The following is a 72,089-nucleotide window of genomic DNA, read 5'->3' as shown; positions in this document are numbered from 1 at the left end:
CAAGGGAGCGCTACTGCTGTTGCTATCCCCACATCCCTCATGTTCTTAGGCCCGTCAATAAGACGAGCAAGGCCTCAAATTCCAAATGCTTGAATTCAACCTTTCTCCCATGAACTATAAGTAAAATAAACACATTAAAAAAAGCGGGTCATTGGACACGCTACAGCACCTTCATGACTGGAGGCGCAGGATGAAGACAATGCTCTCATCATCTCCTGCCCTGGGAAGAAACTATCATAGTGTATTGACTGAGAGCAGCCCCTTGTTGATCATTACAGAAGTGAGGACATACAGGTGTGGAAACACGAAGTCTTATTGATGGAAATATCAAAGCCACAGACAGGCGCTGTTGACCCTTTCATGATGTCAGTGCTCAACTCTTGCTGCTGGGCACTGTTTAAGTGATAATATAGACATGGCATCTCAACATAATGAAAACTTATTGATGCCCTGTGTTGCGGTAATGATGAAATTGACTGAATGCACCAAGCTATTATTTGTATTATTCAGTACGTTTGACATGTGTCAATGTCCCAGAATAAAAGGGAAGGTTTTATCTGACTGGTGTCAATCACTTTAAAGCATGTTATACACAGTTTGAAGACAGCAGTGGCATACACGTCTGAACAATGAAAAATGTGGCAGTTGGGACAAATCTCAGGATTTATCACTGAACAATAAAACAGAGCTGCTCAGCAGGAAATGGGACACATTGAACACATGTTCCATGGTGTGTGCAATCTCATGTAAAGACCCAGCTGACATTCTGGCAGCGTCCTCTTTTCTGTTTTCACTTGCCGTTCTCTGCTCCTGTGCCAGCTTATCCTGTGTGTGGTCTTTGCTGTGACTTGGCACTGTACCTCCGCGGCTCAGATTACCACATTCACATTCGTTTCATTGAACGAGCTCCGCAGTAGCTTTTTGGGTTGGAGAGAGGGCAACCGCAGCGACATGGACGACATGGGCAAGGTCAGATATGAAAGTGCAGATTTTAGTAAAGTGAGAGGTGTCACTGTGGTGCTGCGTCCACGTGTCTCGCCAGCATGTATTTGGGATGACCTTCCCATTGTTCGTGAGCAGAGGCTGCCCTGCCCCTGGTCTGGGCTGGGTCTGTGCCCGCGGCCAACCTCATCAGACACTCAGCTACTACCTATCCATCTTCCCTCATTGTGCACAGAGGTGACAGCTGGCATTCAGCTGTTTGTAAAAGGCCTTTAAAAAACACGCAGGGCCTCCGTACTCGGCTACATTAAAGTAATTAGCTGCCAAGCTAGTAGAAAGCACCCCCCACCAAGTGCCAGCAAGACTGCGGATTGAAGTCGGCATCCTGTTTGACACATCTGGGCAAGGGAGAGTAATGAAAACAGCTGCTTCTGCCCATATGGCATCCAAAGGCTGGCAGCGTGGCGGTGTGCTGTGCCAACCTTAGGCAAATTATCCATCATTAATCCCGGGATCTGACCAGCATACGAGTTGCTGCTAATCAAAACATCTGGGGATGGTGGCAGAAAAAGGGGGGAGGTCTCACTTGAAAGGGATGTATTTTGTGAGTGGAGTCAATGCAAGGCGACTGTTCAGCAAAGAGCCCTGGGTAGATTACAGGAGTGATATCTGCAGACAAATAGTGGACAAATAAAGCACCAGGGTTCTAAATAATTTCAAAATCTCAAAGAAAAGATGCAGTATCACAGGTACAATGTTTTCTGAGCTATCTATCTATCTATCTATCTATCTATCTATCTATCTATCTATCTATCTATCTATCTATCTATCTATCTATCTATCTATCTATCTATCTATCTATCTATCTATCTATCTATCTATCTATCTATCTATCTATCGTGTTTCTGTTTTTCTCTATAAATAGTAAAGTGCGAAGATCACTGTTTGGGATTTAACAAGACCCTAACATGACTTTTAAATGTTGTTGTTTTATGAAATCCTTGCACTGCAAATACTCCCCCACAAAAAATCAATTCCCAGCTATTCTTTGATTAGCTGCAAATTGCCCTCACATTTGTTTCTGCGTTTGTCTATTGTGTGTCCTTTCTGTTCATAGGCTGGCCTGTTCAAAACCAGGCTTCAAATTCCCTCAGAAAGTCAGTGACATTAAAATGTCCTTTGATGTGCCTTCCCCAAGCAGGGAGCACTAACAGTAATAGTGATTCTGTCACTTAATGCTTTTCCGGGGATCAATAGCTCTTAAATGCTAAAGTGGGACAATTAAAAATAAATAGGAGGTTGCTCTAGTCTAAATCAGATTATACATTGCTGCCCCTAGCAGGTCCTCAAAAGCACAGTATGCCTCCTCAGTGAGTCATCTGCACAGCACCCTGGTTTGTGACTGATGCATATGTAAGTGAGGATGAATTGGAAACACACAGCTTGTTTTTTTTTCTTTTCCTACCAGAGACTCTTTCATTCAGCTAATACAACAATTTCAGAGGAAAACCACAAATTTAAAATAGCATTTGTTAAAAAAGATGTATTACTGTCCTTTTTATATTGTATAGAAAATATAACTGGGATCTAGAAAGGATTAATATAATGCAATTAAAATCGGAGAAAACCCCCAAATGGCAAAATAATGACATGGCTGAGATTTATATTGGCTTTTGAGGATCCATCAGCCTGAGCCATGGCAGTGAGGTCGCAGGTTGACTCCAGTTCCCCTGTGGCTGCTGCTGTAATGTCAACTCTGGCAGTAATACAGCTGTAACCGGAGGCAGAGCATGATGGGAACCCGCTCCTGACAGACATGACCAAACCCAACACAATTAGCTGGTGACAGCAGGTGCTGCCTAACTCTGTTGCGTTAACAAGTCTCAGGTTTCCTTGTAATGGCCACAAAGTGATCCTAACTTTCAATTAACACATCCCCTGCCTCCATTGCCCCGGCCAGCCACTCATTTCCACATCCCAGCCATTAGCTGCGTGGGAAGTACTGCTTTGGCACAGGCAAGCTCTGTGCGTGCTGACTGTGAGAGGCAACAGTTTTCACAAACACTCATGTCCTCACAGTTCCACCCTTTCTTCTTCTTCTTCTCTCTCTCTCTCTCTCTCTCTCTCTCTCTCTCTCTCTCTCTCTCTCTCCCACACGCACACACATACACACACAATGCAAACACATAAATACCACTCCATTCTTCAAAGTTTTAAACAAACACCATTCCTCAGAGTTTTACACCACAGATTTGTTGCAAAAGCCACTAAGGCTTTAAGAGACTGAATATCTGTCTCTGTCCAGCACAAAGGGGAAGTACTGATGTTACCACTCCAGACTAAATAAGGATAAATGGCTGGACCCTCCAGGGGAAGAAAAGGAGGAGGCAGCGCTGCTGAGTGCACAAACACACATAGTGCAGACACCTTCTCACACACAGGAAGAGGTTCATCTTCATTCAATAGTGCACTATCCATCACTTCATGTGACTCCACAACAAAGGCCCTGAAAGCCACACAGCTGTCTGGGAAGCATCTCTGTGACACAGTGCCAGGGGAATTACATGGCACAAATGACTGCTCAGGTAAGGAACGGGTTGCTGTCAAACAAGAGTCTTGTCTTTAACTTGCGCTCCGCTCTCCATCAGAGCAGAATGAAGAAGTGTTCAGCTCTGTCATTTGAGTCTATTGACCTTTGGTGATTCACTGGCAGGCTGTACCTGAAACAACAGACATGAGGTGAAGGGTTTGGGCCTAACCTACACGCGAGCATACGCATGCACCCTGATGAGCGACACGGCTCTATAAAGTGTCATTTACCTTGTCAGCCAGCAGATACACCATCCATATGGATGGACACGCATCCTCTCTAGGTCACACATGCTCTGCCTGCAGACACGATAGCAAATGCTCATTTGGGACACAAGTTCACTTTCTCTGATGGATATCTTTTTACACCCCATCTTCTATAGCAATATCTATATACGGTACAATATATGGTCTGCGCTGGGATTTAATTGATTAAATGAAGAAATTATGTATATGATACTTCAAACTGACTTTGACGTGTGATGAGTTGGTGTTAAAATCATATTAAATCATGTACAGAGGAAATATGTATGAGCTAATCCACCATGCTCATATTAGAATATACATTTGCCATGTACAACAGTGGATGTATGGTGCATAACGCAGTGGGCCAAGCCTGGTCTCAGAGGTACAGAGCCTACGAGCACACATCATGCTGCCTCTATCACAGTTTTGACCTTGTTTGAGGGGCAATGAGAGTCGTCAGAAGCTCAGTAAAAAGGACTCAGTAAAAGTGACAGGTCCCTGCAGAATCTGAATAAACATGTGCTTTAGTGAAAGTTGTGTGTAATTTGCTCTTTGCCATCTTAACTGTAGTTATTACTATTTTAAATGGATACATCTGTCTATGTGAAGTCTTTCATTACCTCCACTCATTACCAGCACATCACAGTGCTCCCCAAGGACACGCCTTTTACGTGCTCATCCGCTGAAATCCACTTTAATGTTCTGAGTGTGACGCTTGTTTCTAAACAAATTTGTCTGAAGCAATTAAAAAGTATCACCTCTCAAACAGCCCCTCCTAAATGGTATGTTTTGCATCAGCTTTTCTCCGACTGTCGACAAAGCATGTGCAGCACTACATGTTTGACCTCACTTAAAGGCTTGCTTTTGATTCCATATGGAAAATATGAAAAGCTCAAGACCATGTTTTGATTAGTATACAGCCGTTATTTGTGCATCGGCATATAATTTTCAATAGTTATATTGGCAGGGTGGTTTTCAACTCTAGAATGAAGCACACGTATTTTACAGTATAAAGCTAGACTCATTAATGGATTGTAAGATTAGTCCAACCTGCAACTTGCAATCAATATGGTATTTATATTTCTGCGTCGAGGGGTTATTAAATATCTAAAGTGGTGTAGGCTCTGAGATCATGAAATGGCAACACCGCAGTTGATGTTTGCATTCTCAAAAATGTAATTACATGTGAGGGCAAAGGATACTATGATATCCTTTAGAGATACTATGTTGAGACAGCAAGAACTGTGTGAACTCAATTAGGCATAAATGTTTATGTTTATTTTCCAAATAAGTGGTTTAAGATTTTTTATCAGTGAATTTATTATTTGGGAATTGTTCATGGTTATATGCAGTTTTTCTTCTTGTCTCTATTTTAGTTTCATAGCCATAACGGTTTCTCCAAACTGCACAAGTGCTATGATGTTATATTGTAGGTAAAGATCAAAAGATTTGGAAACACAGACCCGTGAGAACACAATCTATGAATGTGGATGGGCCACGTTTAATAGGTTACATTCACAGACACTGCGTAGGTGCAGATCTTAAAGTTCCCTTTCGCTGAGATATCCATACGTTTTGTAATCACAGCTGAAAGTCTTCTAACCTGAACACTATATCCCACCATGACATCAGACATCTAAACGGCGTGCCTCAGACACACTGCCATGCTCAATAAAATCCAGGTCAACATAATACCAGTTGAAACTAAAAGTAGCGAGAAAGGTCTTGACTTGTGAAAGTGGACAGAAATTCGAGCCTCTTACAAATGTAAGCGTGTTAGAAGTCATGAAAAGATGCAGCTGTTGCTGATGAAATCAGTTGGTTCCAGACCTCATTTAAAGGTCATAGTTGACCGAAATGACAATTGCATAGCAAAGCATTGGATTCAACATATGCCTGCACTCAACCTAATTACAGTTTGGGGTGGCTTTTAGATCATATTTACTTTTAAAAGCGTCACTTGAGTACAATCCAAAGTACAAAACTACGCAAGCATGTTGGAAATGTTTTAGGTCACGGGGTGGAGGTTTCATTGCAAGCAATTCACTCCTTGTATCTTCATCCCCATCCACCATTGCCCCTGATTTTTGGGTGAATTACTGGCTTCCTTTTGAAAATATTTCCCCTGTTTGTTTGATAATGTTTGTACAGCTGTAATACTTAACTGCCCATATCTGCTGGGAAACTGGTTTCTTGTCTCCTTTAATTCAACATCTCATAGAAGTCATTGGCTGTGACACAGCTTTGATCCAAAAGGCATGACGTGCATCATTCAGAGGGTAGAATGGGACTGATGTGGTATATGTGTAGTGTCCAGATTAAGGATTTTAAGTTAGGTTAAATTTTTTTGAAAACAGCGTTGGCCAAATATTTAAAAAATGTTTTTGCATTGGCAAGCAATCCATGACTGCACAACATATTTACACCTGGGTTGTCCTGTAACTGTGCCAAACTAACATGTAGCCTGCCAGACCACATTGTCAACTGAATGCAGAGAGACCAAACTGATCGGAGCAAAAGCAAAACCCTGAAATTAAAAGGATTCCTTACTGTAATGTAATCACCAAATTACACTACGTATTACTGAAAAAAGTGATCAGTACTGTAACATGGGGCTAAGTATTGCCAAAGATTGGTAACAGATAGAACAAGTTATTTAGGGGTTACAGGGCATTATTCTGATGTTAGGCTCACATTTAAGTCAGGACTTAATCAGTTTAACTTTACAACTCTGGTTGAATCCTAATACAATGTAGTGTCCTTCTTTTCTTTCATATCAACAAAAAAAAAAACAATTCAGTTTCATACAAACTACACAATTCACATTTCCAGTGAGATGAGACTAGAGGTTTTTTATTATTTGTTTTCCCTGCCATTCTTTTGTCTTTTTGGAGTACATTTTCATTAGAAACACGTATTTATGCAGAATGGGTTTGTGGGTGTTATGACATATGCACCAATAACCTCATGCTGTCAGGGAATTGCACCTCATTGGAAAAAGCCTGATGAAATAAATGCTGGCTGCTGACTCCTCCAATTTCATGGCACTCCTCATTGTCACCCAGAGTGCCTTTCCCCGGATTGAGATATTTGCAAACTGTCATCTCCCATAAATAGCTGTCTGGTCTGATGTTGCTGGTGCCCCTCTAACTCTGATCCTGAGAAGCTCTGGTGCACCATTTCCCCATCCTCACCGGTTAGTCTATTAAAAGTCAGAACTGCTGCAAAAAAGCGGTGACAGTGGCTGACGAGTGATGAAGCAAAAACCCTTTTAAACAACACACAAGCATTCACATAGCTATGTACATACCCTTCCTCACTTCATAGCTAGTGCTGTCACTCACTTCCCATGACTCCTTATCTGACATGCTGCAATCTTTGAACTCCATTAGTGGAAGCAAATCCCTCTCCCTGTCTTTGGGATAAAATAGGCTTTGGTATAGTTCCATGCCGAGATTAAAAGTTGTCATGTCTTGCATGGCCATAGAGGTAGAGTAGGTTTTCATGGCTCTTTAGGATGTTATCTGGCAGCTCATTATTTCATGCACATTCACATTAGTATCAGATATAGAAGAGATAAGAATGAACTAATTTTATATTTTCTGGATTACAATGTCATAAAAAAATTAAATATGATCAATTTAAAAAAAAATTACCTATAATTTTCTGCTCCTCATTGTATGAGTCATTTTGGCTTCCACTCTTCAAATGACAAATGGGAATATTTTGATAAGGCTAATGCAGGGATTTTATTACTCTATGAAAGAACGTATACCCCATAAGTTAGGCAGCGTGATTTGTAATCATATGCCTGAATAAATGCCATGTTAAATTGTACTGTTTATCCTCTGATAGTAACACCTCAGTTTATTGGCAACTGTTCTGGAAATATAATAGCCACATGAAACTAATGAGAAGAAATGTACAGCTAATAATAAATGGGCTCAATTTGCCAAAGGAATCCATACATATAAACTGTGAGAGACTAACCGAACATTACAAAAGGCTGGAAGAGTGTGAACCTTAAAACACATTTATTTGGGCATACATTTAACTGAATTCCTCATTAGTAATGGCACTATTGAAGCTGAGCAGAAATGCAATACTGTATCAAATATGGCAGAGGAAGTTGAAAACTAAGGTTAATGAGGGGTTTAACAAAGCACCAAAGAGCCATGAAAAATAAACCGTAAAAGGCTGCTATTGCAACCATTAAAATGGGTGTTCTCTCCTGCTTTTCCAGCCAGTATCTCACTGTTACAACAGGAAATGCAGACAGGCTGTTAGGCAGCAACGCAGGCCTTTATGAGCTTAGTTATTACCACTGCTGGCCCACTTTTAATAGCCATATGATCCACCCAGCACACAATGGGCTGTGCCTGATAATATCATAACCAAGTATTTACCATGGAGCCGTTTAAGATTTCCCAGATAAAGCTGAAACACTAGAGCTGCAAATTTGTTAATATCATTAAAAGATGTTACCAGTAACTGAAGCTGAGAGAATATGATCCCTCAAGGCCTCAGTCTGTGGAAATAATTTATAATGTAACAGCTATAAAACATGTACAAGTTATCAGGTTCAAGACCTGTCCCAGTATCTGAGGGCTCCTGTTACACATGGCACTGCCTTTAATACAAGTGGTAAAACAATTAAGGGAAATGGATTTTCCACTGTCTGTATGTCAGAAATTGGCCTCCCAAGTCTGTCATAAAAGCTCCAATCAGAGTAAGTAGAGATAGTCATAGAGTGCAAAGCATTTAAAAAAACCCAACTTATTTCACTTTTGAGTATAAGCATTGTGATCATTGTACAGAACTTATGTTTGCATGCAGATTTATTATTAAAAAGATGTGTGACTAGGGGTCATCCGTGCAAACATCGACAGTGTCCTTGAAAAGCTGACATGAAAAGCACTGTGCTCATTTTATCATTTAACTAATCCTATTGTAAGGTAACAGGGAGTTTGTGTCAATACAAATACCTTAACCCTGCCATAAATTACATTTACACTATCACCATATATATAATATCTACGTTTTTGTCTAAGGTGACAGTTGTGTGCAACAAATTAGCTGCAGCAAATGGAGCATAATGGCCCGGCAGAAGAAAGAAGAAATGGATGGTCATTGAAGCTGCCACAGCGTTTAGTATCTCCTTTATTGTATTCACAGTGGTAATGTGATATGTCACACTGTTGCTAATATACTTCTGTACGCTGTCATCTGGCTGTAATGCTTATCAGGCCTATGTTGATGATTTGCCCTCTTGTCAGGGCCAATTATGCTTGGATGTGTCATGGTGGCAGGCTGTGCGGCTGCTATTACTGGTGCAGAGGGATGACGTGCGGCAATCACAAACTGCCTGGCCTCTCCACCCAACCCCAGGTTAGCAGGTGCTGCACTCAATCATCCCTACTGTAGGTCGATGTTGGGTGAGAACCCATTTTCAGGTTAGAGTTTGCATGGACTTTTGAATAAGTAAAAATTACCTATTTTTCATGTCATTCGTGTTGCATCCAGACTGTTCTTGATCCACATGGCCTTGCCTCCAAGGTAAAGATACGAGGGAAAAAGAATCAGCCACATGAAAAGAAAAACAAGCAAAATGGGTGATTTAAAGCTTATGAATAATCTGCTGTCAAAGCAACGATTTTTCCATCCAGCTTTAAATGCAATTTGTATACCTGCACATTGTTATTTGAAAAAGCTCATCATATTTGTGACCTTGAAAAGCTCATTAATAACACGAATAAAATATTTGACATGACTGAAATGTTGCCTTTTATTTCACGTATGATTGAAGTTACACCAGTTTGCAACATTTGCCCTTGACTTTTAGTCTGTCACTTGAAAATATCTAGATACATCCAGTGAAATGCATTCATTTCAAAAGGGTATCGCACTTTATTAAAATTCTATTGCAAAGTGATATTTGCCAGCTCTAATAATTCTTGCCATCAGGGTGGGAATATAGGACATAAGCTGTCAAGTCTATGTTGGAACTTTGAAGGTGTTGAATTGCCTTTAGACCATGATAGTCAATTCCTGGACTAGGACTTTGTAGTGTTTCCCTTTAAGCTTTGTTTGGTTCAGAAAGAAGACAGTTTCCCAAAATAAAACTCCTCTCAGTGACCTTCCCTTTCCACTGAGTAGTGCAAATCCCCATTCTCTCTGCCAACAAGGACTCATTACTCCCCGTTTTAAAGAGAGCTTTCTGGTCCAGGAGGCCTCATTACAGCTGGAAAAGACACCCATGGGACATGGAAGGAAAACAGTGAAGACCCCCCCTTGAGTAATAAGCCTGCAAACTTCTACACAAGACTCAGTGAAGAACTTACAAACTGTAAAGCGAGCAGCCCCCCGCTGTTCCATAGGAAAGGTGTCTTTGAGGTGTGCAGATTGTATGGCTCAGTATTCAGGAGAAGTTCCAAATGCTCACAAACTGATTAGCGCTGCACAATGGTTCAAGACAGCAAAGCAGATACATTGACACAACTGATGCCTTCTCTGTCAAACACTGCTAAGAAGAACATACTTTGAAGCTCTTCTTTGAGCCAAATGTCACCACTAATATGCTATGTCTGTTCTGTCCAATTGTCAGAATAAATTAAAAATCCACTCATTAGATTAGCTTCATTAGTAAAATAATCTCCCTGGTGAAAACAAAGACTGATGTCTTTGATAACAAATAGCTATATGTGAAATAAGCACCATCTCTGCATCTGAAACTACAATTGTTGCAACAAGACATTTTAGAAGGAGTTATTTTTAGTTGGTGTCTATTCAGTGACCTTGTGGGCAGGACTGAAAACACAGCTGCTCATTTCTTTGGACAAAAAAATGTTATCTGAACTAATAAACTTTAGACAGCAGTTTACTTTAAGAGAAACATTAAGGGACCAAAAAACTCACAATTGAATTTTCCCACAAAGTCTTGCAGACGTTTTTGTTTCAATATTGCTGCAAGCTGTGATTCCCACGTGAAAGGCATCAGTGAGCTGCCTCCTCCTGTCACTCACTGCTAAGGACAGAGAGCCTGGTACGTCAGTGTCATGACCCCACGCTCCAGGCAAGTGTATCCACCCACAACCAACTCCATAGTGTCGGTTACACAGTCTGGACTTGATCACCATACTCAATTCAACTCTTCTACTTTGGGGCACTTAACAAAATAAACATATGCAATGTACGCGTAGTGTGAGGAAGGAATTTGACAATTGTTTCCTTTTTCTTGCAAAACAACTTTAGATGCATTCACAGTGACATACTGACAGTAGTACAGTGATGCTTTTTCCATTTAGTTTGCAGGAGAATGAAGATTTCCTAAATACATTTTTTTTTTAAAAGTCAAATTGTTTAAACCTATAAGTCAGTTAGTCTGCCTCTCAGGATCTGATCAGTTTTGGATGACTTCAGTGTCTGCAGAGGTCAGCATTCCCAGCAGTTAACACAGTGGCAGATGGCATCTCCATAAGATTTAGTAACACATGTCAACTGAAGCTCCCTTAAGGGAGTTACCCGGCCCATTTATAGCATCAACTTCAATCTCATCCATAACAACAGAGAGGTGACTACAGCTCACACTCTACATGCAAATGCAGCGATTCTTTCTTCCTTAACTCTGCAATTGTTATTTCTAGATTTTTATATTATACACTATTCATTTAGCAATGAAATACATATTGTCCATTATATCATACATCACCATTGCACCATATTTTGCTGTATTTTCAAGGAGCAGAGGAAGTCTGTTCTGTTTTCCAACCATATGAGTTTTGGCTAAGCCTTTTATGAAAGAGGGCAAGTCAGTGCAGAAAGGGAGAAGGAGATGACTCAATGATTTATGGGTGTGACAGCCTTTACATCTTCTCCTTGAAAATGTTAATAATGGCTATATATAGCAGTTTATTTAAATGTATGGTTGTTATCTGCATCATTGGCAGCTAAATGGTTACAAAACACATTTACACAATTATTTATTCCTAGTTGGCATATTTAACTCATTTCATTTTAAATCATCTTTGTATCATTTCAAGCAAACTTACACTTAAAACTAATCAAACACATTCACATTTTAATCTTTAACCAATCTCTGACTACAGTGGGTTGTTTACACAAGCTAATAATTAGTTGTGTTCATGACATTGAGATACATTGGCTGGAAGCAAGTGACTGTGCACATGAGAAAAATCCACACACTACAACAGGTAGTGTTGAGTCATACGGGACCGTTTATTGACGAGCCTTTAAATGTTCGAGTCGTTTTAATTGATCAGCCCCGGCAGCTTGCAGGCTGCTAGTCAGACGGTGCAAGGGGGCTGTAGGGCAGGGCAACTTAAGAGCTATTAGGCACAAGTGAGTGCACAATCGTTTATGTGAACAGATTATTGTGGCTGGTCAAGCCTTCAAGAACACTGATCGCAGTGATTATCTTTTCACCCAGAGCACTCAAAGTGCACTGACACTGGCAAAACATTTAAGAGATGTCCAGGATGAAGTGCAACTGGAGAGGGTTTCCTCTCACCAACACCGATCAATGTGCCACAGCCCACAGGGTAAGTGGCTCGCTATTGATAGAAGGTCATCTTAATTTTCCTAAATTTATTAGCCCATGGGTTGCGATTGTTACTGTAGGCCAGTAATACAATACATGTACCCAATAATTCCCTGTTTTATTTGTCCCACCGGGCAAGCTCCAAGTATTAAAATAATTCAGTAAGAGAAGGTTCACCAATTTAGTCCCTTAGCACGTAGCATATCAAATTTGTCATCAGCTGTCAGATATGCTATATCCTTTATTTAGATGCCAAACTCTTATCTACTCTCTCATTGCAATGAAATGTAGATAAGAATGTTCCCTAAAGGCAACAAATTAAGTGAGGATTTCCAGTGCATCGTTGTATGTCCTTGAAGTAAGATTATTTTTTTATAGTATAGGATATCACCGTCAAACACACTATTGCAAGGCAAATTTAAAATACTATATGTTGAAGCATGTAACACATTGTTTTTACTGCACCTATCATTTTAACTCCAGATGTGCTCTGATGGAGGACAGTGTTATTTCAGTAATAAAAAAAACAGCTTTTTGTTTGCTGTGCTGTCAGACTTTTTGTTTATCGATACTCATAGCAAATTCTGCTTGAGTGACAGAACATTGCAAAATGCCAAAGTTGGAGAGAGCTTTCAAGTGGAGGGAAATTGAGTATGCAAGACTGACACTGACTGATTTAGCAAATGTCAAGCAGTTATCTTGAGCAACAAGAGCCACAATCATAATCGGAGAGGCTCACTTTCAAGTAGCTGTTGAAAGAGGAGATATTTAAAAAAAAGATGTTTCATCTGCTTTCCCGTTCTGCTGGCATCCATAATTCTGAAGATTTCTGCACTTCTGTTTTCATAATGATAGATATAACCTTGATATTCCAGATTCCTTGAATCACATGACTAAGAAAAATATCTGCACAAACTTTGGATGCCACTGAGAAAAATGTGCACAACACCATTCTTAGTGTATTTGAGCTGTCACTGAGTTGTCAGAGTACAGTGATGCTGACAATTGATTCATGTGCAAATGTCTCCGCTCCCCGGATGGCAGTCAGAGTATATAAAACTCACTTTTCCCTCTGTGAGAATGACAGGATGCAGTGAGTCAAGACAACAAAGCTGTCACAAACAGCTGTCTGCACTGACAATTATCAGATTTATTTATTGACAACGATCGGGCAGAACCACTTCATGAAAAGCATCGTCTGAAGACAGGGACATCCTCTCCTGTTAGACAGGATGGACAACTATGATAATACACCGCACACTTACACTGATAGGATGTTGTCAATCACCTCCTCTTTGAAAGACTATAGATTGATGGTTGAAAAATTCTTTGAGGCACTCGTTCATTACCTTTCACCACCCTCTAAGAGGAAAGAGCTCCCAGATAAGCCAATGTGAAGAAGCAGATATTGAATTAGGTCACAGAAAAATAATGTCCAACAAAATGAATTCAGTGAAAAATAGCCTCAATAATGAAGATCTACTGTGTTAAGCACATAATGATCAAAGGCTAACATTATTACAGACCCAGGCTCACCTCCATGTCATATTGGCTCTCTGAGGACAGCCATACGTGCATCTCAAGAAACACAGGGTGTAGGCCACCACCCTTGAATGGCTTATGTACTTCTGGTCACAAATGCAGTGCCCTGCGGTTAATTTAATGATCTCTCTATCCTAAACCCCCTCTGAAAGGTGAGAGTAATAGTGCTTGTAACCCTACTTGTTTGGCAGAGAGCAGGAAATGCATGTGACTTGGCTGTGGGGGACATGTTTTAATCCTAGTGGCCCGATAGCACTCACCTCTATTCGGAGGCAATGGCCCTTCATGTCTCATCATTTCTTTGCTGTGCCCCACTGCTACCCATTACATAAAGAGGCTGCAGTGTTTGTTCACTGCTGTAAGAGTCAGACCTATCTGAGGAAGTTCATTTGTATTAGAGGATGCACACAGCATGCTCTGACACTCACTCCTTATGGGATGGATGTATACTGAGGGCCACCAGCTGATTTGGGTAACAAGGTTTTCCAAAGCGCAAATATTTGGCTTGAGATAGCACCCAAGTGGTGCTGAATAAGAAGTGTATAATGAATACCATGGTATTGGATTTTGGCTTTGTGTCACGATACTCATAGTGGTAAATCCTACTTGACCCGATAATGTCACACTGTAACTTATCAATTATACCAAGAATATTTGCAGCTAAAGATAGAGCATGTAATCACTGAATCCAAATATCTGTAAACCATTGCTTCTCACACTTCTTTTTATAATATTATAATAAGTGAATAATATAAAGAGCTTCATAATGGTTTTGCTGATCAAGGTACTGCTCCCTTGATAACTCTCATTTGCCATCTGTTCCTTTGAAATGCAGTACAAATACTTTCTAAAATTAGAGGTCAAATTATTCAAATTATTATCATTATATTTTGTCCCAGACTAAATACTAGTCAAACAAAGGGGAACAAAGAGATGTGGATTTTAATTTCATTATTCAAATCAGAAAGCCGCAGTATGGTTGACATTTACTCCTCAGAAAAGCCTGTCACAAGGAGTAATTGTAAGTGCTGTTGCATAAATGCTCTAAGTTCATGATGCATAACTGATTCCATAAGTTCAGGCAACAAATAAATAATTAAATAAATAAATAGATAGATAGATAAATAAATAAATGTTATTCTGCTGTGACTGAATGAATTTGTCCCAAGGCAATTTGTTGAACTTCTACAGCAATACTGTGTGATGTCAAAAAGATGTCAGTTTCACATTGCAAAGGAACATCAAGACTACCTAAGCTTGCTCTGGTGGGATAAAGCTGATGAACTCCAAACCCTTGGTGGAGGTGAACTTGTTTGGGGTAGCTTCATCCCCTTCTGCTTCAACTTTGGACTCTGGAATTACAGGGTCCTGAAAGGTTGAATGAAGAGTCCATCAATTTCATCAAGGGAAGCTTCTACAGCAGTGATGGCTCGACAAGCGTAAAGTCAACTGCTGAAGCCAAATATCTGGTGGAAGAATCTAGAGCCTTGTGCAGAGCAGGAAACCTCCAGGTGCACAAGCTCATTTCCAAAAAAAAGAAGGAATTATCGCACTACCACCTGAAAAATTTGTCCAAACCAAGGATCTGGATATGGCCCTAAGAGAAATTCACATTGAGGGAATATGTGGAGTTCAGTGGTTCGTTGAGGCGGATGTATTCAAGTTAGTCGTAGTTCAGGAAAAATGCACTGACAATGAGAGGGGTCTTCTCAACTCTTGCTCCCATCTACGGTCCGCAAGTGATTGTGGCCCTCTTCGTACCAGTGGACAAACAGAAGAATCTTCCACATAAAGAGGAAATCGTGGGAGAAGAAGAAGCAACTGACCCTGAGCCTTGCAAAGCCCATGTTCAAGGTGAAAAAGGTGAATTCAGCAGTGAATGGCTTCACTACATTTTCTGACTGGTCCAGAGCAGTAAGAGCTGTTGCCAGGCTCAAGAGATTTGTTAGAGTATTAATGGGACTTCAGCCCGGAATGAACAAAGCTACTAACCTCGAAGGAAGAAGAGAAGTGGAAATTTTAATTATCAAGCTGGTGCAAGGTCCTGACTGAAAACATCCAGAAAATCAAGTTCAAGAAAGGAGACACCTTGAAAAAGCACAACAAGTTACAACTGTTGAATGCCCTCTATGTCCACAAACAATGTCGTCAGCATACGAGGACAGCTATTCCAAGCAGCCTTGAACCATGATGTAAAGCGTCTCTCAAAACATCCAAAGAAATCCCATGTGTCAGCACTGCTCATCAACCATCATCATGAGTGTGTACACCAACCGTGGAGGAAGCATGATCATAAACAAGTTACATGCAGATGCAGAAATGAGACCCTTTCACACATTTACATACATACACAAATACACGGTGTGTAAAATGTGGCAGAGAGACAAGAATTACAAAGGTTCAACAAATGGCAGATGTACAAGAGGACACTACTAATGGAAAAACACCTACATGATCAGATCACCCTGAAAAGCTTATCCATAAAAATGTTACCTTATTTAAGGGCAACTAAATGATACATAAGATCACATTCATTTAGACTTAAAACATTTTACTGATTCCTCTCCTAATGTTTGTTTAAAGGGAAATCCCAGTCTATGTTCATGATGCATATTTGATAATTGTAACATAACTGATTCTGTAATTTCATGATGCAAAAAATAATAAGAATAGAATAAAAGAATAATTTATTTATTAAGTTATAGTGTAATTGTTGTAATTAAATGAATTTGTTTCATACAATACAGCAATGACAGCCCATTGTTAATATTTTCACATTTCTGTGCTGGAACTGTGTTCTACGTTTGTATTACCACTACGACTTTGATGGATTGTTTACAATCCACTGGGAACGGATTTCTTTCATGAAGCTCTGCCATATTGCATTCAAAGTCATAATTATTGACATCTGTAGCCAATGACTTAAGAACCTCTTTCCATGGCAGGTGGCCAGGTATTTTGTTTTACTTGAAGAATGCACTGTCTCATGTTTCTGCTAAGTGTCATTTTGCGTTTTCACTGGTTATCATGCTATGTATGGTATAATTTACTGATGTATTTTGTACTTTGTTCATTAACATATAAAGTTGTCATGACGAAAACAAGGTGTGGACACCTCAGAGAAACAAGACATCCGAAGCAATAAATTAATAAGAACTGACCTGTATCTGTGTTGTTGTGAAAGGAGTTACAGTAATTATTACTAAGAATACTAGAAACACCTGCACATGGTGTCGAAATACAAAACAACCTGCTAAAAAGAATTTTTTTAAAGCAGAGGAAATTAAAGCATTGGTAGAAAATTAGTCCACCTTGAATTATCCCCATGTATTTACGGAGAGAGCACTGAATTGCATGAGTAAAAGTCTGAAATGAACTGTGCTATAAAGTATAGCATCAGCCACGGATATGATGTCTGCCCCCTGGGTGACATTTAGTCCTCCAGCCCATCATACATACAGTATCTACCAGGTTAGATTTTCATTTGTGTCTTGAGGGCGTTATTTTCACATAGAATGGCAGATAACTTACCACAGAGCTGATACCGAATGCCAACAAACTTTTGAATGTTATGCTGCATCTCCTGCTCAGCTGAAGTGCATAAGTGAGTTCTAAATGGCCTGAGAGGAATCAGTAATGCTTTGAAGCCCACATATGAGAAGGAAATATGCCTGTGGTCTGTATATGGGCCATTTTGTGTCTGAATAATCTTGTGTGCTTAGAATGCTAATTTACTGTGTTAAAAGTCTAACTGACATTTTTAATGCATATTCCGCGATCACAAGCAGCTGATCCGTCCTTGCTGTCAAACACAGATTCATCTCCACATGACTGTTCTGAATCTTTCTTACCCAACATTCATAGTCTGAGAGGAAAAGAGCTTTTCTACAACTTTTTTAATTACCATCTCAAACATGCATGCTGTCAAGGCGGAATTTGTACTTATCATTTTCATTATATTACTTTGAAAACTATGAGTTTAAAATAATTGATGTCAAAAAGCAACACATTATCATTCTGAAAATCACTTGATGTAAAAAAAAAAAAAAACGGCACAGCACTGGAGGGCCCATGGCTTTACATTCTCTTGAATTTGTTGTTTGAACAACACTTTCAGGATCCTTGTTTGACCTTTGTCTTGTGTCAGTGTATTTTAAAGATCTTTGTTAAGAATGTTCTTGTAAAAAAATTTTTTAAGATGTTCACATAAAACAAGTCAACCACACTAAACAGAAGTTTAGTTTGGCCGCCACAATCTTACTTGGTCTGGTACGAAAAGAATTGGTCTTCTGTGCTCGTTCTACTATGTTTGGCGATATTTTAGCATTTTCCTTTTTTTGTAGTAACAAGATGTAAATACATTGTCAGACACAGTTATTGTTTCCTGTTTTGGTGTATTTCCTCAGATCAGTTTCAACTCAATTTTGTGTTTTCCATCAAGCCTCTGATACATATTGCTGCTGCTAGCATATCCTAACTTTCTTTTTTTTAGCGTGGGAGCTAGTTAGCCAAACCAGGACAGCATACACATCTGAAAATGACACATCATCATCTTCAAATGAACGACACCAAATGGTTGAAACAGGATCTCAAACAAAAGGACGTGTTAATCCTGGGCTCCTACTGCTGCACTGGCCCATCCACCGACAGCTCAGCCATGCCTGGACCGACTCTGTCGCCACGGGAGAGGAGCTGGTCCAACTGGTCCACTGGTTCTGAATAAGGTGTTAGTATTAACAATAATTATTATTAACAATAACGATAATTGTAATTTAACCATCATTCACTTCTTTATTTACACGTGCTTCTCCTACTGTGGCATGTCAAAATGCCTTCTTGGAAAAAGGTTATTGTTAAGAGTAGTACATCTGTTCTCAATGATTTCCTTTTGACATCATTGCATGGTGATTTCCAGTGTTCGTTAAAAGTCAGGACAAACAGTGCATTTTCAAGTCTGAGACTGAAAGATGGAAATACAGGTAATATATATATGTATATATTGTGTATATTGTTTTCACTTCAGATAGACTCTAACTTTACTATGAATGTCTGCACAGTAGTCCATACACTTAAGAAAGTTTGTAGTGGCAGAGAAAGGACTTTGTACATTTAATACATTGCACTTCAGTGACTTTCGTCTACAGCTATATGGATTGGTAAACAAATCATTCTCAAATTATGCCGGGATGGCTCATTTTCTTATTGAGTCCCAGGTGCCGCTATTTTAATCATTACCTAATTGTCTGGCTGCTCAATCGACAGCATAGAGGCCTCCCACTCTGATTTTGCTGACTCTGGCAGGGCCTCCAAGATCTAGGTTAACCTTTCGATGTCCATTGACGCTCCACAGGCTGATGATGATTGATCGAGGTGGCCCTTGCTGTTAGATAATACCTAATCAGCGTTCAGAGTAATTTGTGTAAATGAGACCTCATTATTGATGGTAGGCAACTTTAGGAGCTTTCATGCACGCTGAATCTAAACAGGGATTGGATCAGCAATAAAACTTTGCTTTGTGCCTCCTGCATCTCCTGCTTGAGATTGAGGGCAGGCGTGCTGGTTGAACTGTTGAATGGCAAATAAGTGGGAGAAGATGGGTTGACAGTGCGCACACAGAGAATGAGAATAAACTGCATACTATACTGTGGACCTACTACAATGCTACATTGAATGGGTTGATAAGTCTCACTATTTAATTCTGTCAATAAGATTACCATGCAAAACAATAATAGCAATATCCTCATTAGGCAAATAATGCCACTCCGTGCTGCCTCGAGTTTTCTTTTTCATTTACATATTCCCCATAATGCGAGTTAGATTTGTTCCTTCTTATCTTAATTGAGCTATCTGTGATGAACCAGGGGAAAATCATTTTCCTTTCCATAAGACGACTTACTCTCAGAAACCATTCTGTCAGCACCCTGGTGAAATAAGTCCAAGCAGGGTATTAAAATGATAATAGAGCGTGTGGGTGCTTGACAAGCCGTCCATGGTAGAGATTATGAAAAGTAACTATTATATTCAGCTCTTTATAAATTTCAGCTCTGGTGGAAATGACTGCCAAAAGACAGACAAAAAACAGCATCTGGACAGCTGTGCCCATGGATAATAAGTCTGCATTGGATATACACCATTATAATCATATACAGTACCAACAATTACTTTTTGATAAAAACATCTGTCCCATCATCTGGCTGATGTAGCTCTAATTTTATCATTAGGTGCTGGTCATGGCGGTATTTTAAAATCAAAGTAAATGCTTCAGGTGCTGTTGCTTCTGAGATGTTGATATTGGAGGATGGATGGTTGCCCCAAGGACATGGCCCAGTCCTGGCCCCCATAGATGGAGCTCTGCCCCGCCAGTCACACAGCACACGGCCCGAGCTTTGACATGACGACACCAGGCCTTGATGATGATTGATCATGTTGTTTTCTTCATTACTTTAAACCCAATCAGTGCTTGCTGTAATTTGAGTAATGATGGCTCATTATTGGCAATTGCAGAGTTTAAGGGCTTCTTTATTTTACCCCACCAGTGGACCCGTTGGGACAGCATTAAAGGATCAATGATTTTCCTCTTTTTACATACACATTGCTGGCTGGGAAATCCTATCCTAAGTGTGAAGTTCAAATTAATGGCCTGTAATGTATGTTAATGTCGCCGGTGTCATTTCAAAACACTTGTAAAAGACACTGGTGTTACCTTCAAGAAAATCATTTGAATCATAAAAATAAAACATTTTACTGCAGTTAAATGAGAGACCAGTTGGCCAGCACACTGACAGTGGTAGTCTGCTTGATTTGATCGATACATTATAAATGATATATAATGGTGCAAGCATACTAGTAGATAACAACAACATATTTTTAATATCATTTCAATATAATTACGTAATTACGGTAAATGGACACTAACTAAATATGAAAATACTACATTTGAAGGGGTATTGGGAACTTTATTTAAGAGCCATGAATGAGCAACTCATTAAGCAAGCAACACTTGGATTATACTGATTACTACAGCAGATGTACTTTTAATAATTCAGTTAATTATAGACTTGTGTATGATCATGTAAAAATGCTTCAGACCTAATGTCATCATATTCTTGAAACCTGAAGCAGATGTTTAACCATTGCTGTATATTTAAACATGAATCTTGCATTATTAGAAGCAGGAGTTTTTAAACTTCCTCATGCTAAGTACTACCAAACAGTAACTTGTACACACAGACGCCATAATGTTATTTCGTGAAAATAGATAGATTAATATAAATAAATTTATAAAATTGAAATGAAATATTTTGATTTTGATATTAAATACACTACATGCAGTTGCTGTGTTACAACATACTGTATATTAATATACTATATTAATATACATTTCTGGCTGAAGACAATAATCACATTCATGTTGTGTGTTCATTAAATGTCATTAAATGTTTGCCTGAAGGTCTGATGATTGAAATTAAAACGCAATGTGTTCATAGAGCTCCATGCGTTTTAAGCTCCAGCTGGATTCTTATAAGCTTTGACACACATTTTGCGTTGATGATAATCAGCCATTGATCCTAACCATACCGATGTGGCTGTGAGAGACAAATAACCAAATAGAACAGTTATTAAAAAGGATATGCAAAATATGAAATATGACAGCTTAATTAAAGTAAATGCGCTGATTACCTTGTGAAATGGCATTGAGCTATGATAGAGACGGACATCTGAATCTGAATAACCACAACTGTTATCTGCAAAATATAAAAAGATACATTACCATTTCTGAAGCTGAATGGTGGAGTTGAGCTGTCTATAGTAGCAGCACAGTATTAAGGCTGAATAAAACAGTTTCTGAGGCAGATTGAGATCATATATTCTGAGATGAGGGAATCAAGTCAACCTGACCTTTGTAATAAATACAATGCAGGTGTTTAACAAAACAATCACAGCAAAGAACATTTCCAATTTCACTCGATGCCAACAATCAATCATAGGTCCAAAGATGGGACATAGCAATAAAGGCACCTGCAAAACCATTAATGAGCCTTTGTAGCGCTGAAAGACACAGATGCTGAGAAAGACCCAAGCAAGGGAATTGTAAAGAAAGGTCATGCCACAACTTTACACAGTCTGATCAGAATCAATACAAAATTTGGAGATAGAATATCGGCCGTCCTCCAGGAATCAGTGGCAGAAAGGGTGATTAATCATGCTAACATTTTATGATTACTCCTATTACTCTTAAGGTCACAGCAAATGTGCACAGGACACTTTCTCAGAACTTTGAAAAACAAATATTGAAATAAATTCATTTCATATGTTGTTTCTTTAAAGTGTTGCACTTCACTTTGCACTGCCACTATAATGACCCTACTATCACACACTGTTGTGAAATTTACTGCATAAAAGAATTCTGCGAGACACATGAAAGAATCTGTAGCAGTGAAGTCTATAACAATTCTTGTTTGTAGCCTTGACAATGTTGATCCTGTGAGGCACTAATGCCCTGAATTAGAGCAGATGAATGGGCCACTCTCCTGGTCATGACAGGGTTTCACTAGCCATCTAGTCTTTCCCTTTTCATCTTATTCCCTTTGGTGGATCCCTGGTCCAAATGTTGTCCCCTTTCTTCTGGTCTCAATTTCTGTTCATCAAAAGAAAGGTGAACATATGTCCAAATCCTGTGGCCTCAGCCACAACATACTGTGTCATTAGAGCTGAAATGAGAGGGTTTTGCTGAACAAGGCACACACACATACACACACACACACATACACACACACACACACACACACACACACACACACACACACACACACACACACACACACACATACACACACACACAGAGAGACTTGTGTGTGTCATAATGGTGGATAATACACAAAAATGTACAGCATGTATAGAGATACAGACATCTTAAAACACACCTACATACACAAAAACCACAAACCCAATGGACACACACACACACACACACGCACACACATGCACACACATACATAGGGGTATTTGATGTTCTCCCTATTTGAAGCCAAATTCTTGTTATCACTGTAGCTATATACTGTGCTCCATTTCCAAGGTTTTTGAGGAGAGTCCAGGGCTTTTATCTGAGAGCCATCGTCTATACAGAAGCCAACAGTCTTATAACCAGTGACATACTGACTGATGGTTAACATTCCAAAACCCTCGCCTTATATTAATACATGACAGGTACAACCAAAACACCGGGTGAGTGGAAACCACACACAGGCACTCCAATACAGACAAAGACACAAGGAACTGTCTCACTCTCACAGACACTCAGGACCTATGCAAATCTGACCACCCGTCTTCAATCATTAGCTATATTTAGTTTTTAGATGTCATATGTCATCACCTACAGCACACCTCAACCAACAGCATCCCTCTCCCCCCTGCACTAACACCCACTCCTCGTAGCTCTGAAGAAAACCACTTACAGACAGAGTAGGTAGACATTAGCTATTAAGCCTTGTTGCTGCCATTTCCTGTCTCCAGCAGAAGCTCGGACTCTGAGCAGCAGGGACTTGAAGAGGGCACTTGTATGAAACATCTGGGATGTGGGAGTGGGCTCGACGTTCAAGCACGTTCCACTTTTTAATTTTTCACTTCAATTAGGGGCCCTTTCGAAGTCATGCATTTAGACCATCAGAAAAAAAAAAAATACAGAGTGACTAACCATACTCATAGAAAGAAAAATGAGATGATGTAATGAACAAATAGTGTAAATTGGACAATTCGGTTCCACTGGTAGTAATGTAGTTGTTATGGGATATATAGCACACTTATTTTTTGAGTTTAAAATTAAAGAGTAATTTCACTTCAATTCCACTTCAGTTTTATGGATGTTGATGATGAAAACTATATGCATTTAAAAGGCAAAAGCAGTTTCAAATACAACTCATATATTATGCTAAGATAATTAATGGGCAGCCCTTTTGTGCACTGGTGTTACAGCAAGAAGGCTCCAGGTTCTAAACCAGGTGTGAATAGGTTTGAACCTGGGGTCTTTCTGTGTGGAGCTGGTATGTTCTCCCCGTGCTTGCATGGACATGTAGGTTAGTTAATTGGTCACTCTAAATTGCCTGTAAGTGTGAGTGTGAACCTGACAGTCTCTACATGCTGGCCCTGTAATTCACTGGTGACCAGTCCAGGATGTAAGCAAAGTCAGCTGGGATTGGCTCCAGCCCCCCCACGACCCTGAAAGCGAGATAAATAATGGATGTATGGATGAAATATATTTCACTCATAAGCAGTTTAGGACAGAACAGAGTGTGTGTAGAAATGTCATATTATGACTGATTGAATCAAAAACAATACATAAATAGACGTCTTCCAGTGGCACAGTTAAATGAATTTGCTCATCCTCATAATATGTGTGGAGGCTTGGAGGATAGTGAATACTGTTTAAGCCAGATCTCCGCTGTCCTCCAGATGACCTAGTTAACATCATCCAGTGGACTGTAGGATTAGGGTCAGATTCGTCCCGCCATTATAGGATAGGAGTCAGGCTGAAAATCAACACAAAGGTTCTTCAAAGCCCCCTGCTCACCTCTAAATATTATGTACAGAAAAGAATGTAAAGGGAATAAGTAGCAATAGCCAAAGCTGTTTTCTCACCATTTCTTCAGACACCAGCCAAAATCCGCAATAACAACTATTAATATAGTAAATATAGTGAATTTCCTCATCCTAAATAGCACATAAAATACTCCCTAACTGCCAGCTTGCCTCTATTAATGTCCGTATGAAAGAAAGAATAGATGGTAGAGACAAAAAAATTGCAAGAGAGCAAGAGAGAGACAGAAAGTACAGAGTGGGGGTTGAGGGTGTACTTAACTCTATTGTTCAAAAAATGTTCACTTCCTTTTTGAACACATATTTGATTTACTATTTGGCAGGATTTCAATGCACTTTTACCCTCCATTTTCAGCAGAGGAGGAGTTAGTTGACACTCAATTCAGAACTCTACCAAAAGCTGAGGGGATCCCTGGAGAATCACTCATTCATTCAGCATTCCCATCAGCCCATTAGACTGGCCATCAGCCAACATAACTGTTTCCTGTTTCTCTAAGATACCTTTTTCATCCTCAGTATAATTCAGTTGTTTGAGAAACTTCCAGTGGGGAAGAGGTACTTTAGCCTGGGGATTCTCATACTTTTAACAAACTGAAACTGAACCAAATATCGTGAGAATGGTGGTGCATTTATTGCTGCAATTCATCGCCTACTCGAAAGCTTGGAAAAGGATTGGATTGAATTTTTGAATCTAAGGTGTGAGCTGTTCAGGAGCTGTCGTAAAAATGCCTGAATATGCAATGTGTAAGTGAAAAAGTAAAGGGTCAACATGCGTAATTGGATCTCACAGAAACAACCATTTCCACTGATTCTCTCTTTGAAAACTGAATACTGTGTGAGTGCATCGTTGACTGAAAGTTGATACCTACACAGGAACATTAGTAATTCTCACTATGGGCTATTTCTAAGTGACTATGAGTAAAATATCACACATACCAAAAATGTTATCAAGTTGTATTAACAGAAAAAAGTAATCATTTGCAGTCAGTCACATTTTACTTTAGGGATGGAACATGGAACATTTACTAATACTACATCACTAATTGTACTTGCTGTTTATGAAAACCAATAGATGACTTCTATTACATGTGTGCGTGTAATGCACGTTATCCAAACTGAAGTATAGAGGGTAAAAACAGAGAAACAGAGCACTGTTTTTTATACATGTAGGGCATAAATTATGTCCGATCGTGCAAGCTTGATGCCACCGTCGAACAGCTAGTCAATGGAGAGGGCAGGGAGAAGCAATGGAGCGAAGTAATGTGTAATCTTACTACTCAATGGGCTGTGCCCAGCAACGGGCCTCTGAATGCTGGAAGTGTCAGAGAGATAAATAGCAGAGTGTCCCCCTCGAAAAACATGATTAATACCCCGCCTGGTGACGCTGCTGAAGATGAAGTGGGAGCAGCTGGCTCAGGCAGCGTAGGCACGCAGGGAGAGGTGGGAGGGGGGACGGGAGCGAGCGCAGCGGAGCAGAGAGGGCAAAGAGTAGGACACACTGGCAGCTAGGGGAAAGGAAGGCAAGGCAAGGGCAGTCCGGGCCACAATAGGCACAGGGACCCATACCTCCCCTCATCTCCTCATCCAGGCAGCTTTATTTCTTTTTTTCCCTGTTTTCGTCATGGTTTAGCACTTAAATAATCTTTAGCTACTCGCTTACTGCACATGCTGTTTATGTACATAAACACATGCACACATGCAGGACGTCAATGACATCACTTTGTTACTGTATCGCCCCATTGAAGTATAAGCCTGTGTCCTTCAATTACACAAATCTTGAAGGAAATCAAGACTACCAGGAAATAAATCTCAGTTCAATTAAACACACTAACAGTTCATAACCTTGCCATTTATGACATCCGAAATAAAACAAATAAAATATATGGCACCGTTTTCATGAGCGTCATTAGCATGAGTGTGCACAGGGGTGAGAGCTGCGTGTGGTGATGTACTGCAGAGCTTGCTGCACTTTCTTAATACAAGTTACCATACCCCACCAAAAGTGCATTAACAGAAAATGTCAGCCACTCATGTATCAGCCTACACCTCCTAATTGTTACTCAACAGATAAAGTTTTGTCATTCAGTGAAATTCCAGTTTCTAATTCCAAGTACAGTGTCCCCTGCTGAGTGGGGCCTGTTTCTGTGGAAACAGTTGATACTCTCAAAACACAGTACAGAGCACATGGAGTTATTGGGTCTGTTCTGTTGTGTAAGTAAACATGTCGAGGGGTGGGCTACTTTTTCATGGTTCAGGGGCCCCAACCCTCCCCTCACACAATTAACTTTTCCAGTGTAATGAGATGATTGATATGCTGGAAGTGTGTGCTTTAAGGAGATATTAATCATTCCCTCTGGTAATTTTAATCATGCGTTCCATCATCCCCAGCTGCTGAGGATCACCTTCCTAGCAAACAAAGGGCGGCCACGCCACTTGCATAGTCATTCTGTTCTAGTTTAACTTTATTTTATGCTGGTTCCTCCCATCTGTTCGCACAAGCCTCCACAGCCCACGTTGCACGTTGACAAGCTGGGGAAGCAGTGTGTGGGTGGGTGATTGTATGAGTGTGTGTGTGTGTGCATGTATGTGTGTAAACTTTAGAAACACAGGCATCTTTGAAATGGTAAATCTAATCCTCCAGGTCCGTGACTAGTTGGTACACCGCCACAAGCCACCTCCACTAACACATACAGTAATGCATACAAACAGCGGCCACACACACACACACACACACACACAGAGACTCTCAAACACACACAATCATTGTGACACACACACTGGTATGCACATATACAGTACAAACACACACATGCACCACATGGTGTGGGCAATATGTCAGAGCAAAGCATAATTTGGCATTTGAACCAGTCACTATTATTGGAAATATGAAGAAATGCTGCAGGGAAGACTTGTGTAGATGACAAACAACTTGGAAACTCTTTCTCTCCCGTGACTGCCTTGAAAGTCAAAGAGACTTATATATTCCCAAAACACTGATTAGTTCATGTTGAGCGCCTCCATTGTGCTGTACTGTACCTCTGCGTTGTTGTTCCATGTTTTTACCTTAGGCTATGTAAGATTTGGAAGGGTATTCCACAATCAAAGGCATTTCTCCTATGACTTTTATTCAACTGCTGTTTTGTCACAGTCAAAGCCACAGGGAAACTGGTGGTGACCCAGTGGTGCTTTCAAACACAAAGCAGCACAATTGTTACTATACAAAAGCAAAAATGTTCATTCTCAGTGGGAAATACAGAATCCAAGCATTTACAGGTGAAACATTTGCAGTACAGTAAATAAGCTGCTGTAGGAACAGCCAAAGTAATGTTGACAAATACTAAATTGAATGCGAGAATTATCAATGACAAATCTCGCATGGAGTCATCATTTTTGATTTCATAACTTAACCGACCAGCCTCAGTTTTGCGACACAAGGTAGCAAACAAAACGTACAGCTGAACAAGGTTGTACAAAAAATGCTGCCTGTGCTCAAACCAGCGACAGCTCAAAACTTCCACTTGACAAGTGTTGTAAACGCATGCTTAATCATGTACAAAATTAATGACAACCAGCTGACAGATATTCCATCATAAATGCAGAAGTTTTTGAAAGTTATTGAAGGGGGCTTGTCTGGTTGTGCACAGATTAGCATTGCTTGCATGCAGTCAGAGGCCAATGCAAAGTAGATAGGTTAATCCCCAGGACGAATTGATAGGACACATCCCTAAATGCTCTGAGCTTCGCTGCTTCTAAAACCCATTAATTGTGCCGAATATGAAAAAAGTAATTTAATTTTATATGAAGTCCAGCCTCATCTGTTATCTGTGGCACACTTCTGCAGAGTACATAAAGGTAATAGGGGTTTTCAGGGGCTATTCCCCTCTTATTATCTAATAATGATGAATGAATATGCCAGGAAGTGACAGGTGTTTAGATGTTTTGTCGGTGGAAAGGTATCTATTTGCAACTTTCCTGGAAATCTGCTCCTGTTTATTGAATAGACGTGCAGCAACTTCAGTGCTCTGTTTTGGTGAAAACATAGAAAATAATGTAGCTTCATATTTCAAGACTTGAAGGGAAGCTTTGCCACCTTTTATGTGAATGTCCAATCAGTGATGATGTTAAATATAGTCAAATGAAGCAATAACGATTTCAGTGAGTGCTTTATTGGCTGAGTAAGCTGAGTTCTCCTGATGCAAAATCTGTTGTTGTTATTTTAGCTTCCATTCTCCTTAAACATTGAAATTTGCTTGGATTGCAAACTAGCTATGCGCCCACAGTGAAAATGGCATCCCAGAACATGAGTGCAGGGGATGTTATGGATGAGGATACATTTTCAATATTTTGGCTGACTAGGATGCTTGGCTATATTTATTTGCCAAGAGCAAACAGCGACGTCGTGCCTTTGCTCAGATTCACCCTTTGCTAAGCCCCATCACTTTGTTGTTAGCCACTGCTACTCTGTCAAGCTGTCGGAGGTAGCATGAAGCCCACACTGTCACTAACTGCACTCCCTGAAGATATATTGTTGAATTTTTGGAAAAATGATCTCAGAGAGAAGCAGACAGAAGGGTCGACGATATGCATTTGAAAGATATATCCACGATGTCAAACTGACTCAGCAGCAAAACAGATTAAAAAGACAAAGATAAAAAAAAGCCTAACATTACAGTCCACAGTGTAAACGTGAACCACCACATCACCTGGTGATCGAGACAAAAGACAATGGAATTATTTTCTGATTTTCAAACATCTTTGTATCATTACAATATTGGTAATATGTAAATGAATGTTTAACTTTCTCCGTGTTGCCTGCATTCAGAGTTCCCCTCTCATCATTCAGCTCATTCTCTGCGTTGTCTGGCGTACATTTATTTATTTATATGTTTGATTGAGTAACTAACGTAACAATAAAGTATCAGAAATAATTTCATCTTTAAATCAATAAATGAAACAAACAAAGGCCCTTGAGCTGATAGATGTCTGCCATGAGTTGGATGTCAATCAAGGTGCCCTGGCTAGAAGTGACACAGGGAGAATCTAGCATATACCAGATATATGCATTGTAGCGATACCAAAGTCAGCAAAGTTTTAAACTGTAGACTGTATAAAAGAAGTGAACATACCTACCATGATGCCATCCATTGGTTTTGTGGACTGCAGTTTTTAAGCCTTTAGTTTGACATTTTGGCTGTCATATATTATGTATATGTATACTGTCATTCATATTGTGGGCAGTTTGAATTCTTATTCAGTGTTTGCTAATTGGTAGTTTGCAAATCACTAGCTTATTACACTTTACAAGCCTTTAGCTTTGTATGCTGGCTGTTATCTGTGTACATAGATTGATGTTAGGTTCGCCCTTGCTGTTTATGCCAGATTCTCCATTGCTAATCAGCCAGCTCTGCTGCAATGAATTTCAGTGTGGGCAGTTTTTGTCGAGTGTTGTTTATGTTGTTTTTTAGCTGTCTGTCACAGACACCAACCGAGACAGTAGAAGGGTTGGGCATTGTTTGCATTGCATTGCATTCTGGTACATGTAAGCGCTGCCGGCACAGCTTCGCAAGCCACGAGAGGAGAGCTTTCTTGGTCAAAATAACATGCACTGAGGTATTTATTGCTTCAGTTGACTACATCAACACTAATTAGACATTCCCAAAAAATGTAGCGAAATTTCCCTCTAAGAGTAACCGAAGATATCCAAAGAGTTTATAGACCAAGCATGAAAAAATATCAACTGGGTGAAGATGTCTGTTAAAACTGTATCAGTTTTGTGAAAAAAGTTTGCTCATAACATACCAAAGCCTTACTTGAAAGAGGTACAAACATAACTTTTCATGCAATAGTATAAAGTAATTCAAAACATGTTCTCAGTAAAAACTCAGTAACAACAAGATCAATACTAGAAATCCACTGGGCCCAAATGAACAAGACTGAAATTATGTAAGACACCCTTAACCTGGCAGGTGTGTTTTCATAAGCCAGACAGCACCAGTATTATTGCCAATGCAATGCTTTATTCAAAACAAGTGAACAGTGTGTCAGTACATTTCATAATCTATTCTCCATTCAAAAGCATTTCACTTTGTTATGACTTCGTGCTTATCACCAATCTAAATAGTGTTGATAGAGTGAAGCTCCTTATAGCAACTGTTTTGTGAAGGGTGCTTATAAAGAAAAGCACCCCTCATTATTTCCACCTTGCTTTACCCTGGCACTCGTGCTCCACTGCATGACTAAAAGACAATTAATCCTAATAATCAGGGCCTTAGCCATCATTCCTCATTCTGGCAGGCCTCTTTTTCCATAGGGGCACAGAGGGAGTGCCCGAGCCATGGATCTCTGCTGCACAGATGAACCTCTTACAGATGTTGAGTGAGCAGCGCGGTTAATCGCTTAGCCATCTTATGGCCTTCACACACATACAAAAATGGAAAAGTGAAGGTGGCGTTTTATCGTGTCATGTCTACCGCTGACTGCGAGACTGGCTAGGCGATTATATATTTGGTTTGGTGTTCTAAGCAATGTCTAAGCAAAATAAGAAACTTAAATCTTAGGAGGACGATAGGAATGTGGGCGCCTGTTAAAGCTTGTCATAAGGTATCGGTCCAGCATGCTGGCACTGGAAATTTTAGACTCATTTAACAAGATTTATATATATATTTCATGAAAACATTAACCTTTCTGCTGAGGCAACATTTATTAAAATAAGCAGGATTTCAGGTTGGCACTCTTACTGCAAACGTGCACATCCCTTTGTCAGCAGTGCCAGAGCATAGTGACACCCTTTTATATCACAGCAGAAAGGCTGTGATGCAATGTTTGACTTATCAGCATGGGGACCTAATCTTCTCAAATTAGAGCCCAAATGTTTGGTGAGTGCTACAGGCCCAGTGTGTCGAAGCAGAGGGAATGCTATGACCACCGCAGACAGGAGGCCCAGGCAAACAAGCAGATGCTAAGGGGCTGCTTTAGATGCGGAAGAAGAAAATCACCATCACAATGCAGCAATTATGGCAGTCTCAAATTCACTAGGCTGGAGCACAGTGTGTTCTCACAGCATCTCAGCAGCACTCACAGCATCCCACACAACAAGCTCATTAGGCCAGCACATCCTCCCTCTGATTTAGGGTGGAGGAATTAATGCAACAGCACCTGGTCTCTTGGAGCCATCCATCCTGCCGTATACAGGCGGCCACGCTCAGGTTATGCATTATCTTCTTTAAAAGCGTGAAATGTGGCCACCCTTGTTCAGTTTTAAGCTACACCTCTCTTTTTCCAGAGTGCTATGTGAGGGGCAGGCATATTAATCACACTCACAGCCACTAATGCTAACAATCAGTCAACACTGTTGGCCAGGCTCTCCATCTCTGGTGACAGGGAGGTTTGTCCTGAGGCCTGCTGATTCGTCCTGCTATGTCTGCCTCTAGGACAAAATACACAACACATACAGCCTTTTTCTCCAGCAATACCCCTACATCATGTCATATTGTAAATCAGTGAAATGCTGAAAATGTAAGTTAAACATGTTTTTCTAAGGTAGTTCTAATTGGAAACAAAACATTTACCCAAAATAAGAATAACAATTATGATTCTACTCAATTTAAATGGTTAAAAACTAGCAATTACTGTACAAATGAAGAACAGCACATTCCAAAGGCAGATACAATTTGGGGAAAACTAATTTGTTATTGGAGTGATTTTCTACAACATGGATACAACATATGTCAAACAGTCAAGTTTTGATAAACTAACAGCTGGCTAGTTCAACTGAGAGGAAACTGCCTACTGAGCAAGAATGATCTCTCCCTGAGTGTCATCCGCCAGCAGCATGAGGCAGAACCAGCATGTTTGGATTCCTACTGTACAACAAGAATATGGCTTCTCTTGTCAACTTGAAGCTGACAAGTGTAACATTGACACAAATTAATACAAAAACCTGCACAATTAATTTCATCCTGTGCTCCAGCTTACGAAAAAAAACAAATAAATTAACGGAAAATTCTATGATTGTGCTGAGTGCAATAAACTGTGTGTGCGTGGTGTGTCTGTGTGCGTGAATGATTGCGTGTGTGCACATTTGCTTATGCAAGTCTGAGGGTGCATGTTCTGTTTGTTATTTTTTTCCATTGCTTAAAAAGAAATGCTAATTATTGGGCTTCAGGTAGCGTAAAATGTACAGCTGTGGTGACTGTCAGTGCTCGGTGGACTATTGAGCTGGTGTACAACTTGACAGTGGGTGGTGTCTCTCGCTCTCATCCCAAGAATCACCCAGTGGCATTGCTATCTTCTGCCAACGTCAATCAGCAGGTTGCTTTTAAAGCACAAGGGAATCCAGCCATACCTGCCATTCTGCACTTAAACCCTCTGTCTGCAAACCGATAAGCTAAAATGTCACTGTGGATTGACCTCTTCTGAATTCAAGTTTCTGTGTCCCAGAATATGCTTTCGATGTCAAGGAAAGGTTAGTAGGTAGTTAGCATCAGTTTGATACTTAACTTGTTTAAATATTAATTTTGAGTGTTAATGTTTGCATTTTAGATCACCTCACCTTCACTGGTAATGGCCAGATGGCAGCGACAGTCCATGCACAACACTTATAAGTGGGGTCTGCTAGCAACAGCTGCATGCCATGTACCGCTGCTCTACATGACTATATCCCACAAGTCACTGCTATTTGTTAATAAAAATGTTTCTTTACACGCCATACTGATGCTGAGCCAGATTGCTGGATCTTGGGAACAAACTTAATAGACCAGCTTGATGTCAGTTTTGATTACTTCATTTCAGAAGAATTCCAGATGTTTGAGTCTTCACTCAAGGGGATTGCTGGTATCTGCGCTGACAGCATTTGGACCCATGTGCTGTCGCAAGGTAGAGTAAATATACATATAGGGTAACATTAAAAAGACGTTTGTAATAATCACTTAATCACTTGTACGTTTGTCAAGAGAAAAAGAAATCTAGCTTCCAGTGATTGAAGTTTGACAGGAAATTGTTTTGAAATTCTTCACCGTGAGAGTAAGCGTTCAGCTGAATGATCGATTAATACTTAAGAGAAATTTAGGTCAGGGCTCCTGTCTCCAGGTTACATTTTTAGGAAGAGTTTTGCACCATGTTATTCCCAAAGTTAAGGATGCATTGGTTGCTTGCTGTTGAGGATTCCACATCATACTGTAACTTAAGGCTGAACAAAATCTCTAAGGGAATAGTAATGTCCCTAGGGTCTACCACCAGCTTAGCCACAGCGGGAGTCAGGAAACAGAAAATCTGAACTATCCCTTTAAGGTCAGACTATTGCGCATGAGAAGTTAGAGGACTGGGCTGTGATTGGGGTTTTGGCATCATAAAATGTTACCATTATAAATTAGCCTTTTAGAACCTGAGGCCTCACACTCTGACAGTCAGTCACAACACCTTTTATAGAAGGCAACCTACTAATTTCCTAGCTGGCCACAGCCCTCTAATGAGTTGCCCTGCCTTTCCACCCATCTCTGAATACTTAGAGGATGCATGAAGTGTTGAACAGGGTGAGCAAGAAAACCTTAATGTTCTGTGATGTAAAGAGGACTAAGTCTGCAGAGCCGAATTAGCGGCCACAGCCAATCATCTATAGTATAGTTCTGAACTTTTGAACACATTTGGTCTTCACATAATGTCTGTCAGTCATCTTATAAATACAGTGAGGTCTTTGATTCTTTCTTTGGTGGTGGGGTGGTAAAGTGCATTTTCTGAATAATATCAACATTATGTCATTGTATTACTGTGAAATGCATTAAGTGTGTGTAGCACACAGTAGTAGTTTTTTTTTTGTTGTTGTTGTTTGTACAGTTAACAGTTCACTGCAGACATACATGTCATCGATCATGTATAGTTGAGTTACGCTGAGTCACACTTGCAGAGTCAAAGTGCACAACAGGGAGATGTTAAGGGGAAAAATAAGCTGAAAAAAGGGAAAATGTAAAACATAGCATATGTAGTGGAGCAGGATTGAAACTCACTTGGCTGATTCTGTCGCCCGAGGGAGAGCTAACACTAAAATGCTCTTTGACCATGAAATGGCCCTGCCCGGTAATGGTGGTTAATGGCTGTATGGTGCAGTGGTGCCGAGGCTAGGCAGGAGGGAGACCTAACAGGGGCATCCTGACTGCTCTAGTAGGCCCCATCCAATGAAGGAAAAGGGGAAGGTTGGGATAATAGTGTTTTGCTTAAAATTATAAATGTTGATGTGCTGTAGTCAGGGGACTCTATGTGTGATGGGTAAATTTAGAGCATCGATAAAAAGGAGGGATATTTGTTTGGTCTGAAAGTAAAAAAACAACAAATACTAGCCTACTGTAATTTTTTTAAACAAATAAGTACTAATAATGACATGGTGGAACCAAGCTGTATAATAGAAAAAAGTGAATTATTTAGCATAGAAATGAATGTGACATGCGCCATATACAGAGTAAAATCCATGTTTTTTATGTTAAAGACATATAAAACACCTCAACACCATAACCAATACCAGATTCACTATCATATTTCATCATTTTCATTTGACTCATTTAAGGACAAACCAAGCAACCAGTACAGACACTGCATCCATGATATACATCTGTAAGTATGTTTGACAGATTCAAGTTATCATCTTTATGACTTAATATCATTAAAGTTATGAGAAAAGATTCTACACATACATTGTTTATAGCTACATATTTGGCAGACTCAAAATCTACATTATTGATAACTAGCACTGACTTCAAACTTCTCTTTACACTTGTATCAGATTATGTCTGATTCAGATGACCTTAAAATTATAGCATATATTTTACCCTTTGCCCTTTTACTCTTTGACTGCTGAACTACGGTTGATGCAAGTCACTACTTGTCTCCAGCTACGCTATGACTTGAAGTGCCTCTGACTGCTGACATATTGCCCTCATCACTGCAAGGTTTTACCAATGTGTCCTCCAGCTGAAATCCTGAAAGAGCAAAACCCAGGAGCAAGATGTGGGTATCAAGACCTCGACAAAGCATTGGCATATCATGGGCCAAACAGGACCAGATGAGGTTACTATTTGAAAGCCATCTGGCAATATAGCATGTGACACTACAGAGGTAATGCATGTATTTCAGTCTAAGAGTGTCTCTTTTTAAAGGTCATTATTAAGAGACAAGGCATTATGCCACTAGACCTTGTAAGTAGCATTTTCTTTGATAGATGGATGCTCTTATTCATGTACATAATAAAATGATTTTTAGTTAATTGTCAATTAATTTCAATTTGCAAACAACTAAGTTAGATCTGAGGAGAAGGGAAATAAAAGAAATACCCAAATTAACTGGTGGAAGCTTTAATTGGATTTCAGGCAACCTTCTTTTCAAACATGATTTGACTTATTGTGGTGATATTTTTCAGCAATGAAATGGATGACCGAGCTACATAAATCCTGCAATAACTGATTTTTTACGTCACTTTAGGCAAAGTGCAAGTCAAATAGCCTTTTCATGCTCCTTTTAGTTCTGTGTTTGGTCTCCACAATCCTGTGTGAAATATGCATTTAGCAGCTGGCTGCTGAATGCCTGAATATGTTCACCGGTTAGGCGCTAAGCTAACTTTGCCTGTGGGCTGCCTGGTGCTGGGCAGGTAGTTTACAGTGGGGTTTTAGAGCTTATTTGCTGAAAACAGCTCTCTGCTGCTTCTGAAAGTGGCACCATCAGAGTGGTGAGGGCAAACCAAAACAATGATCTGAATGACACTGTAGAGCACCACGGAGCTGAGGCTAAATGAAGTATGGATTAATTATTGGATCGCTCCACTACATGAAAAGTGTACATGATTGGTTGGATTAATGTCAGAGTTAATGTCTTTGTCTAAGGTCTAAGGTTGTCTAAGGTTTTTAAAGACATTTAGCATTATTGCAAATGTTCACAAAATGAAAGGAAAAGCTTTGGAATAGACCGACAATGGTAATTCCCCTAACCTCCTATGTTGGTCTGGCAGTACGTCATTATTGAGTTAGCAAACATGCACATATGTATATACATATACATGGACATATTGTGTGTTATAAACAGACACACTTATGAATAGCAATATAAATGCACAGACATACGCTTACATATGTCCTGAGTTTGAGTTTACGAGCACTGATTGCAGAACAATCTTAATCAGATTTGACGACGAGTCGTGATATGGAACTGAGTCATCAGCTCTGGTGTCGACAGTGAGGAAAGATGAAGACAACTGAGGGTTAAGCTGCAAACCTCCTCTGACAAACCTTGTCTGAGAAAGCTTTAGTGGACAAAATGACAAGTGAAATATGGGGTCAACTATCAGTCATTCATCAATGAACCCGTCCTGTCATCATCTGAATTTTGAGCACTAGGCAATATTAACCTTCATAACCCCAAGTCGCATAGGACAGCTTGGCAATGCCTAAGACTGACAGGCACAGTATCAAAGTAACTGTTGGGTGTCACAGTAATAAATGCTTTCAGTCACATAAAGCCATAGATGAAATGGTACCAGCTTGATGATGGGCACTTGAAGAGCTCTTCATAAAAGTCTTATCCTAAATGCTTTACAGTGACGCTTTGGCAACTCTATGTGGACTCCACAAACATAAAATGTAAGTACAATTTTTTGTGGGGATAGATGTAAACAATCACCAACTTTTTTCTCATACATTGCCTGTCCTTTGTGCTCTAATAGATAGTTCTGCCAAGTAAAGCTGCCAAGGGTCATGCCAAGGCTCAGGGCTATTTAATCTAATCATTATGATCCATATGAGTGGACAGAGCAATGTGGCCTCAGTGTATAAAGGGTATTTCTGTGACCTCTGCTGACCTAAGAGTTCACTTGTCTGAAGTTAGTCTGAGATAAAGTTACATCCAGTGGGAGCTGGGTGATATCCACTTACTGCCATTGCCTTGTGGGAAATTACAGTGGTTGACACAAGGAACCATGACTTCTAGCACAATACAAAATTAATAGTGATACGTGAGCACCAGGCTCCTAATGTAAATCTTAGCTTTATCATGTTTGCTATCTTTGTAAAATAATAACTGGAGATAAGTCACGCCATGCTGAAGTTTAAAATGGCTGCTCTCCTTTCCCGCATTTAGCTGGATTATATTCTCTGTTGGTAAATTATTCCCTTTGGAAAGAGAAATTAACCCAGATTTCCATATCAAAGCGGTATGAATTAAACAATTTTCTCTGCCCTCCCGTTCTGGTGAAAAGAGAGAGTGGAAGGAGTGTGTAGAAGTAGCCTGCAGTGATATGCAGGCCATACAGGGCTCCTTTCTTACAGGAGCAACACTCTAACAGAGAGAATCAGCAGCTTTCTACTGAAGCGAAGAATGAGATCACTGGGCTTTTTGTGCAAGGTCAACTTCGAGGCAAGACACATCGTGTTTAAAATTCAGTCCTATCCTCACTGAGCACTTGAAACACACTGTGCCAGCCGGGGAACCTGCTTGCCATTATGCAAAGAGGCGGCGGGCTTAAAGTAAATACGTAATCTTAATGAATGCTGAGATCTGTGGAGGTGGGAGTGAGGGGAGCCCAAGTCAAGTAGAGAAGGGTCAGAAACACAGGGTGAATAATCCTGTGTGTCAACAAGACACAACTAGCTCTCTCTATCCCAACATGTAGCCATGTTTACAGTAAACAGAACTCAAAAGTTTTCTGACATCTGACATTGTTGTTCCAGAGCAAAATAAGCAAGAAAGTCCAGAAAATATTTCACAATTTCTTTTTTTTTCATGTACAGAAGTGTTGTTGAATACTTGGTCTTATGTAGAGGTTGAACAAATGAAACCTAATTTTAATTACTGATGGAGAGATGGAGATAAGAGAGGTTTATAATAGATAAACAGATGTTAATGGATACTAACAAGGCAAGGTAATTATGGTTCTAGCTGCTAACAATAGGGTATTCAACTTATAATTTTAGACTATTAAACATCAAAGCAATCAAACTGCTTCTTCTTCTGCTATGAAAGAGCCTTCTAACATTTGCTTATTTATCTTATACATTGTGACCTATGTCATTGGCCCCAACTTGTCTCAGAAGCATAAATTTAAAACAAAAGGACAGCCATTAGATGACATGTCACACAATATAGGGGTCTTGTTCTGGCCCCGTGCCTGCTGGCTGTGTCCTTTGCTTTGCCCACTTTGCTCTGCGAGACTGCCAGGACATTGAGCCTGACACATCAGAACTGCTGCTCTCTTGGTGCCCTCTTTCATTCGCACTATCACAGAGTCAAAGCCTGCAGAGACGAAGCTGTCCAGAGACTGAGCCCTGCTGGGTTTGACTGGGCCAAGATCCGATCAAGCCTCGAGGAGAGGGTCATCCTCTTCCCTGACTTCTACTTGCTATGATCTCTGAACCGATTCTAAAAAGGCCTCTGACTTGATTTGAGCAGACAGTCCCCCTTGAAAGCTGCCTTTGGTTTGGCTTCTGTAGCCTGGAACGGGAAGAGCAGGGTCAGGCTACACACAGGCAGGAGAAAGCTCAAGCAAAGGCAATGTGAGGGGGAAAAAACAGAGCTGATAGCCATGCTCCAGGTGCAGATGGCACACTGTTTTATGTGTGGCCTCAATGGATTATGTCAGCCAAGCTACTGGAGGCATATAATATGGAGAGATCACACAAAAACATTGTCAACCAAAATTCAAAGATTCATTAACAAAGGTCATTTCCATGACAGCAAATGCCTAATAAATGGCCAAGACTCTTGAAGACCCCATGAGGATAAAAGCAGGCTGAATAAAGAAGCCTTGAAAAGAGGATAGGTTTTTGTAATTTTGCAATCTCACAAAAGGTTTGTACAGCAAATTGTAAAGCATTCATACAGGATTTTGTAGACATTTTCTCATTTGCTGTACACGAGATTTAAGCCATTCATAATTTTCAAATGAAACACTTTATCCACAGCCTCATACCAGAGCAGCATTTCGTAAAACCCTCTAAACAAATGAAATAAAAGTGAGCACTTACTACACCTACTGTATAAACTGAGTCTGAATTTTGTTCTTTTCAAGGGTCCAATTATTAGCTAACTAATGCTCCTATTTCTGCACATTGTGATGATATGATCAAGGCAGACACTGCCCCTAAGGAGCAGGGGCTGCAGCAACCCTGAAAACCAATAACGGTCAGAGGTCAGAAAAGGGGAAGCAAAGATCCAAGTCCCATCCTATTGTGTGACATGTTTCCTTCGCTTGCTCACCCCAAAGGCTTAGTGTCAGTGTTAACACTTCAAACACTCAATATCTTCACAAAACACAAAGGACACAACTGCTTGCCATCCACATCATTTCTTCCAGGAACAGAGATATGGATCCTTCCCAAAGGTCACTGCCAGCTGAAGTTTCAATGATTAAGCAAAGCTTTGTTGTTTGACTTTTTTCCCGTAGCAAAATTTACTTTTAGGTGCAAATTGAGTGGTTTCTTCAATATTATGAAATAAAATTGAACCACATTTTATATGTCAACTTCAAATTGTTATGGGTGCTTATTTTTGTTGGATGGCAATTTTATAATTTAAAGGGAGATAATCAAAATCAAATATCAATGAGGAGAAAATATATTCTGTCAGATAAAAGAACCCAGCATCATCTCCACATAGATTGCCTTTTTGACCATAATGCATTTCTGTTTAAGTAGTATTACTGTTGCTTGCCAAATGGAGGAATATTGCAACAATGATTCAAAGACTGATAATGTATAAATATACAGAGGGCAGTTTGAGTGGGTGACTCTAACAAGACTGTAACACACCTACATATTCTCTCTCCCTCTTAAAGTTAATTTTTTCTAGTCGAAAGGTGAAAGCTTTCTCAGGAACTTTCCCCGTCCTGCCACTCTTGAACCCATGAATATCGTGCCTGCAAGCATTTCAGAGAGCTACGCTGCCACTGAAGCTACATAACAGCACGCTCCTGAATCAGTCAAAAGACAGCATTGTTAACAGACAACTGAGTCCACCCTCTACTCTGTTACACATTTATGGAATCATGCACCAGAACACAGACAATGTCGTTGGCTAATCTCACAAGACCGGGATCCAATTTCAAGCAGGCACGGGTGATTCAAGAATCAATCTGGTTAGCTTTCTGTTTTTAGCCTGCTGCTGTTATACTCTGGGTGTAATTCAAAGGGATCTCCAGTTTCCCTGGAATGTGTTCCTGCTCCTAAGGTGGTGATAAAACACCTTATTTTATGGGTCGCTGATTACTCACTGTACCCTGATGTGTGTGCTGATACTAATCTTAGCATGCACAAAAGTAGAAGACTCTCCATATTTACAGCATCCCTCAATTTTGCATGTCTTTCCCATTTCCTCGTACAACCACACACATGAAAAATAAAGAAAAATCTCACAAGTGTGGCAGATAAATATATAATTGTTTGTTCGAGTGTGTTTTGCACAGTATGAGACCTTCCGATTGCTGCACCAAGTAGAATGCACTGCAGGCAGTCTCTTGAGGGAAGGTCTCATTTTCTGCCTCCTGCCGTGAAATATTCAGTCCGGCCTGAAATAATATGGGACTCGTTTCAAGGCTTAGCACTTTTCAAATATGCTGGCAATAATGGACAGGGCATCAAATGAAGCACAGCCTCTCATAGCAAGAGGAGCAGAGGTTTTGAATCCACAGCCAGGGTTTCACATAACACCACAGACAGTTAAAGTACCGTCTACATCTACAGTGTAGTGATTAGTTATCGGTAGGATGAGCCTATGAATTCTCTCCAACCATGCAGTCATACTGTACAAGCTCTATTTAGTTTATGAATACATAAAACAAATTTATAGCATTTTATTATTTCAAAATACCAAAGTTTGAATATTGCAGAGTGCCAAATTGTATTTCCATATTCCTCTCCTGCTTTTTTGCATATCATCAAGGGATCTGAATTTTATTCAGTCTTAAAAAGAAAAGAGAGGAAAATCAAGGGTGCACCATAAATGCACAGAGATGGAGTGCAGAAGAATGTTATGGGGCGGGGGGGGGGGGTTGGTGAAAGGATTCAAGGATTTAACAATCCCACATCCTCTCAGCCTGTCCTTCATCTCTAATAATCAAGCTTGGCCACAGAATATCCCTCTGGATGGGAAAAAAACATGTTGCCTGTCCGCCTCTCACTCATCTTTAGACTGCCAGTCTTGGGTCTTCCTCTTGAAGTCTTCTGTCACATTTATGGCTTCAAACACTGAGCACAGCCCTTTTTTTAACTGACTGCCATGTCTTTAAAGCTAGATATCTTTTGTACTACATTAGCATGAGATGAAGGGCAGTGCGTCTGATGCAAAGGAAGCCCTGAGAAGGCTGGACCACAGACACTATGAACTTGTTTGTTGCTGTTCACCAAAGGCCACCAAAACAAGCTAACCAGTCTCAGCTCAGGTGAAGTATGATATGTAAGACCATAGCATCCCTACATATTTATCGGCTCTCCTGAGGCAGAACAAGTGAGTGAATTTCATAAATTTATATGCTTCATAGCTTGCAAACTTAGGTCAAATTTAGATATTTGTAGTTACACAATATTCACAAAATATCGAGCATGCTGTACGGACCAAAGTTATGGAAAAGCCACAGTGTGTTGGTGTGCGAAGATACGACCAACTGCTGTCATCTACTCTTTTACAAGTAGAGAGGAAACCCAGCAGAAATCCTATGGACCATCCTCAGCATACATACGCAATCAGCCTATCTATAACTTATCCATCTAACAACTGATCAATCTATCTATCTATCTATCTATGAAATGAAATCCACTTAAAATGGTGTAGATGATAAGTGACAGTATTGCACAGAAAGTATAAATATTACTCTTTTTGATTTAAATACAACTTCCCTACAAAATGTTTCCCTTTAACAACTTGGTCTGTCAAACAACTTAGGCAATAAGAAAGTGAAATTAAACAAAAGTAATAAATTGGATACACTCAGAGAAAAAAAAATAGGGTTTGAAAACTTTCTTGGATTTCTTGCATGCCCGGAAGGCTGCCGTGCCTGAGAGCCTCAGAGAGGAGCAGCAGCAGCTCCTCATACCGGAGTGTCCACTGAGCGGCGCCGCAGCCCGCAACTTCCACATGCAGCCAGCCGGCGTTTCCTCCCTGCAAACACGCTGCAGGCCAATCCGCGCACACACACTCCGTGTTGGGTTACAGGGACAAGGGCCCTGTCTGAACCACGACTTTTAGAAAGATAATATTACAGGTAGGTGCAAGCCACGGACCGTGTCACTATCGATGGACAAATTAAGCATTGAAAAACAAGACCGTGACCCAGAAATTCTCGCTTTAATCGGGTCACCGTGCTCGTTTTCAGCACTGAGTGATAATGGCACCTCTCACTGTCCTTAGCATTTGAAGTCCCCTTACCGCAACCTGTAGCTTTTGGGGCAGAGAAAATTGTCCAGCTGGACGCCTTGTATTTTCGCCTATTGGTGCCTTTGTATGTGTTTGGAGCCGAGTACACCTGCCTGCTGATAGCTTTCAGTGTGTTTTTTTTTTAGTCTGTTTGAAGGTCAGTTTAGCCCTCTAATGAGCTGCTGTGAGGACTTGTATCAGCAGAGCCATAACCAAGCATGTAGATTAATGTGTCTAGCCTTAATTCATATGTAACTTTAATGTAAGTTAAATGAAAGGGATCGGCCATTTAAAGGAACACGAGTGGAGTCATTTCTTGTAAATGTATCAGACTTTGTTTTGGTGTATATTTGTGGATGTTTCCTTATCAGCCTTGCTATACGATTTCAAACACTAAACTGCATAAATGACCACATTATTCTGACCTTCCTGTTAATTATGCCATATGTCGGAGGACCGCACTGATTCAAGTCAAGTGAAAAGCCTCAGTAAAAGAAGGGTGAATCTCTCACACTTGCCGGGGTTTCTTTATGTTGCACATGGGAAACGGCCTGAAAAGTCCAAGTGGGTTTGTCGGGTGTCGAAAGAAATGCGGAGATGCAAGCTGAAATTTCTCTGAAATAGGCCGAACAGAGAGTCTTTTGCTCCTACAGGGTTTTGTTCAGGGTTTCACTGAGAAAGCCCAATGCAAAGTGGGCCTACAGCCAACTGGGATGGATTCTAGGGTGGAACCTAAACAGATGGGAAATAGTATAAAGGTGAATACAAGGTCAATCCGAGCTTCAGTGATAAAGCTGTGGGCACTGCTCATAGCGCTGTTTTAAAAGTTGACTTAAGAAAACAGATTGTGTGGTCAGAATAAACTCTTAAGACCATATTGGAGCTTTTTTTTTTTTCCAGGCTTCTTTTGTCTAGATTGCCACAGGCGGAAGCAGCAGACACCAAATGGTCAAAAAATTGTTATCATTATGTTTGTCTGGAAATCAGCAGAATGGGGGTGTTGATTTCCAGCGGGTGGGTTTTCCTTTGTCCCTCTTTTAGTCTAACCCAGAGTTTCATGTTTAACAGGTCCACAGCTGATCCAGCTCCCTGTGCACAATTGAGACAGAGGAGGTTAAAGCACTCTGAACGCATGGGACCATATTGCAGGTAATTAATATGTCAGCTCAGTGACGAACTTCGTCAATACTGTCTATCACCACACTTACTCGTAACTGGAGTAGCTCGTGGGATGCTGCAGAGAGCACAGACTGAGAGTACATTTGTCCATTAGTAAACACTTCATAGTGTGTGTTGTGATTGGGGAGGTGGCGGGGCTCCTCTCTGTCCAGTTGCAGTCATTTTCGCCTGTCACCTCCTCATTGCTGTAAAAACACTTGCTGTGGTTTGGTAGATTAACAGAGAGCCCCCTAATGGAGTAATTACACTGAGCCAAACATCTATTTTTCACCTGTGCTCTGCCATTATTCTCTGTCCCCTATCCACTCCATTGGAAGTCACTTACTCTCCTTACAATGAGTTATCATTGACTGCCATTTAGACGTTCTGGAGCAATTTGTCTTACTGAGGCCACGCGCTGGCCTCATTGCAAAGAACAATCATTCTCCCTCCAATATATAAAACATTCATGGGGAAAAGGAAGAGAAAATGCCCCACAAACAGATAGTCGAGAGTGGCTAATAGATACTATAAAGGTGACAGACAAGGAAAATAATGTAGGAGATTACTGGAGCAGGAACAAGCCTGCACAACCAGTACAAAAGCTTCAGGGACTGTGCCGCTGGAAAAAAAATCCTTCACGAGACAAATGTGTTAAATGGGTTGTATGGCAGCTATTGGTGGTGGTAATTGCTGTTGTTGGAAATAAACTATACGTCTCAGTTTAAATTTCAAATCAAAATCTTTGATTTGTCATTGTATTTTACGGCTTTCTTTCATTTATTGTCATTTCGTCAATGTTAAGTTATGAGATCATTGAATGTATTCAGTTTTATATCTATATCAGCATGTAGGAGGTCTAATTTTTCTTTTTTCAGTTGGTTCCTCTCTGACTGTATTCTTATTACTGATTGACTTCTAAGTCCTTGATTCTCTGCACCAAACTATATTTTCTAACATAGAAAACACTGACAACTTACAGTTTGAAGAAATATTGAGGTTTTTTTTAGCCTTTACTACCTTCAATTGATAATTTTGTTATGCACAGTACCTCGTGTATATATATATTAGGATAGCTGCTGATTGATTATTCCTGAAGGCAAGCATTCATTTTAGACTTGTGACTTGGCTGCTGTGCACAGTCCAACACACATCCCATTCAGCCTCACCAGAAAGGGTTAATCACGTTCTTAACTCAGTGTTTTGTTAGATTAGTCTCTCTCACTGTTTAACACAATGACAAATAACCGTTATTCTTTTTCTTGCACTGATAATCGGGACAACTTAAACATTTCTTACTAGCACAAGTGAAACCATTAATCCTCAGTGATGCTGCTGATAAGTGGTGACTTTGGAGTAATGGCCCTGTCACCTTAAAAAAAGAGAAAATTTTAACAATTAAAACACGATACCCATTATATTTTGTGCATCCCATCTCTCTGTGCCATCAAGAGAGATGTGCCAGTGGTAATAGGCTAAATGATGGATAGATTTTTTTTTTGTTGATTATAAATATTAAGAAAAGGTGGAAATCCTCCATGCAAGAATTATCAATTTAAGTACTTTAAGTACAGGCAGTAGGAGGGATGACGTATAACTTTCAATATATTTCAGTTTTTAGTGGGATTGTGCTTTTCTCATTTGTCTTTATTGGATATATCAGAGCTCAAAGAGTCGAAGAAGATTTGTATAGCGAAGGCGACAACAAAAGGGCTACTCAACTCAACTTGAAGCCAACTTGAGTTACATGGTATTTATCAAAATCTTCAAAAAAGATTTGAAGAACACTTTAGGTAAATTTGTTGGTCTACTATTTCAGTGTCATGCCTATTAATGTTGAATATAGGTCCACATTTCCTTCAGAAGCTGCAACGACTAGTCTGGATTGAGAGAAAATTGGTTGTTTCAGTTGCATAAGAGCAAAAATGCACAAGATTTTATGGTTTCAACTCCTCAAATATAAGAATTTTCTGCTTTTCAGTGTCTTGCTTTATGGTGAGTAAATTGAATATCTTTGGATTTTGAACTGTTGGTCGATCATTTTATGGCATCGCCTTCTGTTCTAGGAAGTTGTGACTGACAATTTTCACAATTTTTCTCATGTTTTTTTTGACCAAACAACTAATCAAGAAAATAATTAGCTGATAAATTGAAAATGAAAAAAATTTGGCGCATCCCTATTTGCTTTCCCATCTATGTGCAACCAACGGCGTTCATAATGCATTTTGGCCCCATGAAATCTCTTCTGATATGCTGTGCTTTTTCTACAGCTTAAGATGCTTCATGGTTACATAGTCAAAGAGGAAGACCAACTAAACATGACCAGCTACAGAAGGCATTAAAGATAAGTGTTGAAATTCATGAAGACCACAGCTGATAGGCTGATGGCGCTTACCAAATAGGAACATATCTGATACTACACTTTAACTTACCAGAAACAAAGGAACGCATAGATTCATTTTTATCCAGGCTGGGCTGTTATTCTCTTAAACAATGAGTGTGATATTCTTTTGTTGAACAGCTATGCATGCTATTCTGTTTTCCCAAACACACAGTGCATGTTGTACCAGATACAGCACTTTCATGTCCTTTAGTTGTAGTTGCAGACAGTCTAACTCGACTACAATGTGTGCTGTTGTTGTGGTACACCAGTCACACTCCATGACTCACTTGAGTATTTGTGATCTTGTGATAACAGTGATAACTGTTTAAATGTGAGCTAACCAACAGTGCCATGAGGAAACATTTAAAGCCCTCACACAAGCTAATTGAAATTCTTCCAATTTAATCGTCCTCTACATCATATGTTCCATTTGTCATTATGGTTGTCTTCAGCACTAATCAGTTGTTGATGTGGCTGCCTGGAGGTGTTACACTATAACTGACAGGATGATAATAAACACCTATAATTGAGTTTTTGATTGATTATGATTTTAGATTATTTGCCATTTTCATTTAATGACTTCAGGTATCTAGACATTAAGGGAAAACATTTATTAATCGCACTGTACATTTGGTCAGGTCATATTGTTAGCTTTATTGTCAATTTGGTAATAATAACTTTGAACACAGTTGGGTTCTTAATGCATTTATTATTAGAATAAGATGAAAACATGCCCACTTAATTGCTCAAGGCTGCTCAAGATGGGAAAATCTGTTTAAGTTTGAGTTTGAATAATTTCTATTCTTGTTTGTTTCATCAAGCACACTGACTAAAACAGGACACTCACTGAGAGTCAGAGTAGAACTAATTAGCCACTTGAATATTTCCAGAGTTAGCACATAACATGCTTAAAACACACGGTGAAGAAAAACACTTTTACTGCATGATTTAATCTTTTATATGTCAAAAAGAAATGGAAAAAGGAGCCTTTAGCAACAGTAGTGATGTAGAAATGTCAAAATATCTACTATACTTAATTAGTATTTTTATCTGTTATTGAATATATAGTTTGTTGTCCAACATGCCAAACTCACCATTCTTTGGCAGCGACACAGTTCCAGGCACTTGATACTTAGTCTTTCTATGGCCATAGCTCTGTTTTGATCAAAGGGGTTCAGGGGCCTAAGTTTCAAATCCCCCAAAGCCCATTTTGGCTACTCTTTGTTTAGCCCATTGGCATTCTGACCCCATGCTTCTCAGACTTTGAACTCAAAGCTTGGAAAAGCCGTATCGCTTCTTTAAACACATTATCAGTGGGCTAGGTTTTAAGAATATCACTAATCATCTTAAGGTTTTAGTGCAGTGTGGCGGTATCATTCAAACCTCGGGGCCCATTGACTGGCAAGGGGACTGTAAGAAATTTCCTGTTAAATATACGATAACTTAATGGCAGCAAGTCTTTTATAAGTTTCTGCTTTTCATATTAGGATAAATCCATAGTTCTGCAACAATGCACTGTAAAAGTGAAATATTTGATCAAATTGTTTAGATATACACCATAATCTGAAATTATACCAGGGTGGGTTAAGTTTTCTGGAAATGTTAAAAGAAGTGTGATGCTGCTAATATCATTTAAGTTGTGGCATGACTGCTTGTAGCATGGCTGTAGCGTGGTGTCTTAATACTAGAAGCACAGTGTTTATTTAATTTTATTATATTCATGATATATTATCATTTATTCAGCTCCGAATTTTGCTCACGTCATGTGTCAATTTAAAGCGTCCCCCTAAACATCAGCGAACTTAAGGTTAACTGCTAATGCTACAGTTTGATAAATAATTTATGTATTACATTCAAGAAATTGGCATGGACTGCATACATTTTGAAAGGGTGATAGAGCACATGCATATTATACAATGATTATACAAAATGGAAATACAGGATAAGGATTAGGGATCACATTCCTACAGAACCTGCTTAATAGTAAATATTGCATAGTCAATGCTTACCAACAATTTAAACTATGTTTATCAGTCAAGATGCTTGATTTTTATTTTTATTTTAGTATGACAGTAAATAATTTTGTAAATTTACACCTCACCACAAATCTTACATAGAAATAGAAGAAGAAATTATTTGGAAGCATAGTTTGAATTTGGACAATTCTTTCTGTCATTCTTTAAATGGACATATGTTATATTGTTCCACTGATGGAGATGCTCTTTGTTCAAACCACATTGCTGTAAATTGCAGTGATAATGTTTGTTTTAGTTCGTAAAAAAAATGGACCAATCAGGTACGTTCATGAACACACTGAGCATTGTCTGGTACAACTGTCCATATGTCAGGTGCATCTGCTTCATCCTATTTAACACTGTTCACTACCTGCAGTGCAACATGCAACATTGGATAATGATACTGATTGAAACACAATTTAAACTTATCGCATTCTGGACTAAATTTAGTGAAACACATAGGATCATCTCTTTGTGCACTGTCTTGAAAATGTGAGATTGCACATATGATTGCATGCAAGTTTGTTTATGCCCCTTAGCTCCTCTCACACCTCTTCAATCTCATCTGCCCCCATGCGTACGATTTGGCACCTTGAATCGCATTGTCTTCATCTGGAAATATTTCAGCTGCATTTCTGCCACTCTGAAGGGAGATGAAGATAAAGCAGAAGAAGGTAAAAACACACCCTGTTGTGTGAATCCTAGAGAAGGCCTTGAACCCTGCCATTCATCCCTTTCACTTCATCAGCTGAGTCTAATTGCCAGAGAAGACAGGATACCCAGGGCCCAATTGTTCCTTATCCTCTTTGGAGCCTCTGAGGCATGAAAAGCGAAAGGCCTGCTTTTGATCTTTTTCTTTTTTTTTTTAGTTTTTTTTTTCTTTTTTCTGTCATCCCCTACTATCCTTTCCTTTAGTGTGAGACACTCCTTTCACAGTGTCCCCTTCTTCAACCATGCAAAATAATTATCAAGCTCTGCTTCATCAAATAATGGCAGATATTGGAGGTCATGATGGGGAGGGTCAGAGGTCTGCAGGGGTGGCCCTAGGACGTGGTAGAGTTCCCAACTCATCTTAGAGGCATGCTCCTTAGCTGTGGCTACCTTTATATACCTTGACCCCGGTTTTTCGTTTGTCTGTCCTAATGAGACCCTCTCATGCAGCCAATGCAATAGAGGTCTTGCAATGGCAGGGCTGGGAGGCCAAAGTACAATGAGACACAGGGCTGTGCTCAGACAAGGGCGCATCTGTGCTATCTTATTAAGCCTTGGAAAAGAACTCATGCGTCTCAACATCCCATAGGCGCTCAGAGCAGATCTATTGACACCTACTTGTCCTTTGTGGCCAACACCTTTCTGTGAAGAGGCAGGCAAGTTCTTGTCAGAAGTAATTCTTGGCAGAGTATTTAGGGAGGCAAAGTGCTTAACTCGGTTTGGGTGGCCATGTAGCGGCCAGGATAAAGAATGCAGTGTTGTGACGATGAAAAATTCCTTGGAGCTAGAGAAATGACAAGGGATGTCAAAGACCAATTTGTCAAAACCAAACACTTCTCATATTTAAAGAACAAGGGCCACTAAAGTACTTTCTTAATGTTTACTTGCACGGTTGATTTTTTTAGTTTCAAAAACATGCTTTGTTGTTGTTGTTGACATTTGGCCATTATCCATACCCAGAAATGTGTTGAAAGAAAAAAAAATCCTAGCTAAAACCCCTGCTGATTTAAAGAAAAAAAAAAAAAAAAGAAAAAAGACTGAACCAAGAAGACTTAAGATAGCCCACCTAATCACCTATCTAACTTACTAACAAAAGGGACAGCAGGATGTACTATAAGCAAAGTAAAATGACAAACAGAAACACAAGTAGGCAAACAAAAACCTTTAAGCAATCATGTTAAGCACGCCTAACATCTGAGCACTGTGCAAGAACAAAGCAGGGCTCCTGTCAGTGCATCGATCCACTCCTGAAGGCACACACATCCATAGCTCTCTGATTGCTCCCTGCCTCTTGCGCCTCTCTCCCCCGCGCCTCTGACTCTCTCTGCTCTGGCTCCTTTCTGAGAATGTGCTTATCGATCTGGCCTACTTCGCTGGAGTTAACTCAGTGATAAAACCTGACCAAGGGCTTCCAATGGCCTAAAAGAGTTAGGAGAGCTGGTGAGAAGGCAAGATGATGAGAACAAAACACTAGTCACTAATTTCCCAAAAATATTTTGACATGATATTAATTTAGTCAACTGTTAAGTTAGTAAGAAAGTAAAAAGAGCTCTACCAAAATACGAACCCTTATCTGATTTAAATCATTGTGCAAAGCTGCTGCTTATTAGTTCTTATGCCGCTAATTACCTGCTGATTTGGAGATTGTTGCCAAACTAACTAGACTGGGTATAACTTTAAGAATATTAAATGATTGTGGAACTTTGACCTGAAGAAATGAATTAACACATTTATTTAAAAATTGCTTGTTTCAGCTTGTAGTTCAGATCATCCACATTATGTACGTACTGTTTTGAAATGTTGATCAAATAAATGCATACAGTTCATTTTGTTTTGTTTGGTCACTTGGTATTAGTATTAGTTATACATGGTTCTGTTGGAAGATTTGATTTTTAAGAACACTAGTTGTGAATATAGCATCACCAGTCAAGTGCTTAAATCTGCTGTATGCTACTATACTGTAGTTAAGGCTCTGAACTTAAGTGGTCCAGGAAGTTTTGTGTTACTCTGTAAGACTCTTTTGAATATATTTTAGAGGAGCCTCACTAGACATTTTTACTTCACTTGTTAGACGCCTCGTCATAGACAGGCCTTGTATTATAATGGGATGGTAGTGATGTATTAAGCAGCCTTGGCCATTCATTCATATATAATTGAAGTGAGTCTGACATAATGCATTGTAACTGCTGAGGTCCACTACACAGAGAAACAGCCTTATGTGCAAACTACAGTGCCTCCAGTGTAAAATCAAACTAGTTGGAATATTGTGAGGCAAATTTGTCCATTTACTTGACCCAACAGGTTAAAATGCCAGTTGCATCTGAATTAGTGAGGATTTTCATAGTGATCAATGTTTCATTCTGCTAATAAACTGAAGGAAAATAACAGCACTGTCTTTAATGAAGTCATAAAGAATAGCAACTATTATCATACTATTGTTGTGTAGTGTATTGTAGATCTCAAATAATCATTTTGTTCAAGAAAGCAAACAGAAAGATATCAAAAATCAGTGTTTCTTAAAAAAAAATGACTCATGTTTTGTGTGTCAGTATGTGTAATCGCGTCTCCAGAGTGTGATTACATTGTATGTCAGTTTGTGTATATTTTTGCAAGTGTGTTGTGCTGTCATGTTTGTAACATTCCATGTGGGAGGGTCTGTTGATAAGTAAGCCATCTGTAGTGTTCTGCCGAACGACATGTTGTAAAGCGAGATTTGAGAGTGTGGAGAGACTTGACTTGACAAATCTTGGCACATAATGAGACAGAAGGGAGTAAAGGCAGAAGTCTGTCCAGAGATAAACAATTAGATTTGTCCCTGAGGTAAAGGCCAGGCATTGCAAGGACTCTCAGACTAACAAAATCAATATGGCTTCCAGTAAGAACACTCAGGGGGTAGAGTGATGAAGAGGTTATCATTCATTTCTCAGATTAGGACACACATACACAATACGGAGCAATAACGCTTTAAAAATCAATATGATCACTAACATGAAAGCTGCTTGTCAGTGATGTATGTATTTGAAAGTATGCATCTGATATTCAACTATCTGTCAAACATCATTGGTCTAATGAGACATGATAACATAGATCAGCAGGGATACTGAACTGAGCCAGTTTTCTTCAGCAGCCAATTGTGAGAGGATCTTGAAGGAGACAGCATTTGGGAATGGTGCTTTCACACCCTCAGATAAAACCATAATGGAGCATGAGCCATAGACAGAGTGGGCAGTCCCTTTGCGTTGCATCCCCTCTTAGGTCCTGCCCAGAATTGAAGGTCTAATCTAACATCTCACCACTGTTCCCAGCAGGCCTCAGAAGGGTAGCACTGCCTGGGCAGCGAGGGTTGGACTGTTGGCTGTGCTGTGCTTGCACTGGCTTTAAAGAAGACAACAAAAAGAGAGGCTGAATGGTTTTTGGGGTGGGAGCGGGCGTGATCACAACTTGTGTGTAACTGCTGTTAGGCAGGGAAGTCTCCTCAGAGACTCTGAGCCGCTGACCATAAAGGTGTGAGCGTGAGCCTCGGCCAGCCTGTCGCCTCATCTCCATGGAGACAGCAACGTGGCACCCCAGTGGGCTTGTCTGTGCTGTGGCCTAGAGCAGCAAGAGCACTTAGGGATGTGGCCTGGCCATCACCTGGGTTCCAGGGGACCAGGAGGCTCTGCTCCGATGACCTTCAACAACCTGCCAGTCCGTCATCTCGGCTTGGGGAATAACAAGAAAAAAATCAGCTAGGGATTTGTGTAGAGACATTGTTTACTGGGCCATTGTATGTTTGGAGGAGGCTCTCAGTCCTGCTGGAAATGAATTATAGAGAAGAACATACTTTTCACAGCATTTCCTAAGTTGGTATTTTAAAATGTTCTTTTTCTCTATTACCCTTTCATGTCAAAACAATATGGGGGATTTTAGACTATACTATACTTTTGTACTTTGTTATTTTCTGATTGGTTAGTCAAATAGAAACATCTGGCTGAGGAGGTAAAGGGTAAAAGTAAATTAACATAATTAGATTGCAATATTATCATACTGATTCTTATACTTCAGACTCATTATTTCCAGTGACAATACAGTAAAATCACTGTTTGGGCACGCCCCAACTCACCACTTTAGCTTCAACATTTTCATTGTAAAAGAAACGTGCTATTTTTTACACTGGTGCACCTGTCGTGATTATAGAAGATATAACCCTCCATCTTAAAATGCTTTGAAATGTGAGGCCAAAACAAAAGTAACATCTCAAATGTGCAAAATAACAGGGCGTTTCCTGCTGCAAATAATTATTTTCATCATTGGTTAATCTGTTGATTTTTTTTTTTTTTCTTGATTAATCTTTGGTTTATAGAATGCGACAAAAATAGTGAAAAATGCAATAGAACATTTGCTATAGCCCAAGTTCCCATTTTGTTTTGTTTTATAACATCCTCACTACTCAAAAGCTGGAATCTGGCAACGTTTGGCAGTTTTACTTGAAAAATCAATTCAACAATTAATCAATTATGAAATCTGTGGCTGAGTAATATTGTGTCAATCACTTAATTGAATTAAAGTTTCATCTCCAGTGCACACAATCAATTCACAATGCTAACCACAGCATAGGCTACTTTGAACAGCCAAAAAATGTTTTAATGTTTAAGTTACCATCATGTAGAAATATGTGCATTGTTATGCCTTGAATACCTTATTTTACTAATGCATCTCTATGGGTCTTGAGCTACACCAGAACATCACGTGTTTTCAAGAGAAGAGATTCTTTTCACTTTTAAAGTAAAACAAACACCAGAAAAACAAAATAAAAAAGCTTATTTGCTTGACTTTCAGGGCCGTGGACACCATAGTAGAAAAAAAATCAACATGACTAGGTTCATAATCAAGAGCATCAGAGTAATTCCTGTATAATGCTATAGACTATTGTTGCTATCACTGTGATAAATTATTGCCAAATGGGATCTCAAATCTTCTGCATTCGAGTGTAAAGCGGCGCCATCCAAAACCATTCCCTGGAGACACTTGTGTTGCATTATCTGACAAACCAATACAGGAGATTCTGTGGAAAAATCTGTGCTTTCTTCCTTTCAGCCAAAAAGAAAGAGGATTTTGAATGGAGTGGTGATTCTTTATGCAGAGCTGAGACGCGACACCTTCCAGACGGTGAGAGATGGCGAGCCCTAATAATACAGAGCTGTACAATGGTTCTGACAGGCGAGCAATAAAGCAATCAAGGTCCCAGGCATTCCAAATCTCTTTACCGCCCACCCTCTAACAGACTGAGAGATGGGCGGCTGACCTGTGAGCTGTCAATCATGGGGGATACCTGCTGGAGCCTGATCAGGGAGAGCTGAGGGCACCAGTCCATCAGATCTGTTTTCACACTCCAGACACTAACATTGCAAGCATAACCACAGACACAAAAAGCCCCACCGCCTGACTCTTAATTAGGAGATGTGTGTGTGTGTGTGTGTGTGTGTGTGGTTTTTTTTTTTTGGGTGGGGGGAGTGGGTCGAATTTGTTTGGTTTAAATGGGTATGGGAGTGTCTTAGATATAGGGGGATAGTAAGTGGAATCCCAGTGAGACAGAGAATAACCTTTTCCCTTGATTTAGGAATCAGGCATTGATCTGTCACGCTGTTTTGTACAAGCAAGAGCTCTTTCAGCATTGCTTCTCAGTGTGTGCTGCTCCTCAGTGCATGTGTGTGTATATGCGATACGTGTGTGTGCCTGTGTGATGGGTGGTGGGTTGGAAGGGGGGGTTTAAGGCTTGTTCATTAGCTGTCTGTAGCCCATTCCAGCAAATAGATCACCATAATACTGTGGTTAGTTAATGGCTTTCTGGTGTTTCCTCTAGAGTCTTCCTGTCTGAGGGCTGACTGCTAAAACTCCTCCACCGTTTTCTCCTCCTTTTTCCAAGTGGGGAGTCTTGTGTTCTGCTGCCTAACTCAGACAATTGGCTTCAGCCAGCGGCCAAGTCTGTGAGCAGTCTGGCCGCATGGACTCACATTAGAGAACTAAAAGCAACATCACAAAAAAACATGCTGATCTTACATTCTGTCTTACTGATGACTGGCATCATTTTGGTTCTCCACAGTACCCACTCCCTTTGACAGGGAATACTCTTACAATAAGGAATTGTTTTTGTGTAGCCGTTGTCATATTTTAATTGCTTGAATTATTGAATACTCAGAGAAATGCAAGATATATTAAGGTGAAAATAAATGGAGACTATGATTTCAGAAAAATGCAATAAACTTAAATGAGTCTTTAAGTACCAAAGACGTCATTATAAAAGTGTTTAGAAAATGTCAGGACGTCCAACACTGTGGTCCAGATCAGATATTTCAACAACCACTGATTATATGATTTGGATGAATATTCATAAATTGGTGCATTCTGTTCCAACCCGATTCGATTTTGATATTTTTGGACAATGTTAGGCTCCCCAGAGGAGGAACCTTTTCCGTTTAGGACATTTCACAAGCTTTCACCTAGCATGTACTAGAAATGTCATCCCAAATCATACGCTGTGCACAAAACATGGTATCAAAATACACTACACAGAATTCAATGACATTTTCTGTAGATTTAAAGTCTATAAATGCCTTCAGATGGTCTGAATGACTCTGTGGTCTTCCCTTTGGCACCGTACATTTCGAGATGTTAGATTGACACTGCCTTCAGTGAATCAGCTTGCACCTCTTAAGCTAGCTTTCCTTTTTTGCTTTTGATCTTTCCCAAACAAAGTAAAGCAATTCTTTTTTATATTAAGTGGCTGCATGTAATGTGAAAGGGTTGTTAGTACTACTGAAGCCCACTGGCGATCATCACCTAACTCTGCAGTTCCTCGTGTTGTTATTTATTTTAGCTAATCGATATTTGCTGGTTACCTCTCAATGTCTCTTACCAGCTCTCCTAGATGAAATCATACTCAGCTGTTTCTGACAAACAAATTTGCACACTGCACACTAACTGTACCGTGGTCAAACATCATAAACTAAAGTAAGTCAGTGGCTGGGGAACACGTTTTTTTCTCCATATCAAATCAGTGCTAAATTGAGAGCTTATGTTGAAGTTTAAGTCTTCAGAACTGAGATGCCAGCGTTGCTCTGTTTGTGCTGAATCAGTAATGTCAGTAATCACTATATTCCTCGCTGAAAAGCAGCGTTTCACTGCCTTTATAGTTGAAGGTGTCAAGGCTGTTGTATCTCTGACCACGTCCAGCATCATCATGCAGTTGGGTATGGACAGAAGTGCGCAAACACAGTGCACTGACATTAGGACTGGATGTCGGGACCTGATAGGTACTTGATATCTATTTAAGGTACTGACGGAAATAACACAGCACCAAGTAGTATTGAAAATATAAACTATAGCTGCATTTGATTGCTTTTTTGTACACAGATCTAGAAAAGGATGAGTATTTTTATGGTTTTGCTCACAGCCAGTCATCTTCATATGAATGCCACATGTGATTTGCCTACTACAGCAGCTGCAAACCATACATTCTGTAGTGTTGAAGTCAAGCACACTGTATATGATGGAGTTGACAGTTCAGCATGCCCGGGTGCCACCAAAATGTTCAAAAGTATGCTTATACTACATGTAGTGTCTGATTACAAATAAATGCATAAAGACTATCTCAGGAAAAACTGGGAATACAACATGATAAAGCAACTCATCAAGCATCGAGTAAATGTATCAAATTAAGTATTCCATTTGTGTGTATCACTTTAAGCGTGCTGGTATTGGTACTGATATCGTAATCTTTTAAACGATACAGCATTTGCAGCGGAAAGATCAAAGAAAGTCAGCTAAAATAATTTCAGTGAAGTAGACAGCTGTTTATTTAGCACTTAGTTCACAGTTGGCTGTGTACACAGTTTTTCGGCATTATTCTGATGTATGAGGACTAATACTTGCATTTATGTATGAATTTCTGAGCATTTCTGAGTAGTTAAATATAAAAGAAACCACAAAAAACATTCTATCAAATGACCATATAATAGAATGAAATGTTGGACATGATTCAAATTGACTTCCACTCTGTGCTTGATAGGCAGCATTACATGTGCTGTTCCACATATACAGCAAATTATTTCTAATGAAGTCCTCGCTAATTGTGACTTATTGAGCCGTTTGTCCAAAACATTTCCCAAATGGAAATCAGTGCTAAACCAGACGGGTGTTTCTTTTTTTCTCAACAATGAATAATGCTGTTTTGAGGTTTACAAGAAGCAAAGGCGCGTAAGCCTGATCACTCAGTCACCATCATCTAATGGAATCTCCTTTTGTGATCAATGTAGTTCCTAACTGAGGGTCTAAACAACAACCTCATTCATTATATGGTCTTTGCTGTGCGAAAGAAAAGTCGATCCCGTGGGGAACAGTCTATGTGTTACTGTTGACTTGCTATATGGAGCTATATGTAAAAAATGACCAGGTCATCATCAGGTCCTGATTGAACTAATGGCATTATTACACTTTTAGACATAGCAATGGAATTTGTGAGTTAGTTTCTGACAGTGGATATTGAATTTGCTGTTGCTAGGCAACCAACAACAAAAAAAATGGATGTCTGCTTTTTGTTTGTTAAAGGGGATTTTTTTTTTCTTTATTACATCACTATTCACTAAATCTGAGCTGCCACAAATTGTTCTCTTTAAAGTTATGAACATCACAACAGTGGTCAGCTTTACCTGGTTAGTTATTAAGATTTCAGACTACATCACTGACAGCTAGCGGATACTGAACAGGGGTTGGAATATCTCAGCAAAACTTTTCATTTCAAAACATTTCATCTCTGTTTTTAACTATGTAGCTTCAAATCAGTGCATAGATTTTTATTTTTAGTATGTGGTACTGTAGCTTGTATGTGAAGTCTCAGCACGGGTTAGAATAGACAGCATTAATATTGGTATTGTTGTATTTTTTGCACTGGATGGTTACATGATTCACATCCAATGCCAACATGCAGCATCTGAAGAGTCTGATGGAATGAGACCTCGGCAACACTTCACATTCAGAAAATAAGTGTCACTTATGGATGACTTCTGTGTGAATAAGTCATAAGAGCAGCATAAGATGTCTAAAAGTCTAAAGGTTTGTTAAAATATCACAGAATTCATTTGACTCTTTTTTTTTCATTTACTTTTTTCATTAGTTTAAGAGAAAACGTATAGAATAGAATGCTTTTATTGTCATTGTTCACAGGATACAACGAAATTTGGGATTTTATATATTGAAGTAGTTCATGTTAAAATTACAAGTGTTTCCCCATATTTTATCAAGACACAACATTTGAAGCCGCCATGACTGTTCAATCCATAACATCAATTCTACAATGTTGCGTAATGCTGAAAAATGTCCAGCAAAGTTTGGATTTGACTTGTAATTGAATTTCATGTCAAATCATCATTATGTAGTGGAAAACTATGTATTTTAACCAGTGTACTTGTCTGATATTCCACAGGGGTTTTAAGTTTATTTAGCTTTATAAAGAAGGAAAATGTTCTCAACCTGTGAGGGAAGACACCAAAAATGACCAAAACTGGTGATAGACGGTTTCAAAGGATAACAATAATGTTTTACTGTCTTGTACTCCTTCAAAAAAGCATCTGTACAGTCATATGTGACTGTATGTGGGGGCGGTGGTGTGCGTGTGTCTTAACGTCTCTGTGTCTGGGGAGGTGACTCCTTCTGACTGGTTTTAAGATGAGAACCCTGAAAACTTAAAAAACCTGACCCTCTTTTTGTAGGCTTATGAGGTATGTGTGGAAAAGTAAACGGTCAGTGATAGAAGATGAAAGTATATTTTTTAGGGTGGATTTTTTACCTCAACTATATTTGATAATGAATGATGAGTTTTGCAGAAGTCTTGAGTTAAACTGTCCCTCAGTGGTGCTCTATAAGTCCCCCCCTGCATCTGGGAAACTAGATCACTTCTGGGGCCAACAGCCTGAAGACTCCAGTCCAAAGAAAGCCTTGTCTTGTTCCCTCCAAATATCTGATGTCATCCTTTACTGAGAACATGTATGTGATCTTCTGCAGCTGGAAGAGAGGCCCATATGCATTTTACATCATCCTTAGTTATTTTTGGGTCGGTGAGAAGCAGAGTTTACTGGACCATTCACAGTCTGACATCACACTGAAGTCCGGTTAAAACTGAGTTTTTCTTCCTGTGCTCCTGTCCACTGACAGCAACATGCTCAAAACACATCATGTCTTTTAAGTTTTTATGCCATGCCATATGACTGAACTGAGATGTCTGCATTTAATATTTTAACCTGATGTCAAAACTTTTGGTTTGGTTTAGTGCCAGTGTATATGGTTCATTACATAAACATAATGATCACTACTTAAGTAATTTTGCACATTTCTAAATGGTATTGCTAGTTTATCTACTTTCATTGTACTCAGCAACTTCTACTAAACCATCAAGTCTGATGTAAAGAGGATTGCTCATTCATCAAATGTGAGCCATGGCGACCCCAGTGAAGTTTTAATAAATGTTCAGAAAAGAGTCTTGCTGGAGAGTGCAAAGAAAGCAGATCATGTTATAATCATATTGGCTGCCATGTTGGTATGACCTGCCGGGGCGTTTTGTTCATTTTCCCATTTCTCAACTTCAGCATGACCACACAGCAAAACAAACAAACCTGAAAGCCTGCCCCAACAACTTCTCCCCTTTATTGGCAGCTGATACATGAACAAGAGGTTGTCTTGGCTGAAAAAAGCAACTGCTGAGGCGTTGTTGGACCTATAGACCTTTGTGACCAGTGGCGTGTCATCCCTCACTTTGTCATGTTTAACTAAAACCAATCCCCATTTAAAGCAGCATCCATCAGTGTTAGTTGAGAACAATGACAGATTGCCTTTCTGCAGCACTCAAAGCATCTGGATCCTTTCTCTACTCCCCCTCTTTTATTTATGGTAAACAGCCTGAATAACAGCTGGGCAATGGGAATTTACAAGTTAATCAATTGTTTGTTAGGAGCCACAGTGATGCCCCGTACCCAACCATCTGCAAGTTAATGTTCATTTACCATGCTAATTTTCCCATAGGCAACAGCATATCTATTGATTTTTTTTTTTTCTTGAGAGATGTATCCACACTTAGCGTTATGAAATGCTTAATATAGAAAATGACACCTACATTGAAAATGTGGGAGCGTTTAATTTAGTCTGTGAGGAATAAAATGTTAAGCCTTTGGCGTAACTGAATTCAACTGAAAAATTAATTCAGCTGGTGCCGACAAACTTGCCAAAACAAGCACAAAACTGTAACAGCAGTAACACTGTGTTCCATGCACGTTTTATCCCTCCTGGGTGATGTCCTGGAGGTCATATTAAGTTTCATCCACTGATGGTGTATCTCGGTAAGCACTGTTTATCCTGGACACTGTGCTTCCTGTTTAAGTGAAGTCGCCTTTGTCTCTCCTCCCAGGTATTTGTGCCTGTGGCAGGGTCTTGGTCTTTTGTTCCCTCCTGCTCCCCCTCTGCACCACAACAAAACCCCGCATGCACACAGGCAGGTCAGACTGGTCAGTCACAAGTATATTTCAACACACACTCAGCAGTCTACATGATTGACTTTTGCACAATGTCAGCACGTTCACATATTTTATCATCGAAAAAAGCTGTGAAAAACGTTGATTTTATTTGTGTTTGAGTACAGGCTAATTTTTACATTTTGGGATGTTAATTAGAAATTAGACACATTTGTCTTTTTGCTTATATTCTGTCAAATTGTTTTTGTAAGTCAAGCACAAAAATAAAAAAGCACAAACATAAGAAAAATGTGTCTATTCCCTTCGTTTGTGACCCACCCAGTACCAGAAATAGGGATAATTTATTTAGTGAGGAGGCAAAAATGAATCATAGCAATCATTAATCTGACAATAGAATGCTTAGAAAACTCAAATACTGAGTGGTGTAGCAAAATCTTCGAGAACATGTAGAAATTGGGAAATAGTTTTCTATTAAATCTACTTTATTTGGCCATGCTATCTTGGCAGCCTTGATCCAGTGTTAGGATAGGGCACCATTTACAACTGTGCTGTGAGCACTGGTATTCACCTTTTCCTATTTTCCGGCTGCAGCACAGAAACCACACGCTACTTTATTTATAATCCAACCAACCTCAGTGTGTAACTCTTGCCCCGTACTCTTGCTCGCATCACACAGTGAGGTCACTTCCCTCTGCACCTCCACCACTGCTCTTGCATTCCAACATGGCTCTAGGACAGCAGCCCAGCAAAGCTCTATACTCCTCAAATCACAAAGAGGCCCAGATCAGAGCCGAGCTGGACGTGAGCCAGGATCCAGGCCCTCACAGCCCAGGCAGCTGGGGGCAGCCTATAATAAGTGGGAGACAATGAGAACTAGCACACCTCCCACGCTTTGCATGTGGATGTCGATCCTGAATTGAAATTAAGTGGTTTCATAGGTTTTCCATAGACCACACTAATTATGAAAAGATATGATAATCACTGGTGGGTTTAGAGCATATATACATTAAGGGTATATGTTTAACATATGAGACCTTGAATATGTATTATGCTGCTCGTTATAGTTTTGAAAGTGCAAAGCTATAAAGGACAAAGATTTATACAGTACATATGAAGGATTAAATTGAAGCTTACTGGAGCTTTTGATTTTGCTGAAACTTTTAAAAGTGCAAAGACATGTTTTTTTGTCATGTCACTGCTAATGAATTCCTAGGCCAGCTTACTTTTTTTATGCGTTCCATACACTTTTTAAAATCCATATTTAAAGAGTTCACTGTAAAACCTGGGCAACTGAACATTTTTGCGTTTTCCAATCAAAAACATGTATGTACAATGTTTTTTCACATGGGAAACTAGACACATTAAAGGCCTTCTGTTTTAATGAATAATAATGAACAGTTCACCGTGATGTAGAAGGCGGTGGTGCTTTAATGGTCCCTTGTAGCCTCTTAAGCCTCTGGTGATAAATCTCACACAGGCTCACTCGTATAACTAAAACCCAAACCTCATTCAACTTCACATCCATCAGTATTTGGCTGAAAGCGATGACAAAGCACTTTCAATTACACCAGTAACTGACTCTGGAAACAGTTCATAGCAGGGTCCAGGCTTGAAGACTAGGGGAAAAACACAAGGGGGAGGGCAGAATGGCTGGTAGGGCATCCGTTTGACTCGTTCCCAAATAATAAAAAGGATGGTGTGACTCGGTGACACAAGGGATGCCGCCAGCATCGCGAACCCAAGGACAATTCACCTATTTTGTGTGCTGTCACCCCTGTAGTCTGATTTATGGTTGGGACATCCTTCCTATGACCCATTCGTCCATCAGCTCAGCACTATAAGGATACTCTGGTGATTAGAGGCTGAAGTATCAAAGCGTTCTCAGTCAGGGCCCTTGTCTAGTACCAGAGGGGTTTGTGCTTCTGAATGGGTACTGTGGCATTTGGGAGGGAGAGCGTTGCAGCAGCAGAGGAGTGCCATTCTTAACCCTGAGCACCAGAGGATAGAAGAGCTTTTTGAGAATCCATCAACTGTAAATGCTTCATTCTATAATGTTGCTGTTTTCTTTTCCATTTTTCATCCCAATTTGTAATTATATTACGTGGAGTGTGTGCTCTCTAAAAGTTAACATGGCAGTGTTTAATTGGAGTGATTTTACTCATAATTGCATGATCCTCTGTACCACTTTTGGCTCCCACTTTGTTTGAATAAGCAGGCTAATTTCCGCATCCATCCTCAAAATTAATCAGTATAGCATACTTAATATTGAAGTTCAAAAATGAAACAATTGAGAAAATGTAAATCGTCTTTTGAAGCCTTACCCATCAACAAAAACAGCAAACCCAAAAACGTTGCAGCTCTGGTGCGGGAGACATCTAATGCATCGGTAGTTAAGTGATGATCATTTTTCTCTCTTTTTAAACGCCTTTATTACATAAATAAAAACACAGTCTGATTCTCTAGAGGGCCTGATCTTTTAAAGCAGCTCTGACTCGAACCCCCCTGATGAAAGGCCCACACTAACATCAGGAGTCCAGAGCCTTTACTCTCTAACTTCAGGCAATTATGACACAGAGGAGATCTTTGCCTTCTGCACTCAAAAAGAAGAAGAAAAAAGGCATCCCTTTTTTCCAAGCTTAGTTGTAAAAATAAGCTTGCTCTCCTCAATTGCAGTCACCCCGTGCCCTTTGCAATAGCAGCAAGGATGTATCGGAACAAGCCATGGGGCAAAACAAATCACTTGTGATTTACAGAATTATAAAGATTTTAATAGCTGCAATGTTTCTCTCTCAGATTGGTCTTTATTTCCAGGAGTCAAAGTTTCCTGGGTGCCCCGGGCTTTTTAAAAGCAGTAATTGGCCAACAGAGAGACTTAGGATCTCCCTGAGTGATTGAGTGTATTTGTTGCTATGAACTTGAGGGTATCACTCTAAAGATCACAAGTCCAGGTTGTGAGAGCTTGCAACTTATCAAGCACAATTCAGTTTGCAGCCGTGGATGTCAGACTACTTTTCCATACAGTTTTGTTTAAAGTTTTAACCTTTCTGTGGAACTTGATGGATTTTTTTTTTCTTTTTCTTTTTTTGCTGATTAGTTATGTTTCCAAATAATTCAGCACAAGGGGCTGTGGTTTGTGAACTAAAGACAGCCTTGAATGAATGCAGAATAATTGTTTTGATGAAGGGCATGACTATTATTCTGGCATGAACACTGTAGAACACAAAGTGCATTGTCTTTTGAAGTCTAAGAGGAAATTATTTTTTATTTTACTTTTCGTTTTCACCTGGCAATGAATCAGCACACCAATTTTTACCATGAATATACGTTTCATATGATTTCATGCAGAGAAAGTAACAACAACACAAAAAAGCAAAGTTTTACAGGACCATTTACCATGAGCACAATGTAACTAACACCACTGTGCCTCACTATAAATAACTAATCAACCAGAATTACCACTCCAGAGAATAATAGTTAGAAATGTAATAACATGCGCTCACTGCTCTCACCTCTTCCAACAACATTTCTTCTTCTCTCGCCTATTTTTTTTTAGTCAGGCAGTAAACAGTTCAGAAATATCAGCATAATTAGCTCCCCTTTCTCAATACAAACTATCTACATCACGCTTACAATTAATGCAATATATTAAAATTGATTAACTTTCTCATTGTGTGGTAGACTTACATGTTGTTTGTATTTACACGTCTTGTGTTTTTATTACTAAATGTGTCAAATATATTTCTTTTGTGCTCTTTAGCACCACATTTAACTTCGCACATCTGCAGAACAACTCTCATAATGACGAAAGCATGTGCTTTCTAACTGTTAGAAAAACAAGCCTGGCAGTAGCTAAGCTATATTAAGGAAATCCACCCGGGAGGCATAATCGAGTTTGACTCTCTACCGGTGGTCTCCTTGTTAGTGTTGTGAGTGTCAGAACTGACAGTGCAGGTAGCTCAAATGCCACTTAAGGTTTTAGCTTCAGTGGCTTTTGGAAAGAAATGACCGTGACCTGTGTAGCTTGAGCCCACATCCCACACCCTTTCTGCCTGACAGCTGCTCAATGGCAAGTGTCTGCCAGCATGCCGAGGGGAACGCTGCCAAGCAGCCAGAGATAGAGATGATTACCACATCCCTCTCTCCCTCTCAGCCTGCTCACTGAAAACTGATACCTACTAACAAACTGCTGTCAACATGTTAGCGATGCAGAGAGAGTGAGTGCGATAGTATGTGCTGAGAGAGAAGAAAGGGAGAAAAAGAGATGTGTGGGAGAGTCAATGTGAGGAGTCCAAACAAGTTAGGATTAATGACATTGAAAGAGTTTTTTTTTTCCCACTATTTTCAGAGCTAACACTTTTGTGGCTGACTTGAAGAATGCAATCAACGCTGTAAGGAAAAGCCTGGTTAGGCAGCCCCTCACCTAGAGTGAGGATCAAATGATGAATGTCAGACAATGCAGTCACACGTTCACTAGTTTTCAGGCTACTGTAGCTCATCATGTAAAATTATGTATATCCATGTGCGGTCATGAGTGTGACTGTAACAAAGAATTTCTTACATTGAACTATTTTTGCTCGAACAATTACAATTTGCGAACAGTGAATGCTACATTGTCAAAAATTTCTGCTTTAAAGTTCTTACAGTATTGTGGAGATATGCAAATCGCTCCAGACCTTTACTCCAGTCACTTAAAACTTTTCCTTGGTTTTTTTTTTTCTTTTCCTGTCGGGCAAAGAATGAATGCAGTTCTTCCAAAGAAGAGTTATAAATGTCATTGTTTTTGAATAAATCCCCCACTGCGCCACTTTTAAGTGAAATAAAGGAAAAAATCACAGCTGACATATATTTTTCTAATTGTTGCAGAGGAGGGACAGGAAGCAGCATGGAGTAGCTTGAATTATCGGTAATTAGAATATCGTTGTGCTTAATTACAAAAGATTTTGATTGTCTGATTTTCAGCAGAAAGCCTATTTTAGCTACTGTCTTAATACACATTTGTTTTTGAAGATTGGGAATGACAATTATGATAATGCGCATCCCAGCATGAAATATTTTTGTCAAAGACAGGAAAACAGGAAATGTTAAGTAGACATAATGCATATGTAGATGCTTTGAAAAATGCTAATTAAAGACATTGTAACAATCTAGTTTGGATTTCTTCATAATTTGAAAATGAAGCTATTTTGTTCTAAGATTATTTTCAGGGCACCGCAGCTTTTTTGGAGAGTGGTGTTACAGGATACACACTGAGGATTAAAAAACCAAAAAGGATTTTTTTTTTTTTTATAATGTGTCATCTAAACCAGCCATTGTTCAGTTCTTCTTCTCTATCAGCATGTTTAAAATATTCAGAGTCAGGTATTCATTTTCCTTGCTTGAGGTAAACGTTTTCTGCTAATATGAATAATGTCATTTACTTTTAAAAAGGCAAAATGCTGCAGCCAGAGCATCATGTGGCTCAGCCTCGTTCTACAGTGGGGCTGTGCAGAGGTCGTGAATTACTTTTTATTTGTGTTTTTCAGTTATTAAATGGCACAAATAAAAAATACAAAAAAAACTGTCTACAGTAATTCACTATGGAACTTTGTTGAGCAACAAGATAAGTATTTCTCTAAAAATCAATTTTCGAGAAGAGACAATGGAAACAAACCTAAGTGCTAGTTTGAACCAACCCCATAAGGCTTCCAGGGAAACCACCAAGCCTAAGAAGCACTTTATTAGCCAGCAGGGGGGGGGTCAGGAGGACCAGCCCTATCATTGATTGAGGTTGGAGGATGCATCCACAGCTGCACTTTCTCTAAATTTCTAAGAGTAAATATGCACCTTTGAAGTGGGGGGTGCCTAGGAGCACTCCTCTGCACAGATTGTGTGGGTTTCTGTGGGGAGCTGTAGTTACGGGAAAGATCAATGGACAGGGCATTAGGGGGAAGAGTACACTATACTGTCCAGCCCTCCAGCCTACAGAACAACTCAGCAGCTCCAAGATGGCCAGTATTATTGAGCTCAAGGCAGTTTAATTCTCCATGCTGTTTCCTCAGACTGATAAATTTCAACCTTTTCCGGCTGCAAAATGTGTTGTAGAAAAAGATGAAATATACTATGAACTTTATATACAACTAGAGTTTGGTTCATGTTGCTCTGCTACCACTTTTTTTCTTGACATACATCAACTTCTGTTCTAGTCGTGATCTTAATAAAAACTGTGCAGGTTTAGAGAATAAATCCATTATAAAATTGTCCATGGCTGAATTTGTAACTACTGTAGCTTGGTCATTCTTCTAAGGTCATTTAGTTCCTATTTATATATGTAGTTGTGGTCGTTTCTGTATATATTTATTTATTGTAACCATATGGCTCTCTTAATTCAACAACCTGATGATGAACATGCTTCTTGTAAATTTTTAAGCTTTTTTTTTTTTAAAAAAAAAAAAAAAAAAAAAAAATCTAATAATATTTTTGACTGGAATAGTCCAGTCTGCATAATTACTGGCAGGAAAAGTCCTCTCTCCACTTTGTGAAAGCATGGAAAAACCCATATCCTGCTCAATGTGTGGCTGGATATGTGTACTTGTGGCAGGCTTTAAGTGCATTATACTTGTGCTGAACACACAGCTTCCATATTGTGGTTTGTAAAGACTATGGAAAAGCCTTTTGGGGTAGCCACACTTCCAGATGAGGCTAATCTGCTCGTGGTTTGTTCTGAGTGATAAATGAGCAAAGATCTTTAAGCCTCTTGTCTTGTACTTATGCTGTATAATATGTCTCAAACTCCGTGTTTATTGAATTCAAATTTTCATAATTTTATCAACAGTTCATCTTAATGAGTCTGAATTAAATTAATATACTACAGTAAATGCTGTCCTGTCGCTGACGAGGACCAGAGGACAACATGTATCATCTCCACAGAGTGTCAGAGTGTAGTGCCTCTATGCTCCCAGGTGTTGCCGGGGTTTGGCTCCATCAGGCTTGGAGATGCAGCCAGAGAGAGTTAGCATTTACAACCCCTGTCACACTCCACAAAACACTGTGTCACTCAAGCACAGCCTGTGTGGCAGCTCTGGCATTAATGGAGACGTTGACATCTTCCGACAGAGTGTTTATCTAATACTAATGCTAAGCAACCAGAGCCAGTCGCCCCCACACGGAGCCATCGAACCCTGCCGCAGACCTCGGTGTCTGGCAATCACACTAGTTTTCTCATTCATCCCTCAAGACTTATAGAATTCATAACAATAGCTTTGCTTCTGCTCTGTGTCATGTCTGTTTTTTATCATTCAGCCAGATATTTCTTACCACCATCAGACAGACCGGGCAGCCCAAGTGCTTCACAGGTGCTTAAGACAAATTTATGACGTATTGCAGGAAGCATCACCTGTGTATGCTCGCATGAATCTTCGGCTCAGGGCCTCAAACAAAAGTTGTTTACATATTTCTCCCGCAGTGTTATTCTCTCACATTTTTTCTTGCAGATTCTCTTCACTCCCCCCCTCACACAAACGCACAGACTGGCCTTTAGAGGGGATATTCATGCTTGTGTTGAAGAAACACTTTATGAAGACATCTTCTCTAAAGAATTTTTTTTTTTTTTGGAAAATCATTTATATACAAAAATGCACAGAAATACTATTTTGCAATACTATTTATTGTGAAATCTGTTAAAAATAAGTCAGGAAAGTACAAGTTTGAAACAAATTACAGTAAACGGTAGCCTCGTTGTTTTGAGACTAAACATGCTGTGCAGTATACAATGCACAAAAGGCCGCAAAAATTCTATATATTACTATATGTATCAGAGACTTATGATGGGTTCATGAAGTGTATGGAGCTATCTTTAGAGGATTGATTTCCCATACTGCCACGCAGTTGGCTGCATTTATATTCCATGCCTGTGGCTCTGTGACCCCTGGTTCTCCTTTGATGTGGCAGGCAGAAGCACAAACCAGGATGAGGCAGAGAGAGAGAAAGCTGAGGGATAGCAAAAGGTGAAATAGTGTACAATGGGAGGGGGGTAGAGATTTTTCTTGTGGTGCAGGCTTCTAGGAGGGATGAGAGGAAGGGATGAGAGAGTGTAAAAAGACTGGTATGAGTTTGCAGGGAGCAGCGCGAACCAATGAAGCCATCATCTGACAGATCTGTGAGAGTTTGCACTGAGGGCGGGTTGGTGGTGGGTGGGCAGAAAGGAAGCTAGTCCGAGGGAAAGGGATCGGGTGATGGTGGGGGGTTGGGAGAGGGCATGACGGTGGCGCGAGCTGATAGAGACGTCAGCGCCGCTTCAGTAATCTCACGACGGCTGGCTGCAGCGAGGGGCCATCGAGGGGCCCACGAGAGCAGAGGCATGATAGAGCAGACCACCCCGACAACACTAGCAGGGGGCCAGGCAGTATGGACAAATCAAAGCGGGAAGAAGTAATTTTTGAGAAATTACAGAAATCTCCATGGAAATTAGCATGAAACACTTTCTAATCTCTTGCTTTTCACCATGGACGATAGGGGTCAGTGCTTCAAGTTCTCCAGCCCTTGCTTTCTCTTTCTCTCTCGCCCCATCCCTAATTTCATTATTCCCTCTTGATTTTTTTTTTCTCTCCCTTCTGCTTTTTATGTATACTCATTTTACAGCCTGACACTCCGAAATAGCCCCTCCCTCCACTCATATTCTTCAACCATTCATTTGCTTGAACCCTTTTCATTGACCACAATTAAACGTTTAGATTTCAAAGGCAAATCAAGGGAGAGCCAAGCCATGCCCTCGGAGTGACACGGGATCAAGCTGTTGGGTGCTTTGGAGCCTCAGATGGGGTGAATCCCCAAAGATTTGTCCTCTGCACCCTTCCTTTCGTTCTTGTGGTGTCTGTCAGAGCTAGGAACTCTGTTCAAATGAATAGGAGGAGTGAGGCATCCCTAGTTGCGACCATGTGGTTATTGGTAATCAACAGCAGTACAATGACACCCTAAGCCATTATTCTTCTCATCACAATTGCTTTAGATTTCAACAGTATTGTAGATGTGCATTGTAGAATTTTAAATTGTTCTGTGGTTTTTGGGTCTTTTCATACTTTTGTTCAATTAGTTTTGATTTGATATGCATTGATCACTGTAAATTAGATCAATGAGAAGGGGTTTTATTGCTGTCAACTTTTTTCAATGGTGAACAAGACATGTTTTTATGGAGTATAGTAGCAACCTATTTTCATGTTTGAGCACAAGAAAAACATTAAGTCTAAGTCTTTACTTATTATTGTCATTGGTATTATTAGTATTATTATCATTGGTTTTAAAAAGAGGAAAATATATTATTATGGGGATATCTACCAAGTTTTTCTTCTATTTTACATCCATTGCAACATAGAGTGTTGTCCTCTTTCATGGTCGTGGTCATATCATCAAAGGTTGTACTAAACAGAGCCGCTCCTGCTTCACTGTACCACTTACACAGAGAGAAAGACTTTGTTTTTGTGCTACATGTAAATTGTTCCCCCAAACGAGTTATTTTCAAGGTCCGACAGAATATCAAACTTATTTGGGTAAAATAAAAAGGGGAAGATAGGGGATGACAGATAAAAAGAACTGTCGGAATAGTGTAGCATAACATCAACACACATCACAACCAGATAATAAATACATGAAATCGCCATTTGTCAAATTCAGTATAAAAGAGTTATTATGTTTTCAGATTAATTATTAGATAAATTATACATTTTAAAATGTTTTCCCATCCCAATGCCTCACTACTGGGAGACAGCAAAGGGAATGAGTTGCCAGAAAATTCAATCGATGCATATCCAAAAGAGACCAGGGTCTCTTGAAGCCTCAGTACAAGCAAGAGCCAATGAAAAAAAAATTAAATTGGGTCATCTTTCTGTCCTGTTGTACTACAATATAGAAAAATAATTGCATTCAGTCCCCTCAGTAACAATTTATCTGAAGTTAACTAAACTGGTTTTATAATTTATCAAGGATTTGCAGTTTTCATACAGTTGTTTAAATTCATTGATTCATACTTAGAAAAGCTAATTCTGGTTCTCTTGTGGTTGTCATCCTGACATGTTGGTGAATGATTTTCCTGAGCTTACAATGTCAAATCACATTCCCACATCTCTGCCTTATTAAATAAAGATGCACAAAAATTCAGCAATAGGTACAGTAGACAAGATAGAAATAATGGGCATTAAGTCTGCAAGTAAAATGGTGGCATTTGATTAGCATTACATTGTATGCTGATTCATGGGGAGTAGCTATAGCGTAACAGTGGTGGAGACTTAATTAGAGCACTTGCAGACTTGGCACATTGCAGTGACAAGCAGTAGAAATGCGTGTAAGATATAGAAACCTTTCTAACCTCTAGTTAAACCTTCTCTTCCGTTCTAACAGTTTGCCCTCTAATTAAGCTCCAGTGTTGGATTGTCTAGTTTTTTTGTAAACCATCCACACTCAATTTTGCTAATTGCCACCGTAGAAAATGGCAGTATTGTCCAAAATCCGAATCTATGGTATTGGCTAACATATGTCAAAAGAAGTCCTGGAAATGATGATGAAACTATAAATATATGGAAAATGTTATGAATGCACACAAGGAATGTGTATAGCTCGCAATAGATTTTGTCTTTAAAATGAGTACTGACAACCCTTATTTATAAACAAGATAGAAAATAAGTAGAAATTAGATGACATTTCTATGCAGAATCAGATGTTAAAATGTTTCCTGAAGTCCAATGCATTTTTTTCTTTTCTTTTTTGACAGATCTAAAAGTCATGGTGCAAATTGAATATGGTCTAATTTCTGTTAATGTCTTCTGAAGGAATATAACAAGGATACACAGATATAAAGCTTGAGACCTCATTTAACCTAGATGGTACAAACATTTGGCAGGGCCTGAGTGTACCTGCTCCTGGTTGCGGTTCTGCCAGTAATAGATAGATGGCACTGCATCCAAGGTAGAGCAAAGGGCCAGAGACTTCTCTCTACCATCTTTCAGGGTCTTACTCTCATTATCCATCCGAAAATTAACCTGTCAATTTATCAATCAACACCATCTTGAGTTTTCTGCCTCCTGTTTGGCGACTAGCATTGCAACGACGCCGACGCACAGATAACCAGGAGGTATGTGTTTGTTAGTGTAGTGAATGAGTGCATTATCACTTAAATGACTGCTATGAATCACAATTGCTGCCAGGCTGTTGATAAGACGTAAATACACAAGCAATTTGATTTTAAAGTATATATCTGTTTATGTATTCTTTTATGTGTCAAGAAAATAAGGTCAGGGTCAGGCGGACAGTATTTTGGCTTTGTTGCACACCGTTTCCTATAACAGTCCCATATACTGTGAGGCAAGGTTGTATTGTCAAGACTGAAATGTCCAGTTTACCACCATTTCCACCACGCTGAAAAGGAAGATGTTTGGAATGAATTACAAGCTTGTATTTAATTTAAGAATTGTCAATATACACAGTTTATTGCAGTGTAATTCTTTCATACC

This window comes from Pempheris klunzingeri, chromosome 5 (assembly GCF_042242105.1).
Source record: "Pempheris klunzingeri isolate RE-2024b chromosome 5, fPemKlu1.hap1, whole genome shotgun sequence".
Taxonomy (NCBI): Eukaryota; Metazoa; Chordata; class Actinopteri; order Acropomatiformes; family Pempheridae; genus Pempheris; species Pempheris klunzingeri.
This window is presented reverse-complemented; position numbering follows the sequence as displayed.